We start from the raw sequence: 72,089 nt of genomic DNA on the forward strand, positions 1-72,089 counted from the left end.
CTTTCATAAATGTTACATAACTAGGAATTTGTTCTAGGGCCTCGACAAACGGAATATTGATGTGGAGCCTCTTAAATACCTCTAGAAACTCAGAAAACTTTTTATCAAGAGAATTTTTCTGAAGCCTATGCTCAACAGTCATTGGAGAAGCTTCTTTTTTGGACTGAAGGTCTTCAGTAACCCCCTACTCAACTGACTTAGGGCTCTCCCCCACTTCTCTCTTCCTCTCTACTATCTCCTTTTTTTCAAGCTCCTCACATTGTTTCCCACTCCTCAAAGTAATTGCTTGATATTGCTCTTTGTTATTTACCATTGTATCACTAGGAAAATTTCTTTGAGGCCTATTATTTAACACATGTTTTCCAGGTGACTCACTTGTGTCTCTAAATTCTTGATAGATGATCTTGTATCTATCATGAGCTGAGCTTGTGTATTAGTGTGAGTCAATAAGGCAGCTTGTAGTTCACTAAGCTGTTCTGGAGGAGCTGATTGCCTGGGTTGTTGAGAAGAAGAAGCTTATTGTGGTGCTGGAAGTGGCGGCTGCTGATACTACTGTTGGAATGGAGGTGGTTGGCCTTGATTTGCACAAGAAATTTGGGTGATTTCTCCATCCATGATTAAATGAGTTTGAGAACGGATTGTTATAAGGCCTCTGAAAATTGTCTATGGTTTGAATCTGAGGCTGCTCCATAAGAGCATTAGGATGAGAATCAACTGCTTTTCACTGATCAAAGGAGTGAGGAACTCCACAAATTTCACACCTTGTTTGCATCTGAATGGCATTAGATGACACAATACTTTGTTGCAACTGGTTAGTCAATGAAGCAACTTGAGCAGTCAATGTCGTTATAGCATCTAATTCCTATACAACAACTACCATTTTGTTTGCCATCCTTCAGCAGGCCATTGATAATTATTCATGGTCATTTCCTCCAATAGCTCATATGTTTCAGTAGCACTTTTACTCATAAAAGCTCCACTTATTGCAACATCTATTATTGTGCAAGTAGTACCACACAATCTGTTGTAAAAATTGTGGACTAACATCCACTTTTCTATCCCATGATGAGGACATTTGCTGAGCAACTCCTTGAACCTTTCCCATAAATCATACAAGGATTCTCAATCATTCTTAAATAAATTGTTTATCTAACCCTTAACCATGCATCTTTTCGTGGAGGAAAGAACTTAGCGAGGAATTTCTAAGCTTGAACTTCCCATGTGTTGATGGAATTGGATTGAAGGGAGTATAACTAGCTTTTGGTCATGTCTCGCAGAGAGAATGGGAATAACCTTATGCGAATGGTGTCATCACTTACCCCATTGTATTTGAAAGTAGAACATAGCCCTAGAAAATTAGTTAAAAGTGCATATTAGGATCTTCTGTGGGGAGTTTGCCAAATTGCACTGTGGATTGGACCATTTGGAGGATCACTGAATTTATTTCAAAATTACTGGTAGTAACAGTTGGTGCCCTTATGCATGTTCGTACTCTTATGACGGTAGGAAGTACATAATCTCTGAGTGTACGTGCATCTTGGCCTTGAGCCTAAGCTGCAGCAGCATTATTAACATTAGCATTAGCAGCAACAACATTACCCCCATTATCACCCATATTGTTCTCTGCTTTTTTTGTTCATCGGTTATGCTTGCAAGTTCTCTCTATCTCTAGATTCATAGGAACTAAATTGTGAGCTCCTCTCCTACTTTGCATATAACAATGGTGCCTGAAATAGAGATCACAATGCACACACAAAGAAAATTAGAACAACTAATCATGTAACAAACCAAATTAGAAAAAAAAATTAACTGTTTTGATATTGATAATTTTTCAGTCCCCAACAATGGCACCAAAAATTTGTTGCAAAATTTATTGCTACGTAAGTATACATAATCACAATTGTAGTAATATCTGGTAAATCTGATTATCATCCCACGAAGACTAACTACCAATTACCAACAATTAATTTCCAATTCTATTTGACCAATAAAGATTTAATGTTCTTTTAAAAAATAAACTAACAAAAATAAATAAACAAACAATTATAAAGATTTTGAATTAAAACTTTACTATTAACACAAGACACTAATTAAAGAAAAGGAAAATTAGGGAATTTAATCTTATAAACTATCCACTCTATTATATACCAATGCAAGATTTTAAATCTTTCTTCCTTATTAAGATAGTGAGTTTACCAAAACATCTAATACTCAGTTTATCAATAATTAAAGTCGACCTAAATTAGAATTTTCTATATTTCTATGATAAATTCACATAAAAGGAGCATTAAGATTAAAAACTCAAGAACCACAAAAACAATCGTGATACTCTCGTTCAAGGTTAAAATTATGTCTACTCAATTATAGCATATTTGACCCTCAATTTTTCATATTTTTTATTCAAACTCACATACACTATGTAAAAAGATGGCTAATCAATCACATATCAAAACCACAAATTGGACAGATCTTAATAGAGAAGAAGAGAAATCATAAACTTTGCATTAATTCATAAAAGAGGTTCAAGAGATTCAATTAAAAACCCTAAAACTGAAATTAGTTCATCAACATAAGAAAGAAATCCATAATATTAAAATCTAACATAAAGAAAATTAAAGAAGAGGAAAATGAACTCTAGATTTCATCTATGAAATAGTTCTCCAGTTGTTCTCCTTGCCTTCCTTCATAAAAACTGCACTAAAAACTAGAAAAAAAAACGCTCCTCTATTTCTAAAAAACGTTTAAAGATTAAACCCTAAAATATTTTAGCCAAAAACGACAAAAATTCCCTTCACCATTCACTCACGGACTCCTAGTATCGTGGCCCCCTAATACACGTGTTGCAGCCCGCCTCCAGATTTCCAGATTCGGCTTGCCTCTGACTTCTGAAGCGTCGAGGCCCTTCTTTAAAGTGTCGCGACTCTATTTTAATAATGAGTGCACGCACCGTGACTCTAATTCAAGTGCCATGACCCTTCTAATTCAAGAATTTAGCATCTTCTATGACTTTGCATGCGCCGCGACCCTACTTACAAGCGTCATGACCCCAATGTCAAATATTTTTAAATAACTTTTCGAACTCCCTTTTCACTGTTGTGTGCTCTCTAGGCATCCATGTGCAACCATTCATTAAACTATATGCAGAAACCACCAAAATCATCCTTAATTCAGCACATTTCACACCACATTCACGCCATCCCTTGATCAACTATTAAACCCTAACAATACACACAAAACACAAGCATAATATCGTACAAAACCAATTTAAAGACTAAAACACACTCTAAAAACTATACTAAAATATACTCAATATCCTCGCTGATTGTTCAAATGTTCGTGCAAGTTAGGGTCAATCCTCAGTCTTACTTTTTCTCCTAGGCGGGAGAAGACGCTATCAGTGTTGGTGTTGTCAGCCTCCTCATCTCATCTGCACGGATCGTCACAAAGAGAGCGACTAACCGAATCTCTTGTTGGGAAAACATATTCAAGATCTTGTTTATTTTCAAATAAATTTTATATTAAACAAATTAATATGAGACGACCTAGAACATGTTTCTAAAATTGAATTCATAGAGGGATAATGATAAGAACACATACATTATTGTGCAGCAGAATGATTGAGTCCTTTCTTCAGTTTCTCTAACCCTTGTATCCTTTCTGTTGCAGGGTATCACAAAGAAACCGAATTGTTCTTCAATTTTCTTCACAGCCTTCCAAAGTATCCTTAGAATGACCTAGACTAGAGTGGGCAATTCTCAACACATGAGATACATACAAAGAGAAGATTAATAGAAAAGAAAAATTGAGGCTTAGAGAAGGACTTATGCTGTAGAGAGAATCTAAAACCCAGATCATCAAGACTAGATCTTATAATTTTCTCAAAAACTTCTCATTTCAACTCTCACTTAGCATTCCTTTTATAGGCACAATTAGGTAATTTATTTTAATTAAAAATCAATAAAATAATAGATAACATCAACCTAATGGTCAAAATTATCATGGGCTTTAGGCCTGGGAAGTTTTCCATTTAATTGTAAGCCCATTGGACTTAAAATCAAGGCCTGTATTATTTTCTATTGATTAATTTATTAAATAATTATATAATTTATTTATCAAGTTAATTATTTATAATTTGAACCCTGATTTAAAATTATTTATTAATTTATACATCAATTTATCTTAATTAATAAATATTACCTAATTTCTCTTTTCTTCTCTAAATTACATAACTCTGTGAAACTATCCAAAATGGACCTCGTCAAATTTGATAATTCTAATTTAAAATTAAATCAATTAATTGAGATTATCTAGATGATTTTATCAAAGGTACAGTGGGGACCATGAGCCTATGAAATCAAGCTCCAATAAGTTATCATAAATTTATAACTTATTAATTCCTCGTGACTCCACTAAAGAATTAGAATTGCACTCTTTAATTCATAGAACGCTCTACAACAAATATAGATACTTTATTAATTATTAATTGTTACAACCATAATTTTCACTCAATCCTCTATAGACGGTCTACAATGAGATGGGACTAAAATATCGTTTTACCCCTTATTGTATTTTATCCTTAAAAAACTTAGTTCCTTGTAAATGATATTTCAGTCAACTAATATTAATTACTGAAATGAGATCTCTATCATTTAGCACCTTGAACCAAAATAAAAGGAAAACATCATTTCACTTCTTCATCAGAAGATATAGATGTTCATATCTATGATTAACACTCCCACTTAATTATACTACTGAATTCCCAAGATGTAAGTATGGGTTAGTCCGTTGGGTAAGCTGGTAACGAACAAGTCAAAGAAATCAAATAATACAATCAGTTAGAATACTAACCACTTAGAAGTGAGATTGAATTGACCTATGGTCCACTATATTATATAAGTAGAATAGATAATAAAGATATTTTTACTTATCCTATCTATTGTCAATATCAGTCCAATCCGACGTAACAAATACATCCGATCTTATCTATTTTCCTAATGTTCTGGAAAGAACATAACACTACAATGTGTAAGTAGATCATATCATAGATTTGCAAGTCGATGTATATCCTGTGCACTGACTAATCTTAGGACTAACATATTTTGAACATATAATGATATTTATATTCCACTGTGATTATGTCACTATAAATACGATTAGCTATATGCTCGGGATTTAATAGAAGTTTATATTAAACAAATAATCATGAAAATAAAACATGTGAGCAAAGTGATTGACCAAGTCCAATATTGCCTTTTATTCTTTTATTGATAATAAAATGAGATTACAAAGAAATTGAGTTTTAATTAGGGCATAAAACCCCAAAAAACTCCCACTTGCACTAATTGAAACTAATGTCTTAATTTTACTAATCTCATTTCTTTGATGTGCTTATCAAATGTAGCTTCTAGCAGTGTCTTCGTAAACGGATCCACACGATTGTCTTTAGATGCAATCTTTGTAGCCTTCACATCTCCCCTGGCCACATATTCTCGAATTATGTGATACTTTCTTTTTACCTCTCTTGTAACTTCGATGTTCTTTCGAGTTCGCTATCGCTTCTATGTTGTCACAAAACAACACAAGTGGTTTATCAATTTCTGGAATAACACCAAGATCTGAATAGAACTTCTTTAGCCAGACTATTTCTTTAGCTGTTTCTAACGCAACTACGTATTCAGCCTCCATGGTGGAATATGAGATTGTAGACTGCTTTACGCTTCTCCATATCACAGCTCCACCCCCAAGAGTAAACACCATTCCAGAAGTAGACTTCCTGTCATCGACATCAGTCTGAAAATCTGAATCGGTGTAGCCTACAGGGTTCAGAACACCACAACCCTTGTAAACTAATATATAATTCCTAGCTCGCCATAAATACTTCAGCATATGATTAACTGCTATCCAATATTCTGGTCCTGGGTTTTAGTGATATCTGCTCACTACTCCCACTGCATAGCAGATATCTGGTCTAGTACACAACATATCATACATTAGACTTCCAACTGCAGATGCATAAGGAACTTTTCTCATTGTATCTTTCTCTTCAGGAGTCTGGGGAGACTGCTTCTTGGAATTCGTCATTGAGAAACGTTCAAGCACTTTATCAATGTAAGCTACTTGAGATGGATCTAAGAGTTTGTTCTTTCTATCCCTAATGATCTGCATACTTAGAACATAACTAGCTTTACCCAAACCCTTCATCTGGAATTGAGTGTTTAGCCAATTCTTCACATCTGACAATTTCTCAACATTGTTTCAAATGAGTAAGATATCTTCTTTATACCATTATTTGATTTTTCTTCAGCTGGTAAACACAAGGCTCATCAATATTTTGTTCAAAGCCATAGGTTTTGATTATTTCATCAAACCTAGGGTTCCAGGAACGAGAAGCTTGCAAACTTTTCCTTTTTGTCCAGCTACTTTAAATCCTTCTTGTTGATCCATATAAATGACTTCGTCAAGCTTCCCGTTAAGAAAAGTTGTCTTGACGTCCATTGGCCAGATCTCATAGTTGAGAGCGGCTACTATGGATAGGATGATGTGAATCGACTTGAGCATGGCTACCGGACTCAAAGTTTCCTCATAGTCCATGCCTTCTCTTTCGGTATAACCCTTTGCCACTAATCAAGCTTTATGAGTTTCAGTTTTTCCATCAACACCTCGTTTCTTCTTGTAGATCCACTTGCACCCAATGGCCCTAAAGTCACTAGGCGCTTCCACAAGATCCCAAATGAAATTTTAGTACATGGAATCCATTTCCTGTTTCATGGCTTTGAGCCATAGTTCCATTTTAGGGCTAGCCATTGCCTGTTTGAAAGACAACGAATCATCATCATCAGTGTCACCAACAACCATATTGGTTTCACCATCCAAACCATAGCGAATTGGGTTCTTAGAAACCCTCCCACTACGACGAGGCTCTGTGACTGTGTGTTCAGGAACAGTGGTACTTTCTTCATTTAAATAGACTTACGTTGGTTGACCATGAAAAATGTAAATTTCATCATCAACTCGCGTTGTTGATGATGGAACATTGGTTGGAGTCAATTTCTTAACCATCTCCTCTAAAACTACTTTGTTGCATGGTTTGAAGTTTTGGACATAGTCATTTTTAAAAAAAGTAGCATTTGTAGAAGTAAACACTTTCTTTCATGAATGACTATATAAAGTCCACCCCGAGTACCTTTAGGATAGCCAAAATTCATGCAAACTTTGGATCGCGAGACTCCTCGATTCTATAATGGCATAACTAGGTTCACGACCATTCCAGCGTTCTAAAGGTGTTTTGGGGATTGATTGAGAAGACACGACATTGAGAATGTCGTTTGCAGTTTCAATTGCATGTCCTCAGAACAAAGTTGGTAGATTTGAGTAACTAAGCATGCATCTAATCATTTCCAATAAAGTTATGTTCTGGCATTCCGCTACACCATTTTGTTGCGGAGTACCTGGGGCAGTAAGTTGTGATAAAATTCCAAGTTCAGTTAAATGATCTTGGAACAACATATCCAAATATTCTCCACCCCTATCACATTACCAGATCTTTAACGTTTTACCTAATTGGTTCTGAGCCATAGCTAAGAATTCCTTAAACTTTGAAAATGATTTTGATTTCCTGTGCATTAGGTAAAGACGTGAGCATCTAGAGTAATCGTTAATGAAAGTGACAAAATACTCAAAACCACCCCTGGCTTGTACATTCAAAGGTCCACAAACATCTGAATGAACAAGTCCAAGTGGTTCCTTGGCCTTATTATCCTTTCTAGAGAATGAAAGCTTGGTCAGTTTGCCTTCTAAACAAGATTCACAGACAAGTAATTCACCTAAGGTGAGTTCCCTCAAAGGCCCATCCTTTGTAGGTCTTTGAATCCTATCATAGCCAATGTGACCTAGTCTCAAATGCCATAAATACGTTATTTTATCATTATCGATATTTTGACGTTTTTAGTCCTAGGTTTAGCTACTTTGAATAAATCACTGTTAAGAGCAAGAGGTTCGTTAGGTAGCAGTATATAAAGCCTGTTTTCCAAACATGTAATACACAATTATGATCCATTGAAAGAAATAGATATATTAGAACTTGTGAAAGTCATAACAAATTTTTCTAATTGCAACATGAAAACTGAAATTAAATTTATACTAAAATCTAGAATAAAAAACACATCATTCAAAATTAAAAAATTATTTCTTAACTTCAGGCAAGCTTTTCCTCAAGCTTGGACCGCAACGAACACTCTGTTCCCAACTCTAAACTTTAAGCCTCCTTCGTCCACTTCTTCCCACGATTAAAGAAGCTGTAAAGAGTTACAAACATGGTTGGTAGATCAAGAATCAATAATCCAAATAGAATTATAAATCTCTAAACACATGCTTCTAAGATAAATGAACTATAATCATTACCTTTGTTTTTCGCTGCTAGAAACTTGGGGCAATCCTGTTTCCAACGCCCCTTCTCTTTGCAGTGAAAACACTTACCTTTACCTTTCTTGTTTTTCTTGTTCTTCCCCTTAGGCATTTGTGCATTTGGTTGTGCACTTGTCTTTGCAGCCTTTGCAGGCTTGGGGTTGTTGTTTTGTCCATCTTTCCTCTTGTTTCCAGCTTTCGAAGACAAAGCTTGGTTAGCTTCAGCCTTAGCTGGATTAGCAGCAACGATAGTTGTTTTAATTCCTTTCTCCTCCATTACTTGGTCTACCCATGATAGGCTCAAAAGTCTGAAGCTCGTTCACGAGCTGCGTCAGACCATAGTTGAGTTTATTCAACACATAGTTGGTGGTGAACGACAGGAAATCTGGAGAGAGACTGTTGATGATTAAGATGACTTGAGTTTCCTCATCAATTATTGCTCCATGCAATTCAGCTTCCTAAAAGTAGTTTGTCATTTTGATTAGATGATCGTGAACATGTTGAGACGGTGCCATTCGAGCATTGGCATATTTCTTGGTGGCCTCAAAACGAGTATGCATTGACTGGGCACAAAACATGTCTTGGAGCTGATCCATGATTTCGTAGGCCGTCTCGACATTCTCCATGTTTGTCTTGAGAGTGTCAACATGTAGTACTGTGCCTTGTTGTTAGCCACCTGCCAACGCTCATACTTATCCCTCACAAACTTGGTAGCTCCTTTAGCTGGAACTTCCAGGGATTCCTTAGTCATGACGAACTTGGAGTTGTCACCAATCGACACAATGTTGATGTTTTGCTTCCATTTAAGGAAGTTTTCTCAAGTGAGTTTCTCCATCAAAATTTGAGAAAGGATGGGAGTAGACACAAACATAATAATACTACAAATTATCAATAAAATATAAATCAATCACATTTGCTCAATAAAATTTCTATTCACAAAAATTTCAAGAAATAGCACAACATATACCAAAAATATGTAAGATACAAGAAAAAAATACCAAATAATCATATCTCTATTTCTTTAGGTTTTTAACTATTCTATGATATCGTTGTCCCGGTGGCGAGAGTAAAAATATATTATTAGTTAAATAGAGTTGTAAATTCATTTAATAATGGACACCATTATTAACAACCTACTATTCGATCAAAATAAGAAAACAAAATCTCTTATTTTATGAGCTAGACCCACGGTTTCGATAATCAATAGATTTAGTCCTAGTAGTCACCGTAGGGGTGAGTCTAGTAGAATTTAACCTATAATTATCTGTCTTTAGAAATTTAACATTTTCAAAATAACTAATGAACACCTTCCGTAGGGGGACAAATCAAAGCGTCTCGAGGCCCCATTAAGTTATTGACCTTGTTAAACCAACGGTGGAGATCGAATATAATTCTTAAAATGAGCTCATTATATAATTAGTATTTTTATTATTAATTTTTTGAAAAATTAATGACTATGGTTCTCCAAAAAATTGTAAAATAAAAAATTTAAAACCAAAATCCTATTAATTCTAAACTGTCACATTGTAACAAATTCAATTAATTTCGAATTAATTTTTTGTTAATCAATATTTACGTGTAACTAATAAAATGAACCTATACAATTAAGTCCAACTCAGGCGAATGAGCCTTAACAATTGGGCTTGTATGGAGGAGGGTTAGATCCAGTATGTCGTTCCCACTACTAAGGCCCCCATACTTCCATACAAGGTTCAAAAGACAAGAATTTAAACATTTGTTTTATTAATTGTTATTAATTGATTAGGCTCACTATAGTCATCCAAAACAAACGGGCATTCACAAGTGGAATCACCCACAAGAGAGGAATTTAAACTTTACATTTTCTAATGGGCCCAAATAAAACTGATCATTTTATGAATATTTTATTTGGCAAAATCCATATATTAAGCAAACATATGGGTCACTATATACATCTAAGCCCAATTGCAAAAATATCACAATAGTGGAAACAGACATGTTATAATAAGATGGGCCTAATCATGTTACAATATGTGCAATTCTATGACTTTATGTAAAAATACCATAATTTATTTTATTTGCCAAAGTACCACAATTAATTTGCTAGAATTTATCCAAAATTCGAATTAATTAAATTTTGCAAAATATAAATAAGTCAATTTAAATGAAATTTATCAACAATTAACCAATATTAATTTAAATTTCATTTATCAACAATCAACTTAGTTTAGGTCATTTTGAAAAATATTAATTTAATTTAAATATGATTTATCAACAATTAGCCATGTTAATTTAAATCTCATTTATTAAATAATATTTTATTAATTGGTTTGAAAAACATGATATTTTTAAAAATCTAACGAGTTATAAATTTTTAAAACAAATATCATCTGTTATTTTTTTAAAAATATCTTAAACAATTAAACAAATTCAAATATCTATAAAAACATCTAGTCAACAAATTTTCAAATTTCAAATAATTTAAATATTAAAATCCATAGAATAATCAGATATTAATATCTTAAAATATCAAACTTCAAAAAAAAATATTTAATATCTGATAACTTAATTCAAATATTTTAATATATAAAAATATATAAAATTAATTAGTTAACTTATTTTTGAATTTGAATTTGAATATTTGTAGAAAATATCTAATTTTTAAAAGATCAAACAACAAAAATATCATATTTCAAAATAGATATTTTTAAATAATAGAAAAGATCTGATATTTTTGTGTTAACCCATTAAAAAATACATTAAGGATTTGAATTTTAAGAAAATATTTATCGCAGGTCGCGACAAGTGAAAGAGTGGCTGCAGCCAGAGCCTGAAAAATTAAGAAAAAATGCTTTGCAGGGGGCGACCTATGTAAAAGTGGTTGCGACCAAAGCCCAGAATTTGAGAAAAAAATTATCGCAGGTCGTGGCCAACGAAATTGTGGCCGCGGCCAGAGCTCGAAATAAAAATTTCAATAAAATTTTGTGTAATTTTTCAATCCAAAAACGTTTTGTAAATAATTTTTACTATGTTTTATATTGAATAAAACATTTATAAAATTTAATTGCATATAAAACACAACAAAATAACCCAAATTTGGTAATAATCACATAAGAATCAATATAAAAAAACATGAAATCCATTCAACTATTCAACACATCAAATAATTCAAGTTTTACCATGTTCGTGCATGAAAATAAAGATTACCAAAGGCTCTGAGGCTAATTATTTGGAAAACTTATTCAGGATCTTGTTTATTTTCATGTAAATCTTATATTAAACAAATTAATATGAGACAACCTAGAACATGTTTCTAAAATTGAATTCATAGAGGGATAATGATAAGAACACATACATTATTCTGCAGTGGACTGATTGAGTCATTTCTTCAGTTTCTCTAACCCTTGTATCCTTTCTGTTGCAGGGTATCACCAAGAAACTGAACCGTTCTTCAACTTTCTTCACAACCTTCCAAAGTATCCTTAGAATGACCTAGACTAGAGTGGGCAATTCTCAACACATGAGATATATACAAAGAGAAGAATAATGGAAAAGAAAAATTGAGGCTTAGAAAAGGACTTATGATGTAGAGAGAATCTAAAACCTAGAACATGAAGACTAGATCTTATAATTTTCTCAAATACTTCTCATTTCAACTCTCACTTAGCATTCCTTTTATAGGTTCAATTAGGTAATTTATTTTAATTAAAAAATCAAGAAAATAGTAGATAATATCAGCCTAATGGTCGAAATTATAATGGACTTTAGGCCCGTGAAATTTCCTATTTAATTATAAGCCCATTGGACTTAAAATCAAGGCATGTATTATTTTTTATTGATTAATTATTTAAGTCCTTTATCAAATTAATTATTTATAATTTGAACCTCGATTTGAACTTATTTATTAATTTAGACACCAATTTATCTTAATTAATAAATGTACCATAATTTCTCTTTTCTTCTCAAAATTACAAAACTCTCTGAAACTATCCGAAATTGACCTGGTCAAATTTGGTAATTCTAATTGATAATTATATGTATTAATTGAGACTATCTAGATGATTTTACCCAAGGTACAATGGGAACCATGGGCCTATGAAATCAAGCTCCAATAAGTTATCATAAATTTAATAAATAAATTCACTAACTTATTAATACCTCGTGACTCCACTAAAGAATTAGAATTGCACTCTTTAATTCATAGAACGCTCTACAACAAATATAGATAATTTATTAATTATTAATTGTTACAACCATAATTGTCACTCAATCCTCTATAGACGGTCTATAATGAGATGGGACTAAAATATCATTTTACCCCTCATTGTATTTTATCCTTAAAACACTTAGTTCCTTGTAAATGATATTTTAGTAAAATAATATTAATTACTGAAATAAGATCTCTATCATTTAGCACCTTGAACCAAACTAAGAGGAAACCATAGTTTCACTTCTTCATTAGAAGATATAGATGTTCATATCTATGATTAACACTCACACTTAATTATACTACCGAGTTCCCAAGATTTAAGTATGGGATAGTCCGTAGGGTAAGCTGATAACAAACAAGTCAAAGAACTCAAATAATACAATAAGTTAGAATACTAACCAGTAAGAATTAAGATTTAATTGACCTATGGTCAACTATATGATATGACTAGAATAGATAATAACAGTATGTTTACTTATCCTATCTATTGTCAATATCAGTCAAGTCTGGTGTAACAAATACATTCAATCTTATCTACTTTTCTAATGTGCTGGAAAGAACATAACACTATAATGTGTAAGTAGATCATATCATAGATTGGCAAGTCAGTGTAAATCTTGTGCACTGACTAATCTTAGGACTAACTTATTTTGAACATGTAATCATATTTATATTCCACTGTGATTACGTCATTATAAATACGATTAGTTATATGCTCGGGATTTAATAAAAGTTTTTGTTAAACAAATAATCATGAAAATATAGCATGTGAGCAAAGTGATTGACCAAGTTAAAAATTGATTTATATTCTTTTGTTGATAATAAAATGAGATTACAAGGAAATTGGGTTTTAATTAGGGCACACAACCCCAACATCCCCGCCATGGGCTCAATCTAGAGGTGGTGGAAGTCAATTAACTCGGAATCAAGACCTCTTGGGATTCACACTGCCTCCTGAGTTCACCCTTAAACCTGACTGGCGAGCTACTGATTGTTCCCCCTAGTCTCTGTTCACGGAGTTGGGTCGTCTTAGGGAGGCTTGGTGACCTCTCGCTGCCATGCGAAACGCCGGTTTGAAGGCAAGGGTCTTTTCTCTCTGTCGGCGTTCTATATCTTGTCGTGGAGCAGCCATCTTGGCTACCTCAGTGGCATTTTAAGAACGTAGACGTGTCATCTCTTCGCTTAGGGTGGCGATATCATCCTGGACGACTTTATGCGTTTGGGGGACGACGGAACCATCGACCTAACGAACCAGATCGGGAACTTCAACACTTTGATGATAGCACAAAATTTCGACATCAACCCGCGCTGTGTCTTGTTCCCATCCATGTTGACAGGACCAGCTAAATTATGGTTCAACAAGCTTAAAAGTCACTCGATCACTTCTTGGAAACAGTTATCGTTAGAGTTTAAAAAGAAGTTTCAAGCTACGAAAGAATTTCATTTAGACACCAACTCTCTGGCCAATATAAAATAGCAACTAGGTGAATACCTTAAGGCCAAGATCAATCGATTCACAAACATAGCAGCTCGAGCTAGGGATGTTGATGATAGTGCCAAGCTCATGGCCATGCGGTCAGGAATCACTGTTTGAGGTGAATTTTTGAAGGAAGTACAAAGGAAAAGAGTAAAAAGTATGGACGAATTCTTGGCCCGAGCTTAGGAATGGATCAACCTGATGGAAGTAGAGTCTACGGTTGTAGGAACCAGTCGACCCTTATTCAGCTTGCTGGAGTGGCGACAGATGCTGTAGCGACGGCTCAGCCCACGGACTGGGTCCAAGAAGAATAAGCCTGAGGAGAAGTACACTTCCATATTCACTGCGTATACTGACCTAACAGATACGCGGGAACATATCTATCTGACTAATTCTACCCATCTTCCATGGAAGAAGCCAGAGCCCTTGAAACACTAACACGCAATGAGAGATTTGGCCAAATTTTGTTGATTTCATAACAACATTGGCCATAACAGTGATGATTGCTGTCAATTGAAGGATGAGATCGAGATACTCATCCTAGTTGGGCCGTTAGCACAGTATGCTCGAAACAGGGTACTTCCCAATCCACCAACTATGCAGAACCCTCAACCAGCTCAGGGACATCAAGTAAATCCAGATCTAGCTCTCCGAACTCTAGGGAACCAAATTATCCCACCTCTTGTTGAAGGAAGAGATATAGCCACCATTACAGGCGGCCCTCATTTGGCAGGCATAAGCAATGGAGCTCATAATAGATATATTGAGGAGCTGAAGACTCATGAGGGCGCGATATTCACCTTAGAGCAGAGGTTATTAAAACAACAGCGTTTGGATAAACAACCAATAATTTTCACGGAAGAGGATACTAGCCATGTTCAATTCCCACATAATGATCTGCTGGCGATAACCATTCAACTCACGAATCAAAGGGTCAGAAGAATCTTGATTGATAATGGAAGCTTGGTGAATGTTCTATTCAGGTCCACTATATAAAATATAGGGCTATCAGTAGCCGATCTTAAAGCAACTCCTTAACTATCTATGAATTTCTGGGAGAAGTAATGGCAGCATGAGGAACGATCAAGCTCGTAGTAACTTCAGGTGATTAAGCATGAGTTGTTGCAAAGATGCTGGAGTTCGTGGTAATTGACTACCCAACAGCCTACAATGCAATCTTGGGAAGACCAGCACTGATGACAATTGAAGCCATAACTTCTGTTTTCCATTTGGCCATAAAGTTCCTTTCGTCCTTGGGGATATGCACAGTAAGAAGGGATATGCTCTCTACCAGTGAATCCTAAATCATTTCCATGAAGGGGAAATCACAACCCAGGCAGCAAGCCATGATGATAAATGAAGAGAATGAGGAGCCTCTGGCAATGGAAGTTGTTGAAGAGGCAGAAGAACCTCTGGTGGTAGAAAATGAGGTTGCCCAACCAGAGAAAATAGACCCAAGGATAGGTGAAGAATGATCTGAGCAACACACTTTAGAGGAGCTAGAAGAAATAATTCTTGATCCAGAAACACCTTCGAGGTTGAAAAAGATCGGAAAGAATCTAGGAGCTGAACGAAAGAAGAAACTGGTCGAGTTTCTGAGGAAAAACCTCGACGTCTTTGCCTGGTCACATGAAGATATTTTGGGAATCAGTTTTAGTGTGATTATGCACACCCTAAACTTGGACAAAAACATGCCTACAAAGCAATAGAAATGAAGGCTATTAATGAAAGACCGAGGAGAATCTTTAGAGGAAGAAGTTTCTTGCCTACTGAAATGTGAATTCATTAGGGAAGCGAATTATCCGACCTGGATTTCCAACCCTGTTCTGGCTCCAAAGCCAAACAAAAAATGGAGGACCTACATTGAATTCTCTAACCTCAACAAAGCCTATCCAAAAGACTGTTTTTCATTACCAAGAATAGATTAGCTAGTTGACACAACGGCCGACCACGAGCTCATGTCCTTCATGGACATGTATTCTAGATATAAGAAGATTGAGATAAACCATGACAACCAAGAGCACACTAGCTTCATGACTAAACACAATGTATACTGCTACAAATTAATGTCACTTGGGTTAAAGAATACTGGTCCCACATATCAGAAGTTGGTCAACAAAATGTTTGTGGACCAGAACGAGAAAAACATGGAAGTGTATGTTGATGACATGCTCGTCAAGTCAAAAACTGCCAATAACCATATATTTGATCTGGAAGAAAGTTTTGGCGTGCTAAGAAAGTATGATATGAAGCTGAACTCCTAGAAATGTACCTTTGGGGTCTCGTCATGGATATTTCTAGGCTTCATACCTAACTTAAGCGGGATCCAGGAAAACCCTGAAAAAATTAGATTGGTGTTAGAAATGTCATCTCCTAGGTTGTAGAAAGAAGTCTAGAGTCTAACTTGAAAAGTCTCGACCTTAAATTAGTTCATATCCAAGTCCACAAACAAATGTCTCCCTTTCTATAATCTGCTCAGGGGAAATAGACAATTTGAATGGACAGAAGAATGCGAATAGAAATTTCAAGATCTGAAGAAGAATCTAACTAAACCCCTTGTTTTATCAAAACTAGTTGTTGGGGAATGTCTATACCTATACCTTGCAATAACAGAGAACATGGTTAGCATTGTGTTAGTTCGAGAATAAAATCGGACGCAGAAACTAGTGTACTACATAAGTAAGCTCACGTTCTGCTTGTTTGAGAAGCTCGCGTTTTGCTTGATTTTAGACTCAAGGAAGCTCAGGCTGTATTTTCAATCCTACACTATACACGTCTTAATTGATCAACCTTTAAGGTAGGTTCCTAAAGCATCAAGACGTCTATTGAAGTAAATCATCAAGCTCAATCAGTTTGAGATATTGTACAAGTTGCAGACTACAATAAATGGTCAGGCGCTCACTAATTTCATAGTTGAATGTACCAAGCTCTAGGACAAACCTATAAGGAAACTGTTACAAGAATTGTGGAAACTCTTCATTGATGGATCATCCAATGAAACAAATCTGGAGCAGGAATAATCCTAATGACACCTGAAGGAAATCCCTTCCATACGACTCTCAGATTCGGTCTTGACGTGTCTAACAATGAAGCAGAGCACAAGGCTTTGTTGGCTGGAGTTCGGGTAGCAAAGGAGCTGAAAGAGAAAGCAATTCAATGCATTGATGTATCTCAGCTCGTGGTTAATCTACTGATAAGGGAATATCAAGCCCGAGGAATCAATTCTTCATTGATTCTCAACTCGTGGTTAATCAACTGTTAGGGGAATATCAAGCCTGAGGAATCAAAATGGCAGCCTATCTAGCTAAGATAAAAATAGACTATTAGAATTTGAGTTGTATTCCATCGATCAAGTTCCACGTGAAGAGAACATGAATGTAGGTGCACTAGCCCAACTTGCCACCACTAAAGAAGTGGACACATTGAATGTTGTCCTCGTGGAATTCTTAGAAATGCCAAGCGTAGAAGAATAGCCAAGCGAGTTTGGAATGATTCGCAAAGGACCGACCTAGAAGACCCCAATAGCAAAATACCTCACATCCAAAAAACTGCCTGAAGACCACAAGGATGCACAAAAATTGCTATACCAGGTCCCAGGGTGTTGGGTTGTGCCTTGAAAGCATATGTAGTAGACATTGTTTTAAGCATATATTTTATGGACTATATTATTCTGTGATAATATTATGTAAATATCATAAAATTTTCTAAGTTTATACATGTGATCTCAAACACGTATTGGTACGGGAGGATTGTGTTTGAGATAGATGAACTTGAATAGTTTGCAGAAAAATAAAGTTATGGAATCTTTAAATTAATTACTGAAAGTGCGGTCAACTAGTATTATGAATACATGTGATCTAGATCTGAATCACTAGTGTAGTAAGACACTTTAGTGGAGGTGCTTTATATATTAGAGAATATATAGAAATGGACCAAATATGTTTAATAATACTTAATTGAATACTATTTAGAAGTATTAATTAAATATATCAATTGATGATCATATACAAATAGATCTTAATCCTAAAGTTACTATGAACTCATGTTTATGTTATATGAGTTCTTTGATTCACTCGTTAGGGTCTGTTAGAATGATCAGGCTATAAACTTTTGTTTTGGGAACTCATTAATGTAAATAGCTGAGGACATAGTATACAGATATAGAATCTATACCTTCTCGTAAGAGATTGAATAATGGTTCTCTTAAGGGTTGATTTTTGGGACTGAAAGGTTATTGAGCTCAAATTCATAATTTAGTTATGAATTAACCTTCACTAGTAAAGTCAATGGTACTTAAGGAACAAGATATAATTAAAAGGGTAAAACGATAATTTTATTCTTGATTAATTATGAACAATTATAAAAGGGTTAATTTGTATGTAATGATTACATCAATGTACGCTTTATTTTATAAAGTACTCAATAAATGAAATGTCTATAATTACTAGAGTGCAGTCTCATATTTATAGTTGAATAATCGTGAGATTAATAAATTAAGATTATTTAATTAAAGAGTTTAATTAATAATCTCATATTTATTGGAGCTTGGAATTATAGGTCCATAGGTCCCCACAGCAGCTCTATCAACATTATTCAAGACAAGAGTTGATATAAATGGAAAAATGGTTGAAAGATATTTAAGAAATTTATTTTTCGGCCCAACTATGCAATTATGTGATAATAGTGATTAATTAATTAATCACAAATTACTTGTAATTAACAAAATTAATAAATATTTAATTATTTTATAATTTTCAAAATTATGTTAAATAATTAAATAAAATTTTGAAATTATATTAAATAATTAATTAATTGTAATTTTTGAAATTATAATAAATTAAATATTTAATTTTGAAATTATTATTGGTTTCAATTAATTGGTCGAATTACTTAAATATCTCTATTTGAGTGGGAGATAATAATCTGATAAGTTCAAATTAGATTTGAATTAAAAAGATTGATATTTATTCAAATAATTAATTATATTTGATAATTAGTTAGAAAGATATTTAATTCAAATTTGAATTAGTTATCAGGTTGTTAGATTTTTATCTGACCAATTAGTTGGAATAAATAATTAAAAACAGAAAAATCAAATATCCCTAAAATATAGGGTGGTACACGACCACACACAGTCCACAATCCATGGACTGTGTGTGGCGTGTACTGCATAATTTTTAGGGATAGATTTTTCGATTTTATTTATTTAATTAATTAATTAATGGAAAATTCAAAAATTAGTATTTGGATATTTTCATTAATAAGATAATTAATTAATTAAAATATAAATTGTAAATTGGTTACAGATTTATTTTTTAAATTTAAATATTTTCTATTTAAGTTAGACTTATCCAAAAATATTCAAGATAGTCATTCGCTCTGTGAAAAAGAACGATACTTTTCTATCTCTCCCTGAAAAGATACAGAACCAACTTCAGGCCTTATTCTCTTGATCTCGTGAGTTGAGTACATCAAGTAGAATCAGAAATTAACCATCCTTTATTCTCTAAGTGCCCACACACTTGTACGTTGTGGAAGATCTTAGTGTGAGTACCTGGGAGCAGCTTGGATAGGAAGTTCGTTTAAATTACGAAAAGATAGCAAGGACACTTGATAGGCATCAACAGGTATGTTTTATATTTACTTGCTTATGATTAATGTATGTATATTAATGGATCTGCATATTTAAAGGTAGTTTAAATATGTTACAAAATTTTTGTTGTACACTGGGCCAACCCACCACCATTCCGTTGTGTACATTAATCTTTGCATACATTAATTACTGTGTGGGCATAATATGCATTCTTATGTTATTGTAATATATGTGAATGGATGGTTGTATGTATGTTTAAAGTTTATTCTTAATGGTTGTTGATTATATGGTGTTTTGGCTTTAGGAATTTTTCTAAAATTTCTAGATGAAAAATGTAAGCCATTTTGGGGCATAGAAATTTTTTGTAATTTAAGTTTCTGCAATAAATTATTTTTAAAAATTATGTAAGGCTCGATCCCCGATTCCTTGCCCAGCCCCTGTGTTGCTGCCAGCCCAGCGCGCCTCTGCACACCTCGCCCAGCCATGCGCCCCATGCCTGTCGCGTGCACCCAGCGTGCCCCTGCGCCTGCTGCTACCGTGCGCACAGCTCGCCCCTGCACACCTCGCCCAGCCGGGTGCCCCGCGCCTGTCGCACGCACCTCGCTCGCCCTTGCGCCTGTGCCTGTCACACGCACACCGTGCGCCCCAGCCGCACCCTCCAACTGTTGCGCACCTCCCAATAGGCTAATGCCGAGCCTTAGTGTGCTGCCGACCCTAGGATTTTTAATCCTAGGGTTTGCACATTGTTATCCATTTAAATTATGGGCCTAATTAATTTTAGCCAATAACTAAAATTGTTTTATTTAGAATTAATTGTATGAGCCCAAATTCAAAAATGGGCCTAATAACTTATTGGGCATTAAAGCCCAAGTTAATTATTTTCAAAATTTGTTTAAGATAATTAAAAGTTATTTTAATTCAAAATTAAATGGATAAATGGCTTAAAGGATCAAGACTACTTGTGAAGGCCCAAAGTTGAAGATAGAGATCTCTTTAGGTTTTATTTAGTCTCTTACATTTTTGTGTATATTTTTGCAAGTGTTGTAATTTTTCTAAAAATATCCAAGACACCCGACCCGCATTTATTTATTTAGTTAGTATTTATTTATTTAAATGTTTGAATGTGATTAAATTGTTTAATACTTTATCATGCATTTTTGACATGCCATACATATAACCCACACAGTATTTAAAATTATGCATGTGTCTCATATGAGTAGAAACATGTCTTAGGATTGTCCTTTGTGATTATATGCTTTATGTGATGAACCATATAATAATAAATCCAGTTTTAACTAGTTCAAGAGCGGAAATAGATTTTAAAAGTTGTTTAATTTCTATTATTTAATAAAATTATTTTATTAAATAATAAATGACATTCCTAGTAATTATAGCAAATTAAAATTGAATTAATTAGGGTATAGTTCTATAATTTTAATTTTGCTTAATTTGATTAGTAATTATTAGAATATCATTTGGTAAAAATGGATCACTTTATTTTTACAAACCAATTAAAAAGCATAGGATGTTTTGAGAAAACACATATTTTAAAATAGTGAGTGGGAGAGGGAGATATGACAGTAAGTCCCATGGTCTCCATTATTAGTTGGCACTAAGGTTGCATGGAGAGGGCCTCGCGACACCATTGCTTGCGTCCCCCTAAGGAAGGCTTCTGACTGTGTTATTCTCAAGGAAAACTTATTTTTTCAAGAATAGGATTTAATGATGTATTTCAAGTTTGACTGACCCTAAGGCACACCCTTGAGTTAATTCATTGATCTAAAATAATAGGTTACACTCACAAGGTACATTAGGCTTTAGAGCGGACTAGTGTATTCTTGACCAAACAAGTGGTTGTTTATAAGTCAAAAGAGAAATATTGATTTGAGTTTTCACTTATAAATTTGAGAACTTGTCTCACAAATAATTTGGAATTAGTCTAACCTACCCTAAGGCTGGTCCATTAATGATCAAATTAATTAATCGTGGAATTAGTAATTATTTTTTATGTGTTCTTTAATTTTTGCATTCATGCATCACGTTTACTATTCCGAAAATAACTGATATTTATTATATGCGTAAATTCATTTTTCTTTATTTCTTTATTCCCAGCAAAAATGTCTATTGGTGAACTACACACTGATGCCTTTCTCAAATCTTTGGTTTTTGAACTTGAAAACATGCGACACTGGTTTCAAGGCATTTTGACCATTTATCTTATAAGAAATTAATGTCAACCGTCTGTAACAAACCTCCAATAGAACCACATTTGGATACTAGCTATGAAGCAGAAGAAAAATATACGAATTGGATGAAATCTGATCGCTTGGCATGTTATTGCATGCTTTCAACCATGTCTGACGAAACAAAGGAAAAATATATACACTATGACTCTGCCCGTGAGATGTGGCAAGCAATGACAAAGGAAGTCTTTTCTGAGTGTCATCGTTTGTATCAAACAAAAAAGGTAAATAAGATTTACATATATTTTTTCAATTTTGAATAATAGAATCAAATACTATGAATAACATATTTAAATTTTTGGATAGTAGATTCAAAAATATATGCCACTAATATATTTTTCTTTGTTTTTCCTTTTGCATAATCAAAACCCTGAAAAGGAGGAAGAGACTGATGAGGATTTTGATTGAAAGTAAACCTGGAGGAGTTGGAGAGTAGTTTTATTTAGAAATTTTATTGTTAATTGAACAATTTAAATTTTTTATTTTGTTTTAGAAATTCCAGATTTCTTTGAACAAAGAAAACTACAGTCTAGAAATTTAGTTTATTATTAGTAATTTTGATTATTAGTGTTTGGAATCTTATTTCTTTTTTTTGCATGACATTTATTTCTTTTATTAATAAAGTAGATATTATTTAAAGAAATTATCTATTTACTTGTTATGCAAATGCTTTGGGATAAACAAAATTTACATACTTTTTTATAATTCTGAATTATTTAAAAAAGCTAATCCAAGATCTATTAAACGACAAAAGACTGATTCTGATAGTGAAACATTGTGGCACTTGAGATTGGGCCATATTGGTCTAGATAGAATTAATAGGCTTGTAAAGGATGGTCCTTTAAGAGAACTATCTATTGGATCTCTCCCTATCTATGAATCCTGTCTAGAAGGCAAAATGACCAAGAGACCTTTCTCTTCTAAAGGTTCAAGAGCTACATAACCATTTCTACTGGTACATATGGATGTTTGCAGTCCACTTAATGTACAAGCAAGAGGAGGTTACAAATACTTCGTCACTTTCATTGACGATTATTCAAGATATGGTTACCTATACTTAATGCAAAGAAAATCTGAAACTTTTGGAAAGTTCAAAGAATTTCAAGCAGAGGCTGAAAAGCAATTAGGTAAATCACTAAAAGTTCTTCGATCTGATCAAGGAGGAGAGTACTTGGATTTTGAATTTGAGGACCATCTACGTGAGCATGGCATTCAATCCCAACTCACAACACCTGGAACGCCACATCAAAATGGTGTTTTAGAAAGATGGAACAGAACGTTATTAGATATGGTTAGATCCATGATGACTTTCTCATCATTACCACTGTCATTCTGGGGCTATGCGATTCAATGTGCTCTATACATATTGAATGTTGTCCCGTCTAAGTCTATCCAATAGACACCCATGGAATTATGGAATGGTTGTAAACCTAGTTTACACCACTTTCAAATTTGGGGGTGTCCGACACATGTTCTTAAAGGAAAGATCAAGAAGTTGGAATCACGCTCTGAAGTGTGCATGTTTGTGGGATATTCCAAAGAGACTAGAGGTGGAATTTTCTATAGTCCAAAAGAAAATAAAACATTTGTATCGACAAATGCAACTTTTCTTAAACATGACTATGTTAATAACCACAAACCTCGCAGTAAGGTTGTACTAGAGGAGATGGTCTCGAATGAAGTTGCAAAGTCACCAGCAACAACAAATGAAAAACGGCAAGAGGAAACTGCTAGTTCTAGTCAGAATAGTAGAGAACCTCGTCGTAGTGGGAGGGTTAGTAAGCAACCCATACGCTATGACCATGAAGTTCAAATGCTTGTGTCTGACACAAACAAAGATGATCCATTGTCATTTAAAGATGCAATGAATGATTCTGACAAGGACAAATGGCAAGAAGCCAGGAACTAAGAAATGGAATCAATGTATTCCAATTCTGTCTGGGTTCTTGAAGATCCACCTGAGAATATCAAACCCATTGGTTGCAAGTGGATATTCAAGAAGAAAAGAGGAGTGTATGGGAAAGTAGAGACTTTCAAAGCAAGGCTTGTAGCCAAAGGTTACACAAAGAAAGAAGGGGTTGATTATGAAGAAACCTTTTCTTTTGTAGCCATGCTAAAATCCATTCGTATACTCTTGTCCATTGCTGCGTGCATGGATTATGATATTTGGCAAATGGATGCAAAACAACCTTTTTGAATGGCTACCTTGACGAAACCATTTCCATGTCTCAACTAGATCTTGGAATCTTAGATTTGATGACACAATTAAATTGTTTGGTTTTGAACAAAACATTGACAAACCTTGTGTCTATAAACAAATCAAAGATGGTGTGGTAGTATTCCTCGTTCTTTATGTTGATGATATATTACTGATTGGAAATGACATAACATCATTATCAAAAGTAAAGAACTGGTTAGCTGAACAATTCCAAATGAAAGATTTGGGAGAAGCCAAGTATGTTCCGGGCATTAAAATTCTTAGAGATAGACAGAACAAAACTTTGGCACTATCTCAAGAAACTTATATTGACAAGGTGCTAGAACGCTTTAATATGCAAAACTCCAAAAAGGGTGATATGCCAACCCGTTCTGGAGTATTCCTTTCCAAGGAGTAGTGTCCCAAAACACCTCAGGAAGAGGAAGATATGAGACACTATCCTTATACCTCAATGGTAGGCAGTCTAATGTACGCCATGTTGTGTACAAGACCTGACATTTGTTAAGTAGTAGGGATTTTCAACCGTTATCAATCCAATCCTGGATTGAGTCATTGGATTGCAGTGAAGAATATTCTCAAGTATCTTAGAAATACTAGAGATTATATGCTTGTATATTCAGGTGGAGACCTAAACCCCACTGGTTACACTGATTCGTGTTTACTCTTGTAGGAGGAGGAGTAGTATGGCAAATTATTAAACAAACCAGCATTGCAGATTCCACCATGGAAGCCGAGTATATATCAGCTTGTGAAGCAGCTAAGGAGGCTATGTGGCTCAAAACGTTCTATTCTGATCTAGAAGTAGTGCCAGATGTAGATAAGCCACTTGTCCTATATTGTGACAATAGTGGGGCAGTAGCTAACTCAAAGGAACCACAGAGTCACAAGAGGGGAAAGCACATCGAGAGGAAGTATCACTTGCTAAGAGAGATAGTTTATCGAGGAGATGTTGCAGTTATAAAGATAGCTTCAAAGCATAATCTTGCAGATCCTTTCACAAAGACTTTATCCATGAAATCTTTTAAGGAGCATGTAAGAAACATGGGAATTAAAGATATGCGTCATTTTCTTTAGGGCAAGTGGGAGATTGTTGGGAATTGTTCCCTGAAAGCATATGTAGTAGATATTGTTTTAAGAAATAAATAAATAAATTGAATTTGTTACGCATATATTTTATGGACTATATTATTTTGTGATAATATTATGTAAATATCAGAAAAATTCCTAAGTTCATAAATGTGATCTCAAACACGTATTGGTATGGGAGGATTGTGTTTCAGATAAATGAACTTGAATAGTCTGTAGTAAAATAAATTTATGCCATTTTTTACTCCAAAAGAAGAAGGTGTCTTTAACGTCCCAAATTTTCTAATAAGGCTTAGTGCTTTTATTACTATGTCAGGAAGGCAAAATTGGAAGTTTATGTGTTGGTATGATTTAATTGTGATTATATATGTGAATTATATGAGTTGTATTATGATATGACTGCTTATGCATGTTTAAGTGTATTAAATATGCTTGTGGGCCCATTTTTATTAAAAAAGGCATTTTCGTAATTTTTACCCATTGAGGGTATAACTATAATTATATATGCTTTATGAGTGGGACCACATTATTATGTGGATATATTTGAGATATTTGGCAGGAGTCGATCCTTTTGAGCATAGTAGCGGTAAGGTCACAATGGGGATTAATACCTAACTCGAGGTGAGCCAGGAGGTATTTTGGTGACTTGGTGAACTATTGGGACTCATTGTGATCAATGGAGTTAATTGGGAACTTATGGTATAATTTGAGCATTAGCGAGATTTTGGGAAAATGACTAAAGTACCCTTGTGTTTGGTTTTGGGATTGAGTTCACTTAAGGGCAAAAAGGGTCTTTTGGCTATTGAACTAAGTCTAGATGAGACATTAGGCTGAACACTCTAGAGAATTCACGTTCATCCCCTCTCACTCTCACTTTTTGGTTACTCTAAGGAACACGTAAGGAAATTCTTGGAGCTTCTTGACATTTCTTCAAAAAAGGAGGGATTTGCTGGATTTAAGAACTCATAGTGACCATCCAAGGGCTAAGATCACAACAATTTATCACTAAGGTATGAATTATCTGAGTTTTCCTTGATGTTCTTGGTGTTCTTAACTTTGGGTGGGTTTTAATTTTTTTTATTAAATTGGTAATTGGTGCCATTAGGATTGTTTAGACGTTGGCTTGAGGATGGGAATTGATTTATAAATTGATTTGGAAGCTTGTTGTGGTCGGAATCAAGATTTAAAGTCATTAATTCTTGGATATGGAAAGAAGAGATGAATTTTGAAGTTCAAATGGTGATTTTGGGTATTGGTGTTGTTTGAGTGGGTTTTGAAGGTTGTTTATAATGTATCTGCATTGTTGGGACTATTTTGATGGTCAATTCTTACTAAAACTGAATTTTTGTCGGATTTCAGAAATTGCAATTTTGGAAAATCGTTGGAATTTCTGGGTTCGCGGGGTTGCGTCGCAACGCTGTTCTTGGAGCAACGTGGGCCGCATAAATTCAGAGGCACTAGGGTTCCTCTGCACTGCCTTGGCACTGTCGCACCTAGTAGGCTTCATCGTGGAATGTGCCCTGTGCTTTTGTGGTTCAGGGCACTATAACGTCCTCCTAAACCAGGATCGTTACACTGTGTACTCAAATTTTGTCAGACTTGCTAACCAATTCATTTGGCTTAAAAATGTGTAACTAAGGTTAGTGTCAAGGGTCAGGGTTAAAAAATTTGGTCAAATGAATCGTTGACTTTTATATAAAAAGTTTCATACAAACATAGGATCCCAAAATATTACAACCAAGTTTTTAAAAAGGTGAATATTCATAAAAAAATTACATTCAACCGCCCTAAGTGGCAAAAACAGTGCTATAACCCTAGTTCCTCTGAGATGTCCACGGTCGTGGTGGTCGAGTAGCCGCATATGTACACACTGCCATTGAAGTTCTCCAACTCATTGCTGGTCAAGCTTTCCCTTCCCCTTACCTGACCACAAAGCACCCGTGAGCCCTTGGCTCAGCAAGAAAACACAACATGTGCATATACAGAAAATATATGAACCTCCAGATTCCCATTTAACAAATCTAGCATTATAAATCCACAAAAACCATCATTCAGATAAAAGAAAGTGGTCATTAGACCAATTTGGGGCCGCTGCCCAAACTAGATGGCCTTACAGCCAATCTCGGGGCCTATGCCCTAGCTATGTGACCTTAGAGTTACCTGGGGCCTTCGCCCTTAGCTCTATCTCACTAGCCATAGAGCTAGCCCAACCCCTAGGTTTACCATCGACCCTAAGGTCAACCAACGTAATAGTACGTTGCTGGTTTAGGCATAAGCCTTCCGAGCAGTGCGTGACGCGCTATTGCCGTTCTTGACTAATAAGTCAAGACCTAATCCAAGATTACAGATCTCAACACAGAAACAGATATGGATTAGAATATCCCAACATAATGCTCACATAAGCATGTTAATCACATAACACCATTGATTGATCATTCTCACAATACTATTTATAATGATGTAACGGGGCTTAAGCCCTAACCACAGAATCTACACAACAGTAATAAAACACTTAAGAAAATATCGATTATCATGTGAAGCAATAGCCTAAGCATAAACATCCTTGGGTCCCAAGCCCTAATCATGATAATATATATAACAGTCGGGCCAAGCCCTAATTACATATAACACATATTGGGTGCAGTTTTTTTACCTCAGGTCCAAGTAAGCGTAAATAAGAATGACCATCAAGCACGATCCTGGTTCCGCACTCCTAGTGATACCCTACTCACAACTATAAAATAGGATTCCATCAATAACGAACGAATAAAGGCTTCCAGACCAATTCCTTGCCTTCGGGGCCTTGAGTTCCACTACACCGGGTAGTGGAACTGATCCTGAGTCCTAAGGAAAAGGTTCCTTCAAAAACAAACTCCCCAAGGCCAAAATGCCCAAGTGGGTCGCGACCTGGCTTAGACGGTCGCGGCTCGCCCCTCCTATTAGCAAGTTCCTCCTCTGTGTCCAGGGCACAAGCCATGACTTATGATAATGGGTCGCGGTGCACCCCCAGGCAGAGGCTTCCCTAAGGCGCCTGGGCTCAAGCTGAGTCGCGACTTCTCAAGAACACAGCCGCGACTTAGTCCCTCGAGCCCAGAATTTCCATTTTCAACAACTAAAATCAATCCAAACTTCTCCCATATTCATCCCAAAACTATAATTCAATTATCACAATAGTTCTAACACCTTCCCAGCAACAAAAACCAACAAAATCCAGTCTTAAAACTCACCAAAACATCACTTTCAATCCTTGAGTTAAGAGGTTCGAGAACACCTCAAAGAAACCATGAATTATATAGAAATTTAACTATAAAAGAGGGTTCAAATGGTGACCTTTGCTTTAAGTGAAGACCCTCTAGCTTCAAGAATTCCGAAACCCAATCCCAAGCCTCCAATTCTATAGTTTCTAGCCACAAATCTCCTTAATTCTTCAATGGAACAAGCTTAGGAAAGCTTAGAGAGAAAGAGAGTGAGTTAAGAGAGAGAGAGAGAGAGAGAGAGAGGGAGAGTCAGTTTTAAAAGCTTCTAAGTGTTTATGTTTTTTGTTTTACTAAACTTAACTGAATTAGGCTAATCCTGAGGCTCGGGGTACCAAAAACGTCCCCGAGGGAAAAATGGTCAAATTCACCAATATTCCCTCCTAAACTTACTAACTTCAAATATATCTCCAATTATTCATTTTTATTACCGAATAACCTAATAAAATGCCTAATACCCAAAATACCCCTTGACTCGCCTCGAGTAAGGTATTGGGTCCCGTTGTGACTTTCCCGCTAACTTGCTCCCATGGATCGCCTCGTGCCGAGTAACCCAGATAAACCCACATAATAATGTGGTCTCTCACATATATTACATATAAGCACATAAATAAACTATTATGCCCACAACGGCCAAATTATCAAAATTTCCCTTCTAAAAAGAAACGGGCCCACATGCATATTTAATTCCCCCAAATATGCACAACTAGTCATGTTATCACATAATTAACATGATTACAATATATATAACAATTAAGCACATAATTCCATATATTGCCATCCTGGCTCCCTAATCAATGCCCTAAGTCTTATTAGGTAATTTTGGGACGTTACAAGCACTTTTCCTAGAGGCGTGTCGCGGCCTTTCAGGGGCAGGCTACAACTCTAATTAGGGGAAATGGCCAAATAAGGTTTTTAGCTGTAGGGACTCAAACCTAAGGCCTTGAGAATGATTCCACTAGCCAGTTTAGTGGAATCTTGAAGATCTTAATTTGTTTAGTTCTTGATGTATATCCATTAATATGTTGTGACTAGGGGTACCACAAGGCTTGAGAGGAAAGGATCGTGCTCGTCATCGCTTTACCCTATCGGTCAGGGCTTGAGGTAAGAAAACCGACACTTGCACCGAGTGTAGGGCATTTGAACCAAGTATAGGGCACGAGAATAACCGTGTAATGAATGTGTTTATAGTTAAATGTCTGCTTTATATGAATCTATGATGTTATAACTATTTGTACGAATCACTCAATCAGGAGTCCGTTATTGGCATTACATGCGTAATGTATGCCATAATGGTGGGGCCATAACATGGATGCGATATTCACCATAGTGACGGGACCATTGTGAAGATGCGATATCCGCCATAGTGGCGGGGCCATTGTGAAGATACGATATCTATCTACTCAGCATGAGTTGAATATTGTTTGAAAAATCTATGTGAAATAGTTGTGGTTATAGAGTATGCAATACACGTCAATGTTTACATGGATTTTTGTATTATTTGTTTGTGTTTTATTGATGAGCCTTGGCTCACAGTTGCCTCGTGGTACAGGTAAAGGCAAATGAAAATGTCGTACCCTAAAAATTAGCACGAGTCTAGTCACTCAATTCAGGTACAACCGGCAGATGAATACATGGAAAGGCAACCAAGGAGAACCTCTGGTTAATAATGATGTGAGCAGCTTGAGTTACAAGTTTTTATCAGACCTCCTCTTAGGATAACAATCTAGTTCAAAACCTAAAAATGGCCGGATCCACATTTGGGTGCTTTGAGCTTAATACGACCTAAGGTTCAGGTAGTCTTTGAACTCTAGCTCAGATGAGATATACAGCTCGTGGAAACCTGATCAGAACGCATACTGAAGGATCCCAATAGATTTGGAGGCTCCTTATACGCTCATTAATGCCCAGCCTGTATTGCATATCTATCATTTATTATCCGAGATAGCAGGAGTATTAAATGTATACCTTATTTATTCACGCAGTTACCAAAACCTGCATAGGAAATTCCTCTATAAATATCAGGGATAATGGACATGGAAGGAGATAGTGTTTTTGTATTACTAAAACTCTACAGAAATTGTGAGAGAAAAGCAGTAATACTGTCTCTTTGACTAGATGGATTTTAACCACTAAACCACGTAAAAATTGTGTGTGTATGAAAAGGTTATTATTATTTCATTACAGTTTACAATTTAGCACTATATCCCTATTAGACTTCTTAATCTACTGATGGCAAAAATTCGCATCAACAGTTTGGTGCTTTCGTTGAGAGGAAACTAGTGCTTCACAAGTTTCAGTCGACATTCATCATGGTGCTCACTCGATCGATGCATGACCTTGAGATGGAGCAGCCTGGTGGGCAGGAGACCCATCATACTGTTGTTCCCACTGAAAGGGGCCCAGATGATCAACAATGTCCTGGGAAGAAACCGGTGGGCCAAGACGACGCTGGGAGTTCAGCGTCACTCCCACCAAATCCTAATCCAGGATATTTGACTATCGTCGAGATGGAGAATGACCAATTAAGGAGCCATGTCGCTAGGGCATACAGACAGATCAAGGAGGTCTTGGCTCGGTTACCCCCTCTTGGAACCAACGTCAATATCAGAAAGAGGCAAAGTGGGTCTCATAAGTCCCATAGGAATAACTGGTCTAAACCTAGTCATTTTGTCAGTACGACCACTCCAACCTCTTTGGCTTCAGAGCAAAACCACCGAAGTTCTTAGCCCACTAGTCATCACATGAGTCATCACCAGCATGTCAGCCAGTTAGTCAGAACTGTGACCCCCAGCTCTGTGCCTTCTTCACAGATTCCGAGGAATGCCCACAACAACCCACCAGGGCGAGCTGGGACAAGTTCACGAAGGCAAAATGCTCCAGCGAATCCTCCTATGCCATTATAAGAACCCCAGGTATAGAGAACTTGGGACATTGGGGTAAAGCTAAGGCAGGCTAATTTAGTTCGTCCCGATGGAACGAGGATAGCCTCACCAATAAGGCATCTGCCATCACCAGGTAGACATCCTACACCACCGCGTCCACAACCAGGTACTCCAGCTCATGGGAATAGTAGGAGAAATCCTCCCCCGTCATTATATCCTTACGCCCCACAAGTACGTGCTGAGAATCCAGGTCCATGATCTCAGCTGCGGGCCGTAAGTTTTACAAATGGAAGGTAATGGACGAGGAGCCAACGTGGAGGCAGATCTGAAAGCTACCTGAGAAATCATATGAGCTCAGTGCAAAGTCCTCGGTACGATCCACAGCCCGACCTGCACGAACATTTGAACTCACAAAGAATTTATCAAGCTTGGAATGAGGATATGAGTTATACTCGCCATGACGGAGGCCCATCTATCGTACGCGATAATGGGAATGTCCAACCTAGCCAAGCTCAAACTTGGAGGGACAATAACCCATCAAATGCGTACAATAGGAGGGGAACTGTTGAACACCCCCTAGCTAACCTAGAGACCAAGGACCTAACCCTTGAGCGGTTGGCCTTGATGGAGGAGCAGATGAAGAGGCTCTTATCTGGAAAGGAGATGGATGATTGCGACTCAAATGAAGAGCTCGAACCTTTCTCTCCAAACATTGCAGAAGCAACGTATACTATTGGCTTTAGGATTCTAAACATGTCGACATTTGATGGAAACACAGATCCATCTGACCACCTCGGGATGTTCAACATAATGATGATGGCCCACAATGTCGGCCTCGATCTAAGGTGTATCTTGTTCATCGCGACTCTGGTCAGACCTGCCAAATAATGGTTTAAACAATACAACAATCATTTGATAAGCTCATTTAAGAAGTTTTCTTCCGAGTTTAAGAGCACATTCCGATCTTCACATGCAGCTCATGTAGAGGCCAATTCATTGGCCAATGTTAAACAGCAACCTAGTGAATCACTAAAAGCATATCTAAGCAGATTTGCCAATGTTACAGCATGGACTAGGGACACTAATGATAGCTCCAAGCTTATGGCGATGAGGACAGGAATCCTAGTGGGAGACGACCTATGGAAAAAACTCCAACGAAAAGAAGTTAAAAAGTGTAGATGAATTCTTGGCCCGAGCTCAAGAGTGGATAAACCTGGAAGAGGCGCGATCTACAGTCGCGGGAACCAGCGAAGCCCCTATCCAACCCGTTGGAGCAGTGACAGATGTTGTAGTTATGGCTCAACCTGTTACCTAGAATAACCAAGTGAGAAAAAATAAGAGGAAGGGGAATGGTGAGGGCGACTAGAATGGCACGAAGAAGAACATGTAACGTCTGAAAAATGCTAATAGGGTTTAGTGCCTTGGTTAGTGTGCCGGGAGGGCATAACTTGATATATGTGTGATTACCTGATTAAATGCATGACTATGTGGCATGCATGATATATATGATAATGTGAGTATGATTATATGCATGTTTATGAGTATTAAATATGCATGTGGGTCCATTCTTGATAGTTGGGCCACATTTGTAATGTTGGCCCGTTGGGGGCATAAATGTTAATATATGTGAGTAAATGATTAAGACCACATTATTATGTGGATATATTTGCAGTATATGGCTTGAGGCGATCCTAGTTAGCGGATTGGCAGAATAGTCACCGCGGGGATTAATACCCGGCTCGAGGCGAGCCTAGGGGTATTTTGGGAAGTTAATGTATATTTGAGGTTCATTGAGTAACGAGTAAGTATTTGGTGATTAAATGGGCATGTCGAGGTTAATTGGAAATTTCTAGGATGACTTGAGGAATTAGCGGGAATTAAGGAAAAATACCATTTTACCCTTAGGGCAATTAAAAGGTTAAGTTGGTCTTTGAGGGCATTTTGGTCTTTTCTGAGTTAAGGATATTACACCTCACTAATTCTAGGAATGACAGAATTCACTAGAATTCTCTCAACTCACAGAACAATATCTCTTCCTTTCTCTATCACGTTTTTCTTTCTCCCTCAAAGATAAGGTTTGAAAGTTTGGAGGAACTCTTCGGAAACTAGCTTAGCAGACTAGGATTTGAGGCTGAGAACATGAGGAAACAAGCTAGGGTCAAGTCAGTGATTGCTGGGGGTTGAACTCCTTGTTTGAGGTAATAATTCTATACTGATCTTGTTGAATTTCTGTTGTGACTTATGGGTGTTGCTTAGGTTCAAACTTGGGATTTAATTTGTGTTTTAATGAGTTGGTGGAGTAAGTTTTGGGGTATTTAGTTTGGTTATGATATTGTGGTATGAATTCTGGGTTTAATTATGGGAATAATGATTGATTTGGGAGAGGAATTATGAGTTTGGCTGGGAAGAAAACGCTAGAAAAGGGTGGTTTTAATGGGTTTAGTGTCGTGGCCTTGTTCTTCAGGTGCCACGGCCCGCGTGCTTGAAGAGGCTGGAATGGCTCTATTTCTCCAAGCGCGCCACCACCCAGGGGGTGCAAATTGCAGCCCGTGTTCTCTAGCAAGGAGGGCCTGACCTCTGTCTAAGAGACGGGTTGTGACCCTTTAGGGCAAGTCGCGGCCCAAAATGTAAAATAAAGGGAAGCCAAGGTTTTTAGGCTCAGGGATTCAAACAAAAGAGCCCAGGACGATTTGTACTGCCCGATTTAGTAGAAATTGAGGTCCCAGGGTCTAGTATTTGATTCCAATTCTTTTAAATTATTTAGAATCTTATGGTTGTCCATTATCACATTGTGACTAGGTTTTACGGCAAGGGCTCAGGAATTCAAGATCGTGCTCGGGGCCATCATACGCTTGCTGCTCAAGATATGTAGCCGGTTCGATCGCCATGGTCGGGATAGCTTAGGAGGAACAAGGATTAAACCATGTTTTTGCTGCTTAGGACAGCTAAATTGTATCTATTTATCTTTTTACAGGTCTTTAAACCGATTTTTTGGATCCCGTGTACAATCTTAATATTTTAATGAAAAATAATCATTTTGTTGACTAAATCTCGTATTAATTGACCTTCTCTTAGTCTTTAATTACACATTTAAGTTCAAACAACTTGCTTAATAGGTTAAGCACTATTTTAAACATACAGTGTAACATTCTTGGTTATCTAGGGCCTTATAACTTGGTATCAAAGCGGTCTAGGTTTAAGGGTTCCAGAAGACTGGTTTGGCATGGACACTCGCCGGTAAAGATAAGCTCGACTCACAGTTAGGTATCTAATGACATGATTATGTGGTTAATAGTTTAAATTGAACCTATGTGCCTTATTTGCATGCTATTATAGAAAGCATGAAGTGTATGAATATATTTGGTAGTAATGGGATTTGATAATTAATGAATGATTAATGTACATTGTGGCTTTGATATGTATATTGTGCGTGAGATTATTGTGATTGTTTGGATATGCCCGTGGGATGATTCTGGATATGGACATTAGGGCTAAGGGGTTAAGACGCTGATTGCGGACTGACTCAGAATGTATGTACTCAAGATAGTTAATCGGACCTGGTATTGTTAGAATGGGGGCTGTAGATGATAGTTAGGGTCGGAACCCTCCATCTGCCCCTGGAATTCATAGCAGATGTTTGCTGGTATGTGAGTAAGGCAATGAGATCAGGATAAGGAGGTTAGATGGTTCAGACAGCGGCTTCCATCGGGGAAACGTTATTTCGTATGTCTTGACAGTAAGGGCACAAGTGTTGGTTCAACTTGAGGATGGAAACAAATAAGAGTTATCGTATGAACGATGTTAGAAGTATTATCCTCTAGTTTTTTAGGAAGGTTTGGGTTTGCTCAAGAACTGATCAATAGATGGGTGTGATTAACTCTATCCTTGATGATACGAGAATGGTAGGCCATGATAGAGTAGTTGTGCCATGCGCATGCTACAGGAGGATGCCTGAATGTGGTAGGATTAATACCCCAGACCCAGAATGTTGTCATGATGGGTTGGGAGGAATTCAGACAGTGACTAGGTAAAAGAGACTACTGTGATGCAGTTTGAACTATGAAGGCTAATGATTTATGAACTCGGTTCAGAATGGTAAGACAATGATAGAGTATGTCAATAAATTTGATGGGTTGGTCAACTCGCTTCTGATTTGATACAAGTGGATGTAGCCCAGAAATAACGATTTATTTGAGGACTGAACTCTAAGATGGCCTAGAGCATCGGGCTCGCTCCAGTGCATGAGATTTTCATCTACGCTCGGGCAGTAAGGAGGGCCTTGTTATTAAAGACGTAAGAGATGAGATATGGAGTGTGAATCTCGTAGGGCAAGAGCGCAGGTAATGGTATTCTCATTTGCGGGATTAATTAAGGGCAGATACCCAGTAACCAGAAAAGAAGGACCCCTAATATTTCTACTACTCCTGGTTTTGATAGGAAAGGTTATAGTTTACAGGTTAACCGCCAGGGTGGCGATGAGCCCTCATAAAGTTATTTAGTATGCGCCAGATGTGGGAGACGTCATCTGGGAGGATGCCAATTGAAGAGATGTTTTCTACATGGAATATTTAAGCACATTAGGGTGGATTGCCCGAGATTAGAGAAGGGAGGACTGGTCTACCTCGTTACAGACAGAGCTCGAGGATAGTCCCTCGGAGGTGACCGATTGACTAGTTAGTCCTCGTTCTTTGTTATATAATGAGCTGGAAGAATTCGGTGCTGTTTTTCCCTAGAAAAGATTCAGATATGAAGTACATGCCTCAAGGTTTTTATACAATGGGGCTTGAGAGATTAGTGCTTGCTGGGAAAGAGTTGGTAACTTTCAAGAGAAGAATTGGAATACAAGTGGTAAAAGGTTTATAGTAAATGTGATTGAGCTCGTCATTTGAGAGTTTTGATATGAGCCTGAGTAGGAGCTAATCTGTCAAATAAGGGACAATCATGGATTGCAGGAGATGTTAATAATGTCTAGATTTGCAAGGGAAGGACTCGATTGCATCTATGAGATGCCTAGACATCGGGCTAGGTATCACCTGGAATATATCAATTAGACTGAATGGAAACTGGATTAGCTAATGAGGTTTCAGATGGGTGCACAAAGAATTGTTCGGTATGCTACGGGCTTTGGGAATGGATAGACTTGGTATCAGGGACATCATGAAGAATGATATTAGCTTAGCAGAAAGAATTAATGGTTCAGTCAAAGAATGTAGCGTCTCAGAATTTTACTTAGCTAGATAGTAGCAGTAGTAGTAGTAGCAGTAGCAGCAGCAGCAGCAGTAGTAGTAGTAGTAGTAGTAGTAGTAGTAGTAGTAGTAGTAGTAGTAGTAGTAGCTAGTAGCAGTTTGAAGTATGTTAGTTTTCATGGATTTTGGTTCAAGCCGGGACTTAGTTGGAAAATCATAGCAACAGTTATGAATTTTATAACTTTAGCCTATAGTAGTAGTAATAGTAGCAGCAGCAGCAGCAACATGAGCAGCAACAACAGCAGTAGTAGTAGTAGTAGTAGTAGCAGCAACAGCAGCAGCATCAGTAGTAGCAGTAGTAGCAGTAGTAGCAGTAGTAGTAGGAGCAGCAGCAGTAGCAGTAGTAGCAGTAGTAGTAGCAGCAGCATGAGTAGTAGTAGTAGTAGTAGTAGTAGTAGTAGTAGTAGTAGTAGTAATAGTAGTAGTAGAAGCTAGTAGCAGCTTGTAGTATGTTAGTTTTCGTGGATTTTGGTTCAAGCCGGGACTTAGTTGGAATATCATAGCAACAGTTATGGATTTTATAAGTTTAGCCTATAGTTTAGATATACTAATTATGACATAAGGTTTGATTAATATTGTTGGTCATAGGAATATTGTTTATTATAACCTAAGGTTTAGATAGAATTATTAAGAATATGCCACTTATCGCAAGCATGTTTATTAAGGATTTGAGTATTTTTGATGAATAGTTCAATTAAAAGAAAGATCTAGAAGCTCTAGAACCTTAGTCAAAGTGGTTTAATCAATTCCAAATATGTTGAAAAAGTGCAAATACGTGTTTGATTTATCAACGTATTCCGATATATCGCAGTTATAAGGGCTGATATATCGTCTACGGGAGATACGGAAAACACGTCGACTTCGCACGAACGAAAGCACAAAGGCTCGGGGTAAAGGTCCAGGCGATATAGCGCCCCTGGGAGACATTTTTTAAACTTGAGGATTTAAATTTAAAAACACCCTTAACCACTTGGACTTGCTCTTGAACGATTTTGACCAAGTCTTGGGCATCTGTTGAACGAAAATTCAAATATTTTTCATTTTATATTCATTTATTTATTCATTCTGTAAGGGGTTAGTTGCACTCCTTGAACTCTATAAATAGGACCTAGTACTCAGCCATTTCACTCATCATTCAAGCATTGTTCAGAGCCTTCAAGCTACTAAGGTTACTATAGAGAGAAACACTTGGGTTTTGGGTTAAAAGCTTTTCCATTCTAAACTTTTCTAAACACTTGGGAAGTAAGATATAGTGTTATTTCGGTATCGAGGTGTAGATCAAAATCATAGTTCATCCAAGGTATTCTTATCCTTAAATTCAGTTCTTCATGGTTCTTTAGTTTACTTTTGTTTTCGTTCAAATCCTAACTCTTTGTTATGATTCTTGGTTAGGTGTTAAAGTTCTTTGAAACTTAAGGTTTTCGGTAAGTTTCTACTTTAATGGTTTAGTTCTCTTTTTCATCTCCATTTCTTTAGAAAACTAATGGTTATTTCTATTGGTTTTAGGAGTGTTCCAATCCCGTTCTTGTCTCCATATCCCAATTTTTGGTAAGGAAAATAGGTTAGATTATATGTGCTTATATGATATTTTATGATATGTTTTATGCTATGATATGATACGTAATATGATATGATATATGGTGTAGTCACTTGGGCATATGACTTGCTTAGATAGCAAGCCCCAAGAATTTTTATCATTTTCGTGGTTTAGAGTTATGATTTACCCTACCTTGATTAGTAGACAGAGGACCTAGATGGGTTATCATATACTATAGTTGTGATCTAACCTACCTCGATTAGTAGACTGAGGACCTAGATGGTTTTATTACATATCACGTTAATGAGTTAATGGCCATTAATATTGTAGTCCTATATGATATACGTTTTTATAGTCATATGTTTTATAGAATATGCTTTATGATATAGTCTTATGTTTTATGATTTATGACATATATGTTGTTAGTAGATTTTTTTTGCTGGGCATTAGGCTCATTCCTTTCTTTTTAGACGGTGCAGGAAAATGAGCATGGAAGGATTCGTGGCAGCTTGGCATGTGTATTGAGGATGAATGGATTTAATGGACTGTTGGAAGATCGAGGATGACAATGTTTTTAAGTCTTTTCATTTATGTTTTTATGTATTTCTGCACTTAGTATTTTAAACAATTTAAAGTTTATGTTTTATGTTTTATGTAAACAATGGGATCTCATACCTGATTTTGTATTTCATTTACTATTTTGGGTTTTTAAATAAAGTTATGTTATTCCTTATGTATTCCAAAATAGTAGCTATGTCTAGTATTTTTTAATGGTCCGAGGTCTAGAATTAGTCGGGGCATTACAAAGAAGTATTTGATTTGAGGATGGATCAGACGGAGCATCGTATCGTAGGACACATCGACATCACCTATTAAGGATGAAGGGTTCAGTTGCCCAATTGCAAGATAGGACAATATTCTTTGGAATTGATCTTCAAACTAGTTATTACCAGCTGAGGATCAAGGAAAGAGACATTTTAGGAATTACTTCTTGCACCAACTAGGATATGATAGATTATTAGTGGAGGTTCTCAACTGACCAATACTTCAAGGACATGTGTAATTTCAACAAGTAGAGAGCACAAGAACGACATGGATGAGCCACATCTAGATTGGTTAGGAATGTGTTGATCTACTCCTAGTTAGAAGCATAACGCAAACAACTACTATATTGATAATACTAAGACTGATAAAGCAGGGTTTTAGGTAAGGCTCCATAAAGTGTAAGCTTCAATTTCTCCAAAGGTATTCAAGGTCACATTATATGAAATGACGGGATCATGTATGAAGGAATTCTATCAGAAGTCAAAGAGAAATTACTGAAGAATGCCTGAGGGGTGAGAAGTACAGTGAGACCAATAAGACACGTCAGTTACTACTTGAAGCATCTTCGAAGACATCTACACCCAAGATTAGGATGACACAAGAACCTAAAGTTGTACTGAATAGATAGTTTTGTATCAGATTTTCAGAAGATTGGATTAGGATTGGTTAGCACCCTATGGTATTAGAATTTGTATACAATGGATGGATACGGAAGGGCAATGTGACAGATATTATCTTTGCTTAAGACATGAAACTCTAAGGCGGTGCATCAAAGACTAAGACCCGCCCAAGTATAGACTAAAAGGATGGTTGTTCGTGCTTCACAGTAGATGAAAGAATAAGAACATGAATGCTATACATGGTGCATTAAGTTGACGGTAAAGCTAGATAGCCACGGTTAGGATGTCGTGCTGGCACCCACATAATAGAAGAGAATGTATTAACGCAAAGGATTTGAGCGTTTGGTCATCTGTAGAGGAATAACCTTGAGACCAAGACCTAGTGGAAATTAATGGGTGATTCATATTAGAGACCCTTGGTTGCATAAGGGAAAATTAATATGGAAGTTGACCTCCTAAGTTGGAAAGATCTGTGCCAGATGGATAGACGCCACAGATTACAGTAAAATCAGACAAGTTTACAATCAAGATTGATATAGTATCTGCAGTTGATAGTGGACAGATATATCTCTATGGACAATGAAATTCGGAGAGAAGATCTTGTAGGAATGATTCAGAATTCTACTATTTTAGTATGAATAAATTAAGATATGAAGATCAGGTGAGTGATCCGATGGAACCTTATAATGCCTCGACTAATTCTAAGACCTCGGACCATTAAAAACTACCAAGACATTGCTACTATTTTGGAAGACATGCATAAAATAATAGAACTTTATTATAAAAATCCAAAATATGAGATCCCATTGTTATTACATAAAAACATAAAGAAAATATAAACCTTTAATAATTTGTTCAAATACTAAATGCGAAAAATAAATACATAAATTGAAAAGACTCAAAAATATAAACTTCATCCTCGATCTTTTCCAGCAGTCCATCCATTCACTCCATCCCCAATACACATGCCAAGCTACCAAGAATACATCCCGCCTTCCAATCCTATTTTCCTGAACCATCTAAAATAAAATGAATGAGCATAATGCCCAGCAAGGAAAATCTACTAAAACATATCATAAATCATAAGACTATATATGATAAAACATATACTATAAAACATATGACGTAAAAACGTAAATCATAAAAACATAGGACTACAATATTAATGGCCATTAACTCATTACCGTTGTATGTGATAAAACCATCTAGGTCCTCAGTCTACTAATCGAGGTAGGTTAGATCACAAAATAGTATATGATAAACCATCTAGGTCCTCAGTCTACTAATCGAGGTAGGTTTAATCATAACTCTAATCCACGATAATGATAAAACTCTTAGGATTTGATTTTCTATCTAAGCAATTATAATACCCAAGTGACTATAACATAAAACATATTCATATATATATATATAACATAGCACTATAACACATCATATCATATAAACATATCATAACATATATAATCTAACCTATTTTCCATACAAAAAACTGGGATATTGGAGACAAGAACGGGATTGGAAAATTCCTAAAACCAACAGTAAGAATCATGAGTTTCTAAAGAAATGGAGATGAAAAGGAGATCTAAACCATCAAGATAGAAACTTATCGAAAAAACTTATGTTTCAAGAAACTTAAACACCTAACCAAAAAGCCATAATGACAGGTTAGGACCTGGAAGAAAATGAATGAAAATAAAATAACTGTAATGAATAGAACGTGAGGATAAGAATACCTTTAATAGACTAGAACTTCAATATACACCTCAATAACAAAATATCACTCTATCTTACACTACAAGAAAAAACAGTATTCATAACACTTAAAAACTGCTAACCGGAAGTATCCATAACACTTCTCAAAATGCTAACGTATCCCCTGTTATTAAAAGTCCTGTCTTTTCTATAACAGTTTTAGAATGTTATGTTCGATGTTATCTTAAAGTATTCAATAACACATTTTTAGTTGCTATCATATTAAAATAATAACATTTAGTTAGAGTAATTGGTTATAAATTTGAAATTTAATCTTAAACTTTTTGTATAACACTTTTTCAACTATTATAATTGGTTATTTTGATAGCATTTTTAATTTGTTATGTTATATAAATAATAACGTTTTGTTACACATATTAAAGGTCCAGTAATAAAATTTTGTTATTTTAGTCTAGATAATAGATTTTTAATTGTGTTGTGTAAAGATAAGTATAAGTTTTTTTTTTAAATTAAAAATTTTTATTATAGTATTTTGATAAAAAAATTATCAAAATTAATCACAAAAGGTAACATTAAATAGATTGATAAATCATAAATATTACATTAAACAAGAACTAATTCAAACCATAATTGTGGCTACTTCATGAGATCTTAGTTCTAACTTAAGTTTGAAAGCATACATAGCAAAGTTCTATAATCTTGAACATCTTTTACTTCAAAAATGAAAAACAAATACATAGCAAGATACACAAAAAGTAAACCATGAAACTTGCTCCAAATTATTAGTATATTTGTTGATCAGAACCAATCACAATCACAGATCTTTTCGTGAACATTGAGTCATTTGTGATTCCTCATTTTATTCTTTATCCTTGTTCCCCTTGAAAATACAGATTCCATGATCCAATATCTGCAAGACAAATTTACAAATTAAATACTAGTCAAGCTCCAAATCTATAGAAAAACCCCCATCAATGACATTAAAAATGCAGTCTCGTTCTCTTTTCTTGTTCCACTTATAGTTACACACACACAAACCAAAACTCTTATACCCAATTAAAGACATTGAAACTGGTTATGACTTTAGATAATATTGGGAGCATATAACCAATAAATACCAATCACCATAAATTAAATTTATGTCAAAGTTAAACTATTCTAGTCACTAAATTTAAAGAGAAGCCCTATGAAAAGAATGATGATAACAATATTGCTCAATGCAAGAACCAAAGTATAAAAAAATTCAGGTCACTCGACTTCTAGACAGAACAATTAATAATTAAATAATAGAAGATGAATCCTGCATCCAAATCATTTATACTATATATACTTTAAACCAAATATAGTATCACCTTCATCAACAATTCCATGTCTCCAAACTTGAGTTATGCATTCAAATCTTTGTTGTTAAATGATCTTTTGCCTTATTTTATATACAAATGTTCTTATGCATTAAAAAAACATCTTATTTATTCATATGACATAAGTGGTCCCTTATTTTGATCAGCCCTATATTGAATTGGAAAATAGCATAAAATTCGTGAAACTTCAAATTTCTAAGTAAACTGAACAATAAAAAATGATCTACATGCACTTTTGAGTTTGTACTAGCATATAATCATGGACGATTGTGGATGAGTGCATGCATATCAGCTCATGAATACATGTTAGAAAAAAGAGAAGAAGTATTCTACAATAAGAATAAAAAACTAGCCATTTCTAATATGGTATTGTCCACAAATAACTACTAAATGATATTCTACGAAAAATACAAAGGTATGAAATTTTTAAAGCCATTAAAATTAAATATATTTTTTCTTCCCCCTCTCATTCATGAGCAAAGTGCAACTAAAAGTTATTCTCCATGATACTCAGATTAACCATACAGTAACATGAATAGTTAAGGAACTAGCACAATAATGTGGCTTGGAACCTTTCAAAAAGAAAAATGCGTGTTGAGAAAATCCATAGAAAAAAACATCAGATTTTAGAAATGTTGAGAATGTCACTTCTCTCCACTTTTTCCACATTCACCTTAAAATTAAAATTATAATGCAAGACAAAAGATCAATATTATAAGACAATTGAGATACCTAAATCTAATTGAGCTTCAGCCTTGACAATCTGAAATATCAACGTACAAAGAAATTGAGATAATTCAAGATGGCAGAAGATATACAGAATAATGTCATTGCTAAATATAATCTAACTTAAGCCATTCTAAACAGATCCATACAAAAAAAGAGATCATTAACACTTTTTTTTCTCAAACTGAGATGTTTCAAAATAAAAAAGAAAAGGAGAAAGAGAGAGAACATAAATTCAAGAATAACTAGAATAATCTCCTTTCTTACTTCCAAAAATAAAATGGCCAGTTTTAAGAATTGAATAACATATTGTTATTAATATAAGATTCAATACAAGGAAAAATAAGCCATAATAATACCATGAATTATATCTAAGTAACCAGACCCATCTTCCCACACAAACCAACAACAAAAAAATTGGAGAAAGGTCAACATGGCAAGTAACAAAACATACCTCTGTGATTGGAGTATCAAGAACTCTGTCAGGGCCATACTTGTCCAAAAGACCTTTAAATATCTATGCAAAAGCATAGGGGAAATGGGCAGCATTAGACAAGAGTTTGTAAAGAATGTTACATAAGAAAAAAAATTCATCTTTTCAATAAATAAAAAAATCCAACCTTGTATGCTTCTTGGTATTCCCCAACATGGAATGAAAAACAATTTGAAGAAAAATGAAAAACAAAAAGAATGAAAGAGCACTAAGAAAAAATAAATACAAATTTCCCACCTCTTCTCCGATCAAGAGGACCTTAAGATCAACAACATTTCCTCATCAAGTACACAATCGTCTCTCACTGTCAGCTGCTTATATTATTATTTCAAGAAAACAAAATTAATTGTTAGCTTTCCTTGAAATGCACAGTATATCATTTAGTAGAATGATGAATAATAAAAAAACATACAATTTTCTAATTCAAGAAAACAGCACCTACTAGAAAGAAGAGTATTGCAAACTCTCAAAATATAATTAGATTAGCAGATTAATATCAATCACTTGAAACTTTAAACAATGACCCAGTAGCCTTGCCCAAAGACACGTTTCCTTTTCCATTAGGTCTATCTTTCTTTTATTGTATTTGGAAGAGCGGGGATGGTATTACTTGCCTCAATCTTCCAAATAAAAAGAGGTACTATAATTAATGTGCTTTTGGAATTTGAAATTCAAAATTGACAACTCTTTCTGCTAGCTAGCCATCCTTTTTAATATAGATAGCATATATATCATAAATTTTGGAAAAAAACTAATAAATTAGAACACATGCTAATATATGCAAATTATATTATTATACTATCAGAGCAAAAAATGAAATAAAGCTTGAGAAAAATAATTAGGATGATAAGAAGCCCTGATATATTCACCTGTAACAATGCTATACAAATGATCATCTAAGCATATCACTAAAATTTGCTACTGATAAGTTCAGTGATCATGTAGGTCATTGACTGTGAAACTAAAAAGGATTGGTGAAAGAAGTGACCTTACAGTTTTCATTGACTTCTTCCCAAGTGTTGATCTTGTAAACTTATTCATTCCTTGACATTGAGTCTTTTCTTTCCTTATTCATGCCTTCTTTCCTCTTTAAATATACCTACACACCATCAAATCCATTATGGAAAAAAGATGAGATTTCATAAAGAAATATATTTCACCATATGATTATTTTACCTTCCATAATTTTGTGATATTCTACAATATTTTGTGTGCTAGACTCTTTCTGTCCTGCCTCCTTTGCTTTAGCTGCTTCTGGAGGAAAATCTGGGCCTTCAGAGGATATTGGGGGCAATAGTGAACATCTACTACATGCTTATAACAATTCAAAGATAGGTGAGGCAGTTACAACAAAAACATTGAATAAATGTTAAAAATTCATGTATAAAAAAGATAAGGGGAAATATTCAATAACAATGTAATGGTTGCACCCTTTGGCGAAAGAAAATTTCACATAAATTTATTACAACTGGGCATCAATGAAAACTAGCTGCAAAACTTAATTTTAGAAAGGGAAAAAGATGAATGAAATATCTTGAATCAACTACAGAAGACATCAATCTTGGACATTGTAATTTAATCATGAATCTTCTTATGAAAATGGTTGTTCAACATCTGTATTATGATGAGTTTACAATCACACACAAAGCAAATGTATAAGACAGATGGAGAATTGACAAGTATAGTCAAAACAGAGGGGCTTTCTACCTCACGTGCCATCTATTACTCTCCAATCAAGCAAACCACTCATTCTGAAGAACAAAAAAACTCAATCTGATTACTTTATTTTTTATGCTTATAGTGTCTCAAACCAAAGAATACAAAATGGATTATATTACTAAGCCAATGATACAGGAGAAGAAAAACTAGAAAACAAAACTAGGCTGCATAGCACACCACTATCAGAAACTATATACAGAAACATAAAACACAAAAACTCTAAATCTAAAACCAATATAAAAAACAGAATACCCAAAGCTAGCAGCATATCCACAAACCTCAAAGCCACCAAATTTAGTAATCCAAAAACCTCAAACAAACAAAACCTAAAGTTAATAGAAACATCATCAATAATTCATATTAAAAATTGCATAAATCCCTAAAACAGAAACAATATATAATAATTATTTTAAAAAATAATCAAAGATGATGCCTAAGAATAAAAAATCGTCATTACCCTTTTAGATAAGTGGGGATGTAATCAAAATAAACCATTTTCTTCACGGCAACGGTACCCTAGTCGGATTGAAGTCCCCACTGTTGCAACACCATCCCCACAGTCCCACCTCCATGCTAACATCTGCAACAACAGAGAAAGAAAGAGAGAGAATGAGATCGTGGGTGAGAGGGAAAGAACTAAATCTAGAGACACAAACAGATGTACATATATCCTTGTATATATATAATACCTATACATGAAATAAGTACATCAAAATAGAACAACATTAGAGCAAAAACAGAACTAAGAAAACTTAAGAAAAAATAGGACAGAAATGGCAAAATAGACAATGAGAGTCACTAAGGAGGGACAAGTGACTAGCATAACAACCAAATAATAATCGCACCACACTTAATTCATAGTAACTGCTCTTTAAAAGTTCAATGCATCTGCCTTTATATAATATGCAATGTCCTAATGGGAATTTATATTTGGAAAGACAACCAAAGAAAAAAAGTTACTTTTTGTAAACAAAAGTAGACCCTACAAGCAAACAAAATTAACAGAAAACAGATGAAAATATTGAATACACCATAACAGATGGAAATACTGATCATAAGCTCAAATGACATGGTGAAAACTTATAAGAAATCAAGCTATAGAATCATGCCTTGTGTAGTCATGATAGCAACAAAAATGATTATGCCAACAGGTTGCACCTTAAAAAAATGCCAAGCTTGATCACTGGTTAGAAGAGATGCGTACCATCGAGCCTACACCTTGCCTTGCCAAGCCCTGCCACCATCAACATCATCATTAGAGAGAATTAAGGCAGTCTCTTTGATTGATTTCCTAACCTATAAATAAGAGACCAAAAATTGAATGAAAGTTAATAGAAGAATTAATAAACAAATCAACAAATAGCTATATATGAAGATAAAACTCCAAAGTAAATTAGATAAAATATAATCACGTGTGAAGACCTGTTGCCATTTTTTCCTTTCTGTTTTATGTGCATCTGGTTGTTTTTTATGCTCTGTATTCTGAATTAGTTTTCTATTTCTATTATTGCTCTTTCCAACTGCATAGAAAGACCTTAAGGCATTAGTTGATTAATATATACATAAATAAAGAAACCCATGTAAGAAAGCTCAAATACCTTGAACCTGAATATTAATCAAAGAAACTTCCAACATTGAATGTTGCTTTATGCATTTTAATTTCTCATTAAGACCTGGCTAAAAGCATTGAAGCAATCAATACAAAATATTATATTACCACTGTGTCAAAAAGCAATCAGTTGAATATTTATATTAGATGAAATTAGCGCATAAATGATCAACTCTTAATAATGGACCCATTCTAAAGATACTTTCATCTTTTACCAAAACATTGATAAGTGCTTATAGTAACTCTTTAAAAAACCATATTAATTATCAAAAGCATCAAACAAAGAAGCCTAAATAATATAAATATGCATATAGATATAGACATGTTCTGTAAAATTATTACTAGGTAGCCACAAAAACGCTCAATCGATTCCTTCCCTCCTTGTTATTAATATAAATTAAATTATAAAATAAAGTTGCTAAACACCTACTCATCTCTCTTAGTTCAAAAACAACTTCAGAATAGAGGAAAAGCTGGAAGGAATCAAAGAACTCAAGAAAATAAAAGGTCAAGCAAGAAACTAGAATACAATGAAGCCATATATTATATCAACTCAATGGCTAAGAAACAAAATAACAAACTCAAAAAAACTGAGTTGAGTACATACCATGTTGAGTAATTGGAGATAAGCACTTTGGCATTATCAAATGAGAACGACAGGTTTCAATAATTTTATAAATTGCCTGCATATGGAAGCGAATTTTCAATTATCAAATGGCCAAATTCTTACAATCCAATTTGGTTGTATCCTCAATTAGACAAGTGCCAATGATCCCCATTTCATCATTACAAAAAAAGAAATATAGGTAGTGTGCAAAACATAGTATTTTAGGCAAAAAAATAAGTAATAAAATAGAAGAACAAATTTACAAAACATACAAAATTTAAATCTAATTTCATTTCTTTTCACTTCTGTGATCAAGAACCTAAAATATGCAAATGAAATACAATTGCAAAAACTGATATGCAAATAATCATAGTTTAACTTTAAGAGAGTAGAGCTTCAGATCACACTTATAACAAAAGCTTAATAAAATCATATAATAGAACATGCATAAATCAAATCTAGACAATCCTAACTTCATACAAAAAAAAAAATACAACAAAAAGGACTAAAGGAGAGGTAACTACAAAAAGACCAACACAAGCAATTCTAACCATGGTAGAGACTAACTACAATCAGTTACAGGAAGAGTCTATATTAACAAACCAAACAGTAATACTAACAGAACTAAAGACACTAACAAATACAAATAGTAAAGTATTGACTAAGTGTTGCCGGCAAGAGAACACTCAATAGTTATATGGTTAATAAATTTATTAATTAATTGATTTTAAAATCACTCTTTATTTACCTAAAAGTTTCATTTACTTTCAGTGAATTAATTCCAAATTGAGTCAAGAATCTCAATCTATCGTTTGAATAAGTATATACCTTACTTAACCCTTCATATTAGCCGTGCATGGAGGCATTCAAACTAAGGAAAAGCAACTAAACTCTAAGGCACACTGTGACATACAGAACATGAAAAATTTCCCACGGGCCCCAACAACTAAACTCTAAGGCACACTGTAAGGATTAACTACTCCAAATCCATGATTTAAAACACTTAGATTTAACACAAAAGAAGTAGCATGAAAGAAGAAATGAAAAATAACATAGAAATTAAGAGAACACAACTAAAATTACTTGGTTACAAAACTAGTTCTCACAAACACAGCTCTCTCGAGAGACAAACGAGCCTATATATATGAAAGTCAGGATTTTAGAAATAATTCCAACACAAAGCATATATATATTGATAATATTCAAAATGGTTTTTTGATATTAAATTGAAATCTGAAAAAAAAAAATAAAAAACAAATTATACCTAACAGAGACAGACGGAGGTCTCTAGTTCTTGCTCAAAGCCAGCGGGAGAGATAAACAGAGAGGGGGGGACGAGAGACTCAATGACGACAGCACGGGCGTGGTCGTGGTGTGCTTCAGTTGCGTGAGTATCGGCGTGAGGGAGGCTTCAGCAGGGGTGTGGTTGTGGTGTGGTTCAACGACACGAGGGTTAGAAAGCCGAGAGAATGTGAGAGAGCGAATGAGAGAAAGAGAAAGGGAGAGCGAATGAGAGAAAGACTGAATGCACTGAGAGATTAGGGATTAGGGATTTGAGACTGAATGCAATGAGAGAAAGACTGGTAGAGATTAGGGATTTGAGAGGTCTGACCTTGGATCTCGTAGCCGGGCCTGGGGGCATCAAGGAGTCATCCTTTTTCTTTCTGGTTCTTCTCGATTTAACTGGTTGATTTGAGAGAGATTAGGGATTTGAGAGAGAGAGAGAGGCACACTGGTAGAGATGCACTGAGAGATTAGGGATAAGTTTTTTTTTCATTTCTCTTTTGTCAATTTCAGGCGGCAAAAAGTGTTTCATTTGCCGCCTAAATATTTTTTTGTCTTTTTTTCTCCGTGTCTCCTATCAATAGCACTTCTAAAATTATGTTATATTTGGGAAAAATTGTTGTAGTGTTACGTCCCAAGTGTTTAGAAAAGCTTAGATTGAAAAGCTTTTAAATCCCAAAACCCTAGTGTTTTCTCTCTAAAATAACTTAGCATCTTGGAGGCTCTGAAGAATGCTTGAATGATGAATGAAATGGTTGAGTACTAGGTCCTATTTATAGAGTTCAAGGAGTGAAACTAACCCCTTTTAAAAATAATAAATAAATGAATATAAATTGAATAAATTTGAATTTTTGGTTCAATAGATGCCCAGAACTCGGTCAAAAACGTTCAGGAGAAAATCTACGTTGTTGAGGGCTGTTTCTAATTCGGTTCCACGAAGTTTCAAAAATACCCAAGGACAGCCGATATATCGCCCCTATAGGCGATATATCGCCTGTCCCTATATCCCAAGCCTTCATGGTTTCGTTCATGCGAAGTTGACGTGTTTTCCGTATCAACCTTAGGCGACATATCGGCTCCTATAGCTACGATATATATCGGCATACGCTGATATTTTAAACATGTTTTTGCACAATTTCAGCACCCTTGAAGTTTGGTAAAACAACTTTGACTAAGTAAAACGTGATCCTAAGAGCTGTTGGAAGGTTCTAGAGCTTCTAGATCTATCCTTTATTAATTTATTCATCTAAAATCCTTAATTACTTAATAAACATGCATGTGACAAGTGTCACACTTTTAATTATTCTACTACTACTACTACTGCTACTGCTACTGCTACTACTACTACTACTACTACTACTGCTACCACGACTACCACGACTACCACTACAACCACTACTACTACTACTGCTACTGCTACTGCTACTGCTACTGCTACTGCTACTGCTACTGCTACTTCTACTGCTACTGCTACTGCTACTGCTACTGCTACTGCTACTGCTACTGCTACTGCTACTGCTACTTCTACTACTACTGCTGCTACTGCCACTGCCACTGCAACTGCCACTGCTACTGCTACTACTGCTACTGCTACTGCTACTACTACTGCTACTACTACTACTACTACTGCTACTGCTACTGCCACTGCCACTGCCACTGCCACTGCCACTGCTACTGCTACTGCTACTGCTGCAGCTGCTGCTGCTACTGATGCAGCTGCTGCTGCTGCTACTGCTGCAGCTGCTGCTGCTACTGCCACTGCCACTACCACTGCTACTACTACTACTACTACTACTACCACGACTACCACTACAACCACTACAACCACTACTACCACTAATACCACTAGCACCATTACCACGACTACCACTACCACTACCACTACCACTACCACTACCACTGCCATTACCACTACCACTACCACTACCACCACCATTACCACTACCACTACCACTACTACTATGACCACCACCACTACCACTACCACCACCACCGCCACGACTACTACTACTACTACTAGCTAAGTAAAATTCCTAGATGCTACAAACCTGGTGTTGAGGTGGAAATTCTAGATGAATATTGTACTACCTCCTTATGAATATTGTAACCAGGAAGTTTAAATGGATGTTAAGATCTAAAATTCGTATATTGGAAGGTAAAAATGTATAGTAGTGGATCGTAAGAGTGGACCACATTAGACGACAAGTAAGAAGGTTGGACATGAAAGGTTGTTACTTAACAGATTAAGTTAGCACACTTCAATTCGTGTGAACGGGTGACACAATAAGGCATTTGGACGATAGGAGGTGGAAATTCTAGATGAATATTGTACTACCTCCTTTTGAATATTGTAACCAGAAGTTTAAATGGATGTTAAGATCTATAATTCGTATATTGGAAGGTAAAAAGGTATAGTAGTCGATCGTAAGAGTGGACCACATTAGACGACAAGTAAGAAGGTTGGAAATGAAAGGTTGTGACTTAACAGATTAAGTTAACACACTTCGATTCGTGTGAACGGGTGACACAATAAGGCATTTGGACTACAGGAGGTGGAAATTCTAGATGAATATTGTACTACCTCCTTTTGAATATTGTAACCAGGAAGTTTAAATGGATGTTAAGATCTACAATTCGTATATTGGAAGGTAAAAAGGTATAGTAGTCGATCGTAAGAGTGGACCACATTAGACGACAAGTAAGAAGGTTGGACATGAAAGGTTGTGACTTAACAGATTAAGTTAGCACACTTCGATTCGTGTGAACGGGTGACACAATAAGGCATTTGGATGATAGGAGGTGGAAATTCTAGATGAATATTGTACTACCTCCTTTTGAATATTGTAACTAGAAGTTTAAATGGATGTTAAGATCTATAATTCGTATATTGGAAGGTAAAAAGGTATAGTAGTCGATCGTAAGAGTGGACCACATTAGACGACAAGTAAGAAGGTTGGAAATGAAAGGTTGTGACTTAACAGATTAAGTTAACACACTTCGATTCGTGTGAACGGGTGACACAATAAGGCATTTGGACGACAGGAGGTGGAAATTCTAGATGAATATTGTACTACCTCCTTTTGAATATTGTAACCAGGAAGTTTAAATGGATGTTAAGATCTACAATTCATATATTGGAAGGTAAAAAGGTATAGTAGTCGATCGTAAGAGTGGACCACATTAGACGACAAGTAAGAAGGTTGGACATGAAAGGTTGTGACTTAATAGATTAAGTTAACACACTTCGATTCGTGTGAACGGGTGACACAATAAGGCATTTGGACGACAGGAGATGTATGTTTCCGTGGAACACTGAAGTTGATGGTGTCAGGTTGAGACTCTTTATTTCCCAAGTTCTGGAAAAGGATGTAGAAGACAAAGAGTATAAGAATGAAACCTAGAATTAATGGTTACCTTCAGATAGACTGGCAATCTGAAGAAGTGACTCGGATTTTGAAGAATTATACATTGGATGTGCAAGTGTTTGGGGCATTGAGATAACTTTGGTCCCTTGATTGAATAGTCACATTGATGAATACTGGTCAACGAATAGAATGACTCTACATATGATATAGTAGGATAGAGAGAGAGAGAAGTGTTTGTTCCAAGTAATGAAATGAAAAAAAGATAGAGAATTCTGTAGTTCAGTATTGGTTCGGCGAAACCAATGAAGTTATTAGGATTGTTAGAGGATAAGTGTCTGCTTATCCAAAAGAGCATAGGAATTCACAAATTTCAAATATGAGAACACAAAGTTTCAGGATGGGAGACTTGGTATTTCTTCGAATATTGTAGAAAAGAAACGATAAGATATTTTGGGAAAGAAAGAGGAGTTTTGACTCCCGATTTAATAAGGATTCTGAGATCTTACCTAGGACTAGGTCAGGGGCATACATATTAGTCTTACCCTAGTATGTGTGGTGGCTTTTTAATGTTGTTGGTACCAATGTCAAGGAAGTAAATGTATGATAATCAACGTTGATGAGGTGAGGAGACCCTAGGATTTTAGCAAAGTTATTGCACAAGGAAAAGCTAATGGAGTTTTGATAAGTAGATAAGGTCTTATGGAATAAGACTATCACTCTAATGAGAGTGTTATTGAAGGATAAAAGGGTAAAGTACTGGACTCCGTGGTTACAGTCAGATTTACAGGATTTGTATCCCGAATTTTTTGAATAAAATTCGAGGACAAAATTTCAATAAGGAGGGTTTAGTGCCTTAGTTAGCATGTCGGGAAGGAATAACTGGATATATGTGTGATTAACTAATTAAATGTGTGACTTTGTGGCCTGCATGCTATATATGATAATGTGAGTATGATTATATGCATGTTTATGAGTATTAAATATGCATGTGGGCCTATTATTGATAGTTGGGGCATATTTGTAAGGTTGGCCCGTTGCGGGCATAATAGTTAATATATGTGAGTAAATGATTGAGACCACATTATTATGTGGATATATTTGCAGTATATGGCTCGAGGCGATCCTATTGAGCGGATTGGTAGAATAGTCACCGTGGGGATTAATACCTGGCTTGGGGCGAGCCTAGGGTTATTTTGGGAAGTTGATGTATATTTGAGGTTTATTGAGTAAGGAGTAAGTATTTGGTGATTAAATGGGCATGTCAAGATTAATTGGGAATTTGTAGGATGACTTAAGGAATTAGCGGGAATTGGGGAAAAAGATCATTTTACCCTTAGGGCAATTAAAAGGTTAAGTGGGTCTTTGAGGGCATTTTGGTCTTTTCTTAGTTAAGGATATTACACCTAGCTGATTCTAGGAATGATAGAACTCACAAGAATTCTCTCAACTCACATAACAATCTCTCTTCCTTTCTCTGTCACATTTCTCTTCCTCCTTCAAAGATTAGGTTTGAAAGTTTGGAGGAACTCTTGGGAAACTAGCTGAGGAGACAAGGATTTGAGGCTGAGAACTTGGGGGAAAAAAGCTAGGGTCAAGTCTGTGGTAGCTAGGGGTTGAACTCCTTGTTTGAGGTAAGGATTCTATATTAATCTTGTTGAATTTCTACTGTGACTTATGGGTGTCCCTTAGGTTAAAACTTAGGATTTAATTTTTTGTTTTAATGAGTTGGTGGAGTAAGTTTTGGGGTATTTAGTTTGGTTATGATACTGTGGTATGAATTTTGTGTTTAATTATGGGAATAATGATTGAATTGGGTGAGGAATTAAGAGTTTGGCTGAGAAGAAAACGCTAGAAAGGGTGGTTTATCTGGGTTTAAGGCCTCAGGCCGCGACCCTATTCTTCAGCCACCGCGGCCCGCATGCTTGAAGCAGCTAGGATGCCTCTATTTCGCCAGGCGCACCACAACCCAGAGGGTGCAAGTCGCGGCCCATGTCTTCCAGCAGGGAGGGCCTGGCCTCTGTCTAAGGGGCGGTCCGCGACCCTTAAGGGCAAGTCGCAGCCCTAAATGGAAAATAAAGGGAAGCCAAATTTTAAGGCTTGGGGATTCAAACCAAAGCGCTCAGGACGATTTCTAGTACCCGATTTAGTAGAAATCAAGGTCTCGGGGGCTAGTATTTGATTCCAAAGCTTTTAAATGATTTAGAATCTTATGGTTCTCCATTATCGCATTGTGACTAGGTTTTACCGCAAGGGCTCAGGAATTAAGGATCGTGCTCGGGGCCGTCATACGCTTGCTGCTCGGGATCTGAAGTAAGAAAACTGCACCCGAGTTGTAAATGGGGTTAGGACCCCTTGTATGAATATATTATGAACATGAACATATTTGTAGCTGAGAATATCTTATTGGGCATGCTTGTATATGCTGCCATTGATTACGTGCTATGCATGGTACATTTGTGATTATATTTGATTACAAGCCATCCTAAGGGTGCTGGGGTCGGCTTTAATGCCAGTGTACTTGGCCTAAGGGCGTCGGGCCTGGACATTATACAATAAATAGAAGTGTGGTTCATGCTTAACTATTTGTATTGGTTGATGAGATTGATTTATACGTTTGATTAAGCTGAGTACTTTTATTGAGATTATTGCTTATATTCTATTGTCAGTTTAATCTGGTGGATTATATTTACTGCTTTTATACTGTTGCCTAGTTTTGCATGTTGTTTTAAGCTTTCTTACTAAGCCCTGGCTCACGGGTGCTGCGTGGTGCAGGTAAAGGAGTTGATAGCTGGACCAGCCATGAGTTGGAGAGCTTCAGGGGCGGTGTGTACCTATGCAGCCTGGTCGATCACCGCGGTCCAGATAGCTTGGGAGGAACTAGGATTAAACCTTGTTTTTGCCGCTTAGGACGACTAGGATTAAACCTTGTAAACTAATTTTTGGGTTCCCATGTACAAACTTAATATTTTAATGAAAAATAATCGTTTTGTTGACCAAATCTCTTATTACTTGACCTTCTGTTAGTCCTTAATTACACATTTAAGTTCAAACAACTTACTTAGCAGGTTAAGAACTATTTTAAACACATAGTGTAACAATCTTGGTTATCCAGGGCGTTACAAAAGAAGTCTGTGGAGAAAATCAAACATGTTTATGCCACCTACACCGACCTAATGGACACCCGGGAACTTATGTTCTTGGAAAATTCTAATTGCCTCCGGTGGAAGAAGCCAGAACCTTTAAGGTATCAGAGGGCGAAGAGAGATCCCTCAAGTTTTGTCGATTCCACAATGACATCGGTCATAAGAGCGATGATTGCTGGAATTTGAAGGATGATATTGAGACTCTCATTCGTGATGGACCATTAGCCCAGTACGCTCGAAATCAGGTTGCTCCCAATCAACCTGCCAGGCAGAAGCCTCGACAGGTAAGCCTGGAGCTCAAATGAATCAGTTGACCCACCCCCGATAGTAGGAGGAGATATAACTACTATTGTCGGAGGACCTCATTTGGCAAGCATGAGCAGCAGGGCCCAAAAGTGGTATATTAATTAGTTGAAAACTCATAATGTGGTGGAATTTGTCCTGGAGCAGCAGTTATCAAAACAACAGCAATTGGAAAAACAACCAATCATTTTCACGGAAGAGGATGCTAGCCACGTTCAACTCTCGCATAATGACCCGCTGGTGGTAACCGTGCAACTCGCTAACCGAAGGGTACAGAGGATACTGGTGGATAATGGAAGTTCCATAAATGTTCTTTTTATGTCCACCCTAGAAAAGATGGGATTTTCCGTAACCAATTTGAAGGCGACCTCAACGACTCTATACAGATTTTCAGGTGAAGGAATGACGGTTATAGGGACGATCAGACTGGTGGTTACGCTGGGAGAAGAGGCACAAACTATTTCTAAAATACTTGGGTTCGTGGTAGAGCTGTAAATGTGGGCCGACCCTTCCCACATTTTCGTGCCTCCAAATAATTCAAGCCGGGTCGGGACGGGCCCGTATTTAAATTCGTGTCGGGCCGGGCGAGCCCATATTTGAAAGAGTAAGCCCAGCACGGCCCATTGGCTCGGTCCATGTCGTGTTGTGCTCGTGCTGTGTCAGGCCCAAGCCGGGCTGACCCACTTTCCTTATTCAGGCCCAAATTCGGACTCGCTTTTATGCCCATTTTATTATTGCCAAAGTATGTGAGGATGGGGAATTGAACCCTCCACCTCCTCTTTAACAATCAATGAACTCACCACCAATCCAAATACATTTATTTATTTAAATTATAGTTTGAGATATTTTTATATACTTTTCAACAATAGTTTACCCAAAATTATATCAAAGATAATTATTAGAATTTGAATACCTACTAATAAATGCTAAAAATGTTAACTCACAAATCTTAAAATAAATAAATATAATTATAAAATTATAAACATTGAGAAAAATAATAGACTTTTTATATCATTTTAATTTATAGATAATTGACAAATAAAAATTTATTATCATTATTAATGTCAAAATATCAGGATTTTTATCGTGTCGTGCTTTCAGGCTAGTTTGTTCGTGGTTTCGTGTCATGCCTTCGGGCTTATCGTGTCGTGCTCAAGCCCATGTCGTGTCGTGTCGTGCCATGCAAATTTTCAATTCGTATCATGCCTAGCCCAAGCCCATCTTTTTTCGTGTCGTGTCGTGCTCGTGCCTCCCGAGCTTGGGCTGGTTTCATGCCATGCTAGAAAGCTCGACCTATATTTACAGCTCTATTTCATGGTAATCGATTGTCCAGCTATGTATAATGCGATTTTTGGATGACCCGCGTTAATGGCTTTTGAGGCCATCACCTCAATCTGACACCTGGAAATGAAGTTCCCCTCAACCTTGGGGATATGCACAGTAAGAGGAGACCAGCTCGCTACCAGAGAATGTTAGAACATTGCTATGAAGGGAAAATCACAATCTAAGCAGCAGGTGATGGTCATAAGAGAAGGAGGTGGGGAGTCCTGGGTAATGGAAGTTACCCATGGGACAGAAGAACCTCGAGAAGAAGATGACGAAGTTGCCAAATGGGATGAAATTGATCTGGGAGTAGGCGAACACAAATCTGAGCTTAAAGCAATAAAGGAACTCAAGAAAATAAATATTGACCCAGAAGTACCTTCAAGAGTTGTCAAAGTTGGAAAAAATCTTGAAGCCGAAAGAAAGAAGGAGTTGGTCGAGTTTATGAGAAAGAACCTAAATGTCTTCGCCTGGTCGCATGAGGATATGGTGGGAATCAGTCGGAGTATAATAATGCATACTTTAAACTTGGAAAAGAATGTGTCGGCAAAGTCCAAAAAATGAAGGTTGTTGGGACAGTATGATCTAAATCATTAGAAGAAGAAGTAGATCGCCTACTTAAATGTGGATTCATCAGAAAGGAAAAATACTCGATCTGGGTTGCTAACCCCGTGCTGGTCCTGAAGCCAAACGGGAAGTGGAGAACTTGTATTGATTTCTCTGATCTCAACATGCCTAGTCCCAAGGTCTGTTTCCCACTACCAAGAATTGGTCAGTTGTTACACGCCACAGCCAGTCACGAGCTCATGTCTTTCAAGGATGTGTATTCTGGATATAAACAGATTGCGATGAACCCTACAGACCAAGAGCATACCAGCATCGTGACTGAGCATAACATATATTGCTACAAAGTTATGCCATTCGAGCTAAAAAATGTCGTTTCTACATACCAATGGTTAGTAAATAAAATTTTCACTAACCAAATCGGGAGAAACATGGAGGTGTATGTCAATGATATGCTTGTGAAATCAAAGACTTCCAATAACCATGTATCCGACCTGGAAGAATGTTTTGGCATATTGAGGAGATACGACATGAAGTTGAATCCTCAGAAGTGCACTTTCGATGTTTCGTTGGGAAAGTTTCTTGGGTTTATAGTCAACACAAGGGGGATAGAGGCGAATGCAGAAAAAACCAGGTCGTTGTTAGAAATACCTTCGCCTAGGTTGTGTAAGGAAGTACAAAGCCTAACTAGAAAGATGGCGGCCCTAAACCACTTCGTTTCAAAGTCCACTGACAAGTGTCTCCAATTTTACAACATGCTTAGAGGGAACAAGAAGTTTGAATGGACCAAAGAATGCAAAAATTAATTTAGCTACCTGAAAATGCATCTAGCTGAACCCCCTATACTATCAAAACCGACATCCGGAGTATGTCTGTTTCTATATCTGGCTATGACAGAAAATGCAGTCAGTGTTATGTTAGTTCGAGAAGAAAATCGAGTGCAGAAACCCGTATATTATGTAAGTAAGAGACTTCTCAGAGCTAAATCACAGTACTCATTAATAGAAAAGCTTGCATTCTATCTCGTTTTGGCTTCAAGGAAGCTCAAACCATACTTCCAGTCTCATTCTCTTCACGTCTTAATCGACCAACCTTTAAGGTAGGTTTTGCGAAAACCTGAAATGTCGGGATGTCTTTTGAAATGGGCCATCGAAGTTAACTAATTCGAGATATTATATATTCCACACACAGCAATCAAGAGCCTAGCCCCTGCTGATTTTATGGTCGAGTGCATAGGTTTTCAGGACGAGCTTATAAGGGAGTCGGTGCAGGAATTATGGAAAATCTTTGTTGATGGATCGTCTAATGAAAATGGGTCGGGAGCTGGGATAATCTTAATCTCACCTGAGGGGCATCGATTCCATAGAACTCTAAGGTTGGATTTGAAGCGTCCAACAACGAAGCCGAATATGAGGCCTTATTGGGAGGGCTAAGGGTAGCGAAAGAGCTAAAGGAAAAAACCATCCAATGTTATATGATTCTCAGCTCATACTCAATCAGATATTGTAGAAATATCAATCTCGTGGTATCAAGACGGTGTCCTACTTAGCTAAGGTTAAGGGCGAGTTGTCTGAATTCAAGTTTAGCTCTGTTGAGCAAGTCCCCCGCAAGCCGAATTCCAACGTTGATGCTCTGGCTCGACTTGCTTCCACCAAAGAGGCAGATACATTGAATGCAGTTTTGGTGGAGTTCTTCGAAAGTCTGAGTATAACAGCAGAGACGGTTGAGTTCAGAACTATTGACATAAAACTATAGAGTCCAAGAACTTTACTTAGCTAGTTAGATAGTAGTAGTAATAGTAATAGTTTGTAGTATTTGTAGTATGTGTTGACCCTAATTTTGGTCAACTGACGCGGAGTCAAAATACGCTTGACGTGGATGAATGCGTTGAAAAGAACGTGATGACGAAAATAATAAGAACACAATATTTTATAGTGGTTCGGCCCTAGAATTTGGTAATAACCTACGTCCACTTAGATTGTTATTGATGTGAGAGTCAAAGGAGTGATCAAAGAACTAGGGTTCAATGAGTTTCACTAACCTCTGAAGAACAATACAATATCTCAGATAGAATTACTCTAGTCTCAAATAATTCGAAAGCCAAAGGTCCCTTCCTTGAGCTATCTTTCTCTATTTATAGTCTCAAGGGGGATTACATGAATTTGTTACATATATTCTCTCCTAAATGATCGGATACTCAGGAGATTATGGGAGTCAATTTCGGGAATTACAAAGATCTTTATAGAAACATCACGAAGTATGGGGAACCATCGACCAGACTGGTCGCAGGTAAGACTAGGCCGCCTACTGCTTATAATGTGCCTTCTAGTCGATATCCTAGCAGAGTTCCTCCAAGTGTCAGCCACGTGTCCAGGAATCACTTGCCACATCTTCTATGCCAGTTTTTTGGATAACATTTGCCCCCCAAGTTTATTTATTACGACCAATAAATAAACTTTTGAGGAAACGACCCTTCGGTGACCCCGCCATACGTGTCAGAACCCTTCGTGTGTTCTTGGAAAAAGCAACCTACTCTTGTCTAATCATGACTTTTCACTTCCCCAGTAATAATTTGACGGCTATCCTGCTTCCCCATACTTCAAAAAAGGGGAAACTGATGATTAATCCCTTTTAATGCCACAGACAAACTTATATATAACATCTCCGAAGTTCCCTTTTTCTTTTTTCACACGCCATTACTCTTTCAAGAAACCCTAAAACCAAAGCTTCCATTTTCTTCTGGAGACCGTCCCTTTGCGTTCTCAAGACTCAGTCCGAGAGTTCCCTGATCTCCGAAAACTCTTACCAATCTTCTCGACCTTCTTTCTGGTAAGTCTTTGAATCTTTATGTTTCGTATTATTGTAATGCATGTTCCTGTATGTTTTACTGTTGAGTTTATCTACTTATGGGTTGAGATGATTGTCAGTAGAATGTCTTGTGGGTGAAAAAATTACGAGTTAGTTTGATAGTTGAGATCATACTTTTTAGGACGTAAAACCGAAGTAAGAGTTCGATTTTTAAGCCAGCCAAAAAAATAGGTTTTTCCCGCCCTAAGGGGAGTTGAAAAAGCTTTTATGAAATACTTTTTGCTTTCACCCTTTGATCTGTTTCTCAAACTGTTCGTGTGGAAAATTTTAGCTTTTTGTTAGAATGCTGCTGTATAAAAGCTTAACTTTTATACTCGACCAGCGTTATTCTAAAAAGCCTTAAAAATTCTCTATCCTCACCTCCCCATTCTTCTGTTTGCAGACTTTAATGCCATATTTGTGGGGAGGTGAACGGCCCATCGACGATGATCTTCTTGCCCAACTGCTCGAAGGCGAAGAACAACCGACCGACAGAGTTCACGAAATCCCTTTCTCACGATCTTCTCCTAGACCTCACCCATCTCCTCCTCAAATGGCCCGTTCTAAATCCTTAGGCAAGAAAAGACCTGACTCCGAAGATAGCCCAAACTCTCCTACCCAGCCTGATTCACAGGCTAGGGTTCCTTCGACCAGTGGTCGAGAAAATCCCGCTCCTGACCCTAATATCCAAACTAGAGCCAGTCCTCGTCATCAGAATCTGCCTGATGTCGAGTGGTATCTCTCCCCGACCAGCCAAGTGACTCCTCGGATGCTTTCCAACTACCTCAGGAAGTATCCTCTCACAGGGGTCTATCTAAAAATTCCTGCTGCAGACCAAAGGGCTAACCTTCCCGGAGGTGTTTATAGTGCTTGGTCTAGGTATCATATAGAGGCGGGGGCTACCCTCCCTCTACATCCTTTTTATCAAGGGGTGGCCAACTATTTTGGTGTCGCCCCCTTCCAAATTACTTTGAATGGATATAGAATGCTGGCCGCACTCTATATCCTATATAAACTTAAAAAATGGCCAGAACCTACCCCCCATGTGGTCAATTATCTCTTCGACCTCAAGTCCAACCCTCAACAGTATGGGACAGGCTTCTTCCATCTTTCTCACCAGGAGACAAACAGGACGTTCCTGAGTGACACCACGCACATATCCAACATGGGGCAGTACAGCAAGGAGTACTTCCTGACGCCGGACATGACCAGAAACAACCTGGCCTTCGCCCGAGGAGGTAAGTGCTGTTTTTACTGGTCGATACTTTTCATCAGCAAATTTCCTTTCATTTTTCTTAAAGTACACTTTGTCTTTCAGGCCCATGGTTACGTCCGACCCCAACACCAGACATGGTGTTGAGGTCCACCGCATTGGCCAGGATGACAGACGCAGAAAAAAGCGTCAAGTCCCTGGTAACTAATGAAAATTTGAGGCTATCTGGCCTCCTGGCTCCTCGCCATGAAACAAGAGGACCCGTGGTAGCAGATGCCACTGCCGAGGGGGTTCTCGAGCAGCAACCCCCTGCGTCCCCTCCGCGAAGGAGGCCGACGGGGGTTACAATCAGGGAACCCACTGGCAATCCTTCCGCAGAAAGGCCTTCTGCACCCCAAGGCAAGGGGAAACAAAAGGCAACAGAATCTGTTGTGAACTTGGGGGAATCCTCCGATGAAAATGGTACAGTTATTTTGCTTTTAAATAGCTTTCCAATTCCCTGTCACTTGTTTGACGGGGAGGGCAACTTTACGTATACTCCAAATCTAGGGCCAGACTTCTTCGTGCCAGATAGTGAGTGTGTGACTAATAAAGTCAATAGTATAGCGACCAGTAGTTGTAGGTCGAGTATTAAACTTTGTGACCTCTTTTCTGTTTTATAAAGAGTTTTTATCTGCCTTTATCTTATCATTTGCATATGTTTACTTGTGTGCAGATATGGCCACTCCCAACGTCTTCAATTTATACCAGACTGAGGAGGAAGTAGAAGTTCCTCTGGTTCGGCGAAAGACGTCCAGGAGGCATAACGGCGAATCAAGCCAAGGACCTCCTACCAAGAAGAGTCGAACAGAAGATCCTTCCAAGGACGTGCCAACTGGACAAACTTCTTCCCAGCCTTCGGTTCCTGTTGAGAAGGAAACCCCGCCTGCTACGATGAACCCTCCGCCTGCAGCTACCAAAGAACAAACCCAGCAGGACGAAGCTCTTGGGACCAAACTCTCGAACCGTGCCTTGTGAGCAGCCAAGGACCGCCTTGCACACATCGTGAGGTACGATCATTGCAAGGATGCAATGGCTGAGGCAGAGAATATGGGGGTCGACCAAATTCTGAACAGGGCCCTAAATGAAATGTCCAGCGTAAGCATTTCTTATCTCTTTGGCCTTCGTCTTTAATTCTTTGCAACAGGCTCTGACTTTATCCCTTGTTCACAGGCTTTCCTGGCTGCAACTGCTGCTCGTACCCATGCCCAAGCTACCATCGACCAGGCTCGGGCAAAGTCCATCGAGAGGTACCAGGCGAAAGCTGCTGAGGAACTCCAGGCTGCAGAAGCCAGGCATGTGGGGGAGTTGGAGGTGGTCACCCAGCAGAGGGATGCTGCGGTGGCAAAGCTGGCGGAGGTCGAAGCTTCGAAGGCAGCTTTGAGGAAGCAGAGGGAGGAGTACCAGGAGGCCAGCTGAGTCCAATATCGCGAATGCAAGAGACTCAAAGAGGAGAATCTTGCCAAGGACAAGGCCATGGCTGATCTTGAGAGCCAAATAGAGCAGCTGAAGCTTGCCAACGCCAAGGATCTGGAAAGGTATAAGAATGCGACGCTTCGGTGTTTTTATAACTTCTGGAAACACAACCAGGGTGCCAACTTCGACAACCTTTCAGAGGATATCAAGAATGCTGAACTGGCCCGCTGCACTGCTCGATTGGGCGAAGAAGAGGAAAGAGCAAGGATCCCTGCTTCCCCAAGCATCCAGCCAGCTGTTGGGGCAGAAGAAGGAGGAGTTATTGAGGATGCGGCCAACCAGACTGCTAAGCAAGACCCTCCTGCTCCTACTGCTCCTTAAATTTATTTTCTTTTTATTTTTCTTCAATTACACGACCCACGAGTCGTGATGTAAAGACTATCTATCTTCCTCTTTTTTTTTTTTGAATTTGCTGTATGGGCAGCAAACTTTCCTTTTATTTGAACAATTACATCCAAGCAGTGATGCTTGCGGTGTAAAAGACTGCATTATAATGTTATAATATTTTCATTTACTATAACATACATCTGTCCGTATGACCGAACTTAGCATAGTACTTTGGCTTGATTTAACAAAATATGAATTTTGAAAAATACTCTAAGTACCGTAGCATGCTTTCACTTATTTTGTTCATGTGTTTACATACCTCATGGTATGCTTTGCTATCGATGTGCCTTATATGCCCCCCAAGTGATCGAGGAGCTTGAGGTCCTTGGTCACTTGCCTTGACCATGACCTGTTCGAGCATTTCTGCTCGGTTGGAAACGCAATACTTGTAATACAGCAAAACAACACACGTAATGAACAAATACTTGTAAACATAAATTTACAAAGGTTGGCAAGAATGACTGGCTACGCACAGTCCCTTATAATCTCGTATTAAAAATGGACTAAACATGTCTTTACGAGTCATCCTAAAAAAAAGGATTATACATATATAAGCGATTAGCCATACAACGTGGCTAACCCCTTTTGCGAAACTTGTAAAAAGTAAAATTTAATACAAGCCAGTCCTTTAAAAAGGACTGTTCACTGATAATACTTGCGCAGGTGTTCTCCATTCCAATAACGTGGAACGAGATCTCCGTTTAGGCGTGCAAGTTTGTAGGTGCCCGAATGAAGGACTTCTTCAATCTAGTAAGGTCCTTCCCAATTAGGTCCGAGTACTCCAGCAGTGGGGTTGCGGGTATTTAAGAAAACTCGTCGTAGCACCAAGTCACCGACGATGAATTTTCTTTCTTTTACTTTTGAGTTAAAGTACCGGGCGACCTTTTGCTGGTACGCAGCAACTCGGAGTCGGGCTTTCTCCCGTATCTCGTCAATTGAGTCTAGGGACTCCATCATTAGTTGGCTATTCTGGTCCTGGTCGTATGTTATGCGTCGATGTGAGGGGGGATCTAACTCGACAGGTAGCATAGCCTCATATCCGTAGGCCAAGGAAAATGGGGTATGACCTGTCGCTGTTCGGTGAGACGTTCTATACGACCAGAGGACTTCAGGCAGCTGCTCTGGCCATGCTCCTTATCGTCTTCAAGCCTCTTCTTCACGGTGTCCTTAAGGGTTTTATTCACGGCCTCGACCTGCCCGTTTTCTTGGGGATGCGCAACTAAAGAAAAGTTTTTAATAACTCCGTGCCTTTCGCAGAAGTCGGTGAATAAGTCGCTGTCAAATTGGGTTCCGTTGTCTGAAACTATCTTTCGGGGCAAACCATACCGGCAAACAATGTTCTTGATGACAAAGTCAAGAACTTTCTTAGTCGTTATGGTAGCGAGTGGTTCAGCTTCGGCCCATTTAGTGAAGTAATCAACTGCCACGACTGCGTACCTTACTCCACCTTTTCCTGTTGGCAGGGATCCAATTAAATCTATCCCCCATACCGCAAAAGGCCACGGACTCTGCATATGTTTCAACTCGTTTGGAGCTGCTCGCGGAATTTTGGAGAACCTTTGACATTTATCGCATCTTCGTACAAACTCCATTGAATCTTCATTCATAGTCGGCCAGAAGTAGCATGACCTTAGAATCTTCTTTGCCAAACTTTGCCCCCCAGCGTGATCCCCGCAGAAGCCTTCATGCACCTCTTTCATTAATTCCTCAGCTTTTTCTGGCGTAACGCATCTGAGTAGTGGCATTGAATACCCTCTCCGGTACATAACACCATCGACCAGTATGTACCTAGCGGCCTGCCTTTGTAGAGTTCTGGCTTTGTTTCTATATGTTGGTAGCACACCGTTTGTCAGATACTCCAAGTAAGGTGCCATCCATGTATCCTCCATTCGAATTTCCATACTGGTTTCAACCGCTTGTATGCTTGGCTTACTCAATCTTTCTACTGGCACAATTTTCAAAGTGTCAGCATCTTTCGCGCTCACAAGTTTGGCTAAGGCGTTTGCGTTTGAATTCTAATCCCGTGGTATTTGCTGGAGGGTATACTTCGTGAACTGGGCTAGCAGGTCTTTAGTTTTATTCAAGTAGGCCACCATTTTTAAGCCTCGCGCTTGATATTCCCCTAGAACTTGATTCACCACCAACTGTGAGTCACTGTAAATATCAAGCGTCTTTACGCTCATGTCTTTCGCCATTCTCAATCCAGCGAGGAGTGCTTCGTATTCGGCTTCATTATTTGATGCGGTGAAGTCGAACCTGATGGCACAGTGAAATCGATGCCCTTCCGGCGTTATCAATATCACTCCCGCTCCTGCGTGGGATTCGTTGGACGACCCATCCGTGAATAACCTCCAGGAAGGAGCTTTCTCTTGAGGCTCAGGCGCACTGGGCTGTTCGCACTGCTCGCTGTATGGGAGTTCTGTGAACTCTGCAATAAGATCAGCCAAAACGTGTCCTTTTACTGCTGGTCACGGTGAATATGTTATATCGAACTGCCCTAGTTCGACTGCCCATTTTTATAATCGCCCAGCTGCGTCCGGTTTTTGGACTTGACGAAGGGGCTGGTCGGTTAAAACTGTGATAGAATGGGCTTGGAAGTAAGGAAGCAGCTTCCTTGAGGCCAGGATTAAGCAATATGCAAACCTTTCAATGGGTGGATATCTTAGTTCTGCCCCGATCAGCCTCTTGCTAACATAGTAGACCGCTTTTTGTACGCCTTCTTCCTCTCGTACTAGCACCGCGCTAGCAGCAACTTCAGTGATCGCCAGGTAAATGAACAAAGTTTCTCCTTTGATTGGCTTTGATAAAATGGGAGGCTCTGCAATATGCGCCTTCAAGGCCTGGAAAGCTTGCTCGCAGTCTCCTGTCCATTCAAACTTTTTATTTCCCCTAAGTAGATTGAAGAAAGGGACGCATTTGTCTGTTGACTTTGAAATAAATCTACTTAGGGCTGCGATTCTCCCGGTTAGACTTTGTACATCTTTGATCCTTTCTGGCGATTTCATGTCGATCAGGGCTTTTAACTTGTTGGGGTTGGCCTCGATTCCTCTTGAATTTACAATGAACCCCAAAAACTTCCCTGATCCAACTCCGAAGGAACATTTGAGAGGATTTAGTTTCATCTGGTACTTGTTCAGTACATCAAAACAATCTTGTAAATCCTTCACATGTCCTTCTCCCTTTTTAGACTTTACCAGCATGTCGTCCATGTATACCTCCATGTTTACTCTGATCAGCTCTTTAAACATGTGGTTGACTAGCCGCTGGTAAGTCGCACCTGCGTTTTTCAGTCTGAAGGGCATTACTTTATAACAGTATAAGCCCGTATCGGTCTGAAAGCTGGTGCGATCCTCGTCTGGGGGATGCATGCTAATCTGGTTGTAACCCGAATATGCATCCATGAAGGAAAGGATCTCGTGTCCTGCAGTAGCATCGACCAACTGGTCGATTCTGGGGAGTGGGAAGCAGTCTTTTGGGCAGGCTTTATTGAGGTCTGTAAAATCCACACAGGTTCGCCATTTGCCATTAGGCTTGGGAACCAGCACTAGATTGGAGACCCACGATGGATAAAACGCCACCCTGATGAACCCATTCTCCTTTAACCATTGAACTTCTTCTTTTAAGGCTCTTGATTGATCCTTATCGAGCAGCCTTCTTTTTTGTTGCACGGGTGGAAAAGTCTTGTCTATATTTAGGACATGGCTGATAACTGCAGGGTCTATCCCAGCCATGTCTTTGTGCGACCAGGCAAAGACCTCCTGGTTCTTTCGCAAAAATTCCACCAGTGCATGCTTCGTGGTTGGTTTTAGGTTTTTCCCGACCTTCACAACTCTGGTCGGGTCTTTTTCGTCGAGTTGGACCTCCTCCAGGTCCTCGACGGGTCCAACGTTCTCTCCAAAATCCCCAAAGCGAGGATCTAGATCTCTATCCTCACTTTGAGCAACACCCTATTTGGTGACTTCTTCACCGGATTGGGCTTGTGTATCAATTTCCATCTGCAACCTATCTGAGGTAGTGCTCTTTGACGTTCCCTTTTTCGCCTTCGTGACTGAGGCGTTATAACATTCTCTGGCCTCCCTCTGGTTTCCCAACATGCGTCCTACCCCTGCGTCTATCGGGAATTTCATGGCCAAGTGCCACATAGAGGTGATGGCCCGTAGATCGACCAGTGTAGGCCTTCCAATGACGGCATTGTATGCCGGAGGACAATCAACTACTATAAAAGTAGCGAGTAACGTCCTGGTAGCAGGCACTGTACCTGTCGTCACTAGCAGTTTGATTGATCCTGTGGGGGCGAGTCCCTCACCAGAGAAGCCGTATATTGCCTGGTTGCAGGGCTCTAGGTCCTTAACAGACAACTTCATGCGTTCCAGCGAAGACTTATACAGGATATTCACCGAACTTCCTATATCGACCAGCACTCTCTTCACCGTCATGTTGGCCATTTGGATATCCACAACCAGCGGATCGGAATATGGGAACCGGACATGTTGGTCATCGCTATCAGAGAAGGTTATCTCACCCTCTTCTGATCGAGCCTTCTTTGGCGCACGGTCCTCCACAGTCATCATCTCGATGTCCTGGTCGTGGCGCAGAGTCCGAGCGTATCGTTCTTTGGCCTTTCCGCTATTTCCCGCAAGGTGCGGGCCTCCACAAATGGTTAACAGTGTGCCAGTTACGGGGGCAGGCTGCAAAGGTGGCGAGCACTGGCGTGTGGGCGCTTGCTCGTTGCCACCTGGTGCTTCTCGTTGGGAATTTCCCGAGGCCCGTACGTATCTTCTCAAGTGTCCTTGTCTAATAAGGAACTCGATTTCATCCTTCAGCTGGTTGCATTCGTTGGTGTCATGTCCATAGTCGTTATGATAATGACAGAACTTGGAAGTGTCTCTTTTCGAAATGTCCTTTCGAATGGGGGCAGGCTTCTTATAAGGCACACTGGAATTCGTGGCCTGATAAACCTCTCCCCGAGACTCAACTAGGGCAGTGTAGTTAGTGAATCGAGGTTCATAACGGTTACCCTTGGCTCGTTTATTGTCGGAGGTGGAAGGCTCATTGTGTGGTCGTTTTCCACCATTCTTGCCATTGTCGTTGCCGTGCCCGTTGCCCTTTCCGTTGTCGTTAGGTTTAGACCCATTGGCAGCTTTGGCGGACTCAACAGCCTTCTTATCCTTGCCCGGAGGCTTTCCATCGTCGGCGATGGCTTCTTCGAGTTTGATGTATCGATCAGCCCGGTCCAAGAATTCCTGGGTAGTTCTAACCCCCTCTTTTCAGAGGCTTTTCCAGAGAGGGGTACGACGCCTAACCCCTGCGGTTATGGCCATCATTTTGCCTTCATCCCCCACTATTTTTGCTCCAGCTGCTGCTCGCATAAAGCGTTGTATATAATCCTTCAGCGATTCTCCATCCTGCTAGCGAATTTCAACCAGCTGGTTTGCCTCGGTCGGATGCACTCGACCTGCGTAGAACTGTCCGTAAAACTCCCTTACGAACATCTCCCAGGAAACTATGCTTGCAGGAGGGAACTTAAAAAACCACTCCTGTGCGGCATCGGAAAGTGTTGTAGGGAAGATCTTGCACCGAGCGTCTTCGTACACTTTCTGAATGTCCATTTGTATCCTAAACTTATTGACGTAAGATACCGGGTCACCGTACCCATCAAAGTTCGGAAGCGTAGGCATTTTAAACTTGCTAAGAGTCTCTGCCATAGCTATCCTCTGGATGAAAGGAGTGCCTTTCCTCCTGTCGTGGTCGATATGAGATGTTCTTCCCCCGACCAGCTATTGTACCGCCTGGTTGAGGGCATCTATCTGGGCCTGCACAGCGACAGGAATCGTCGTGGCCTCTGTCACTGGGGGGATGTTCTCGCCATGTCGCTCGCGGCGATCGTTGAGTACATCTCTCAAGTCCTCATCTCTTCTCCGCTACTCGCTAGTTCCGAGCCGGTTGAAGACATTATTTTGCCTGGGCTGCCCCCCAGCATCCCGTCTATTGGGTTGGTCATCTTGAGGTATCTGGCTCCTGCCTCCACCTCTTTCTTCATTCCTTCGACCGACATTTCCTTTGCCTGAGTTGGCTTCATTATACCCATGGCCATCTCTGAATCTTGATTGGCTATGGTGGGATCGACTGTTCCCTCGATTTCCATCCCGGGCTGAAGCGTCCTGAGCGTTAGAGGGTGGCCTACGTTGGTCGTTGTATCCCCGTGCATTATCATGCCGTGGGGGACCCCAGACCGCAGAGCCTAACTCTGAGTTCTTCCTGTTGCCAGGAGGATTCTGACCTCTATTCGGAAGGTTTGGCTCGTCGCCCCTATGGCATCTAGGACTACGAGGCTGATGCTCGGTCCTATTCTACCTCTGATGTGGGGGATTTCCGTGACCAACTTAGGATGGAGGTTGTGCCTCAGGGTCCTGTGGGACATCGTCATGAGGCACCTGAGGCTACTCGGGCCTTTGCGGGCTTGAGGGTTGGATAGGCGGGCTAGGATTGGGACCCCTGTGGGGTGGCCCATTCGCAGGTTGATCAGGCTGCGAGACAGGTGCGGCCTGATTCCTAGCCAATTGCAAGGCTGCCTCAAGGGCTACCATGGCTTTGCTCTGGCATCGGTCCATCTCCGCCTGCCTTTCGATTAACTCCGCGCGCTGCCGTTCAATCTCTTGCTGCTGCCGCGCCATGATTTTGGCCGTACTTTCTTGATTGGCCCTTAGACTGGCCAGCTCTTCATGCAACGCCCCCAGAGTACTCTTTAGAGTCGCGCCATCCATTTCTTCTTCCTCAAAGTCCAAATGTGGTTCATCCTCTGCCACGCTTGCAGGAGGAGGAGGGTTTGATGGTGCAGCGGCGGCCGCCTGTCCAGTTTTCCTTGCAGTTTTTGCCATTGGTTTTTTCAACGGTGATATATCAAGCTCTCAATAAAAGCACCAGAATGTTGACCCTGATTTTTGTCAACTGACGCGGAGTCAAAATACGCCTGATGTGGATGAATGCGTTGAAAAGAACGTGATGACGAAAATAATAAGAACACGATATTTTATAGTGGTTCGGCCCCAGAATTTGGTATAACCTACGTCCACTTAGATTGTTATCGATGTGAGAGTCAAAGGAGTGATCAAAGAACTAGGGTTCAATGAGTTTCACTAACCTCTGAAGAACAATACAATATCTCAGATAGAATTACTCTAGTCTCAAATAATTCGAAAGCCAAAGGTCCCTTCCTTGAGCTATCTTTCTCTATTTATAGGCTCAAGGGGGATTACATGAATTTCTTACATATATTCTCTCCTAAATGATTGGATACTCAGGAGATTATGGGAGTCAATTTTGGGATTTACAAAGATCTTTATAGAAACATCACGAAGTATGCGGAACCATCGACCAGACTGGTCGCAGGTAAGACTAGGCCGCCTACTGCTTATAATGTGCCTTCTGGTCGATATCCTAGCAGAGTTCCTCCAAGTGTCAGCCAAGTGTCCAGGAATCACTTGCCATGTCATCTATGCCAGTTTTTTGGATAACAGTGTGTTTATTACTGTGGATTTTGGTTCAAGCCAGAACTTAGTTGGACACTCGTAGCAATACTTGTAGATTTTATAAGTTTAACCTATAGTTCAAGAATATTAATTATAACCTAAGGTTTGATTAATATGACTGATTATGAAGATGATATTTATTATACTATAAGGTATAGATAGACCCAATAAGATAATGACATTTGTCATGTGCATGTTTAATGAGAAATTAAGTATGTTTTTAGGAATAGTTTATTAAGAGTAATATTTGAAAATCCTAGAGTCTGCCAGCAGCTTTGAAATCGTTATAGGACTCAGTCAAAGCTGTTTACTCAATTCAAATTAGGCTGAAAAAGTGTAATTACATGTATAATATTTCTGCGTATGCCGATATATCGCAACTCTAGGGGGTGATATATCGCCACACGGGGATACAAAAAACACATAACTTCACACGACCATTTCGACGAGCCTCAAGAATATGAGCCCATGCAATATATCGCCTATGGTAGGCGATATATCGGCTCTAGGGTTGCATTTTTAAATGATTTTGAAATCAAGCTCATTTCATTCTATAAACCTCTTGATAAGCCAGAATCTTTTTGACCAAGTCTTCAGCCTCTGCTGAATGATTATTCAAATGATTTTGAAATCAAGCTCATTTCATTCCATAAACCTCTTGATAAGCCAGAATCTTTTTGACCAAGTCTTCAGCCTCTGCTGAATGATTATTCAAATGTTTTTCAATTAAAAATTCATTATTTTTATTCAAGCTAAATGAAGATCTTTTCATTCTTGAACTCTATAAATAGGACCTAGTACCCAACCATTTC

At 37.9% G+C, this 72,089-nt stretch overlaps 1 non-coding gene across 1 annotated transcript; it reads left to right on the plus strand.

Annotated features, from left to right (window-relative positions):
- Positions 1-1,057: 1,057 nt before the first annotated feature.
- On the plus strand, positions 1,058-1,164 carry LOC133828023 (small nucleolar RNA R71). The gene has a single exon (XR_009890669.1). It is a non-coding gene; the product is annotated as a small nucleolar RNA R71 (small nucleolar RNA).
- Positions 1,165-72,089: the final 70,925 nt, after the last annotated feature.

Source organism: Humulus lupulus, chromosome 3 (genome assembly GCF_963169125.1).
Source record: "Humulus lupulus chromosome 3, drHumLupu1.1, whole genome shotgun sequence".
Taxonomy (NCBI): domain Eukaryota; kingdom Viridiplantae; phylum Streptophyta; class Magnoliopsida; order Rosales; family Cannabaceae; genus Humulus; species Humulus lupulus.